The sequence below is a fragment of the Stegodyphus dumicola genome, chromosome 6, assembly GCF_044657685.1.
Source record: "Stegodyphus dumicola isolate Sdum_Otavi_A_Nest chromosome 6, ASM4465768v1".
NCBI classification, from domain to species: Eukaryota; Metazoa; Arthropoda; class Arachnida; order Araneae; family Eresidae; genus Stegodyphus; species Stegodyphus dumicola.
This window is the reverse complement of record NC_140773.1, coordinates 116,519,473-116,591,561: the sequence shown is the minus strand read 5'-3', so window position 1 is coordinate 116,591,561 and position 72,089 is coordinate 116,519,473.

Genomic DNA, 72,089 nt, shown 5'->3' with positions numbered 1-72,089 from the left:
TATATCCAAAATTTAATTAATTATGCAATCAAAAATTCAGATGTAGCCAGAGAAAAACAATCATTGTATTATAATGAGAAAAGAAAAGAGTTTAATTTTAAACCTGGGGATAACGTGCTGAAAAGAAACATGCATGGCCTTGCGCCCCACTCGAGAAAGTGTCAAAACTTTTTCCCGAGATTTGAAGGTCCCTACGTGATTGGACGTATTTGTCGATCAGTTTTATATTTAAAAGGAAGTAAAGAGGTCAAGATCACTGCCAATGTGGATCAAGTGAAAAAATACCATGATCGTAACGAATTGCCTATTTTTAAAGATCTTTTGCAGGTGACTTCAAACTTAGGAGAAGGGCCCTTAAGAGCAAAAATCGTTCTTCCAGAAACCAAAAGGAATGAAGACAGAGTCTTGGAGCCGGATGGGAAGAAGCGGCGAATTCAGGATCTAGATGTATGAACAAACGCAAATTAGAAAAACCCCACAAGAGAAATAAGGTCCTGAGAAAAGAAGGGGAGACTAGACCCCGCACAAGATCGACAAGCAGGCAAATGGAGACGAGACAGCATTTGAGTCATCAGAACTTACGACGCCAGGTACTAAGGAAGGAAGTCAAGAATAAGTTAGAATCTCAAGTTCCACATAGGGAAAACGTCCATTAGACGAGGAGCCGTTGAACAGAAGGAAATACTTAAGAAACGGATGACAGCCTACGGAGGTCCAGCGAAAAATTCCCCCGCCAGTCCAAGGAGGTTCCTCGACCACAACCGGAAAGGGTTCAGCGCACGCACAAATAGAACATAGCCGGACGAAACCAGCGTGGGACCGGGGCATAAAAAACGGCCGTCAACGGAGAACGATGGAAACGGGCAAAGTCGCCAAAGGATATGGGTGAGACGACTCAATCAAGTTCTATAGTGGGAAGACTTCTTCAAAAAGAGAATGACAGAGTACGCCAAACAAAAGATAAGTCAAAATTATTTTATTTAAATTTATTTTAAAATCTAGTACGAAATTGGTTGAAAATATTTATGTCAGTTTTGCCTCGGGAAGAGGACACGATTTGTTTAATTTAGCAAAAAGCTTACAATTTTGTATTTAGCATAAAGCTTACACTTTTGTGTTTATAAAAAAGCCAAAAAGAATTGTTTTTGGATTATTGTTATTATGCAAGTAGTTTAAAATTGTTCTATTAAGCAAGTAGCTTTAAATGTTTATGAAAAGTAAGAAAGTTTAGCAAATAATCTTCGCCATGTTAGAATGAAATGTTGGTTAACTTTGGTCGTAGAGACTGTGGTAGGAAAATGTTTGTTTGATATCAACGATACGAATTTTGTTACTCAAAGTGTTAGAAATTCGTGCATGTAGTTAATCTATGCTTATTTTTCAGCGAAGTAATGTAAGAAATTGAATATGTAAAAATGTTTGAATTCTGAATTACTTAAAGTATTTTGTATGCTTGAAATTGTGTTTCGAATGAAAGAGCAGTCCATCTTACTGATAAGTACTAAAAAGAAGTTAAGCTTACTTGAGAATGAAATGTTGTTTAAAAGGTTAGGCTCTCCAGACAACATTAAAATAATTTTCATTAGCGTTATCACCTCAGGCTGAGATTTGATTGTAAGATGTCTGTCTAGGTCTAGTTGGTTTAATTCTAGCAAGTAAATGTGGGGTAGTCGGTAAGTGTTGTACTCATTTTACATAAAGCACGCTCTCATTTTACGGTACGCAATGCTGGAGAGCAAGGGGGAGTTTCAATGTTATTTAGAAAGATTGAATTGAGTAAATGTAGAAAAAGTGTACTGTTAAAATATATATATATGAAAAGTGTGGCAAATGTAAGATGTACACTGGTGTGCAAAAATTAAGGACGAAGTCGAAAAATTAGCACATCAGATAACGAAGAGGCAGAGCGGACAGAAAGACCAATCAGGAGATTAAGTAAGGTAGCACATGCGCAGATATGCAGGTAGACGTAATGGGGAGTGTCTGAGTAGTATAAAGCATGTTGTCGGTGTAAGATCAGTATTTCTGGCAAAGAGATTGCACGCCGTATAGCAGTTAAAAGCACACCGAGTTGCTGCCTCAGCGAGAAATGGCGAATAATCAATCTGTTAGACGACATCTGGATGCTTTTACCCGAGGTCGAATCATTGGGAAGTTGGAGGAAGGCCGCAGGGTGACAAGTGTGGCTGCAGAGTTCGGAATTGCTCACAGCATCGTTTCACGACTTTGGAGACAATTTCAAACTACACGAACAGCTATCCGGGGGCTTAGTAGTGGTCGTCCACGAGGAACCACACCCGCAGATGACCGGTATATTGCCTTACAGGCCAGAAGAAACAGGCGGCAGACAGCGGGAGAAATCACTAGACACGCGACACAGGCGACTGGACGACCGATATCGCGTTTTACCGTGGCCAGAAGACTGCACGGTGGTGGTCTGTTTGCACGACGCCCTGTACGGTGTGTACCTCTAATGCCTGCCCATCGGAGAAGGCGTTCTCTGTATTGCCGGGAACACCGGAATTGGAGAGACAATGAATGGGGACGAGTACTCTTTACAGATGAGAGCAGATTCAGTCTGAGTAGCGATTCTCATCGCATACTCATCTGGAGAAAGCGGGGAAGCAGCAATCATACCTCGAACATAATTGAAAGGGACAGATATGGAGGTGGCGGTGTTCTCGTTTGGGGAGGCATCATTCTTGGTAGACGTACAGACCTTCACATCTTCGACGCAGGTTCAGTCAACAGGACTCGTTATTGTAACGAGATTCTTCTTCCATATGTGCGTCTTTTTAGAGGCGCTATGGGTCCGCAATTCCTTTTCATGGACGACAATGCACCATGTCATCGCACAGTAGCTGACGAACAGCTCTTAGAGAGTGAGAATATTGAACGTATGGATTGGCCGGCACGATCTCCGGATCTCAATCCCATCGAGCATGTATGGGATTTTCTAGGCAGACGCTTGGAAAGCTCGTACCTTACCACCAGTAACGATTCCAGAGCTTTGATTGGGCAGACGAATGGGCAGCAATGCCTCAACAACTCATTGACACCCTCATTCTCAGCAAGAGCAGACGCTGTGAAACCTGCCTAGCAGTCAGGGGAGATCATATCCCCTATTAAAGACCGGATGTTTCTTGCTGGACACCCATAACAGGGATGTTTCGGCCTTCAGTCGCATTGCGCTCCATACTACTTTTTCAATAAAGCTTCTTTTTATCCCTCTGATTTCTCTTTTATTAAGTGATGCTTACATTACTCATGTCCTTACGTATTGGGGATCTTACGGTATTATATGTATTGATTTGGAAAGCTTTTGTACAAAGTTATATTGAAAAAACCGTCTCGTCCTTAATTTTTGCACACCAGTGTATGTAAGCACGTACTAAACATTTTTCCTTCCAGGATTCTGAAGCAGGTTTCATTTACAATTATACTTGGAATAGTCGTAATTAGTGCTATACAAATTAAATAAATCAGCACTTTATTTAAATTGTCTGTCAATCCTAGAATGTAAAGAGACAAATGCGCAACATGTCTTTTTCTTTTCTGAGTTTTTCTGCTTTTTATAATATAATAACAAAACGAATTGTTTAATATTGGAGAAATAAAAAGAGAAGATTTAAAATGTCGATAGTAACATAATTGCTTTATTAAAATATTTAACGTCACTCCACATTGGTTAAAACAACAAGTAGTTAAACAAGTAGGCTCAGTAAACGCTTTTCTTGTAGCTTAATTTTTCTCAGTTTTGCTACCTTTCACAAAAACATCTCCTTCATACAATACGCCCACCAGCGGCTGAGCGGTAAAGACGCTGAACACTGGTAGTTCGGTCCGAGGTTCGAATCCCGCAAAAGTCTCCCTTAGAAAGTCCTCCACGAAGGCATCTCTCCCTTTAGGCACATATCCCTCGTGTGCTTTGCCATAATTAAATAATCCAATCTAATCCAATCCTTCATACAATACAATTGAATTCTTATAACTATTCAAGTTTTACTTTAGCTAAATATACGTATTTGAGAACACTCTTCACAAGGCAAACATACGGTACAACACATTGAGTAAAATATTTACAATAGAATTCAGTTTGCACTTTACATCGAGGTACACTAGCTACTTTGATATTCTTAGCATTTTCATTTGAGTTTACTGGTAACTGTGTCTTGCACCAAAATCGCATTCTTATTTCTCAAGTAACACTAACATAAACAGATATAATTACAATTTTAACTTCAGAGCTCTTTAAAAGAACTAAAATAACCTCACTTGAGGTTAAACTCAAAAGAATTTAACAGCTAGTTCTTCTGAATATAAAATAAAAACTGAACCTTACAAAAGAAATAAAATTACACTTATCTTTTTGATCTTTTGAACTCTTCCATTCTGCTCGTCACGTAGTTATTCCAGGTTGGATGGGATTTTATTTGTCTAACACGAACCCTTCGACGGCGTTGGTTCTTCTCCTCCGCCGCCTTTCGTTTCTTGGAGTCTTCTTGGAATCTCGGCATTTACCCCTCAAGTTGAGGGCTCAGTCAGCTCAACTGGTCTTTTTACTGGCATAGAATTTCCCGGAAGTCCACCCTTCCACAGTTCAGGCCATCAAGGAGCTTGGAATTTTCTTAACAAACTCAGAGGCCTTATATTCCTTAGGGTCTCGACGTCAGTTCCTTTCCGTAGTCCGCTGCTGGAACGTTCCTTCGCAGTTTTCGCGCAACTTGGCTGAACTTTGGTAGTTGGCATCGCCTTCTGGACAAAGAATCTGTTGTTCTGGATTCATTGTGCCTTGGCCTTTCTTGCTCCTGTTTGCTTCCTAGGTTTCTCTATATTCGCAACTGCCTTTTTTTTTTTTTTTTTTTTTTTTTTTTTTTTTTTTTTTTTTTTTTTGTAGATGGCATTTGCATTTCCATAGGTGTTTGTTAATCTACTTGTTAGTTCATCGAATTAGCAACATGGCCTTTAAGCAGGCATGCAATTTTTGACTAACTGAAATAAGCTTCCAAAATTTCTCCTTAAATAACACTTCTTATTTGAATACTCGCGCACTATTAATAGCTTATTAGGCTGATCTTTAGAATATGGTAACTGGTAGTTTGGCGACATTTTGCAGGCGATAAAGGTTACTACCTGGGACTTTGGTAATAATGTGAGCAGTACTCAGTTCCGATTACGTATTATTTTGTGTGAGGGAAATGAGAGATCATGGGATATGTCATGTGATATTAATGAACGAATTACGGTTCTTTAATTGGAAAAGGGGGGGAATTTGGAAAAATATCTGTGGCTGTATATTATTTTGTATTAAGCTTCATTGTGTGTTGTGTGAAGTAGGGTTGAATAATTTTGGGATTGTATGGCGCTGTCTAAAGTGAAAAATCGTATGAATGTTTGGAAGATGAAGGTTTTAAACATCTTGCTGTGAACCACAAATATTATTTTAAAGATCCGGAAACAGGTGCACATACCAATACAATAGAGGGCACATGGAGTGCTATAAAAAGCGCCATTCCGAGGCATTGTGATAAAGAGAATTTTGCTTTTTATTTAGCGGAGGAAGTGTGGAGGAAAAATTCGCAGAAAAAAATCGTTCAATAATTTTATTGAATACATAATAAAAGTGTATCCACCATGTAAGCAAGATTCTGAAGAAGATTAGGTAAGTTAGTATTTTTAATTATTTGAGGATATTATTTTTATGCATTGTTCTAAATGTAAGGTGCAAGTAAAGTAATTTGGTATTATTGGAAAAATTGTTATTAGCAATGATTTAGTTTAAAGTAATTAGGATTGTAAGCTAATTTTTATTAATTTAATGTATGTGCTTATTTATATTTTAAGTAGTGTTTTTGAATTTAATTATATTTTAATTAAATGATAGTTATTTTGTGAATTTTATGTTTGTAGGAATTTGGTATACGTTTTAGTTGAAGTAAACGTGCATGGAAATAATTTAAATATTTGACACTAATTATTTGTAATGCTTGCGGTATGAATTCGTTGGTGACGTTTATAATATAATAGATGATTTAGAGGTAAAAGTTTTTGGATATTTTATTTATTTTATATGTGGAAATGTTCATATTTGGAAAGGGTATATACTTTTTCGCGATCAGGTAATTTCATATATGTTCTTTTTACCGGGTTTAAAGATTCAGAAAATTGTCATATATTTTCGTGAAATTTTTCTAATTTATGAGAAAAAAGCAGTTTACATGGATATAGTGAAGAGTGCGCGCAATGCCATTTTTGTGTAATTCTGGGATGTCTTTTTAAGTAAAAATAAGTCGACGTGTACATGGTTTATGTGTATGTGTTATTTTGAAAAACGCGTAAGGAGTATGGTATTGTGCACTTTTTCCCAATTTTGTAGTGAATATTTGTCATGATTAAGCAGTTTTGTTAGATAAAATTTCTAGCATAAGTGTAATTCGGCTAGTAGATTGTTGGAAGAAGTGTTCAGTAGATAAAAAGAAAAGAAACATGACTTTACTTCGTGAAGACAAAATGGCGGCGGGAAAAAAATAGAGGGTTGCTGTAGGAGAGTTGGTCGCCAAATTTTCGCCAAAAAATCGCCAAGTTACCATAATCTAAAGATCAACCGCTTATTAATATTCTGGCTAGAAAGCGTGGATGAAAATTAGATTAAAAAGAAAGCTGCTTTTAACTACTAACTGTTACTACGAACAGTTAGTACGAACTAGTTTAGTTTTTACTACGAACTGTTAGTTAAATTAAATGGGTAGAGTAGACTTTAAGGTACCCCTTGTATAATGGCGAAGTTGTTGTTTGATTTATCGCCAAGTTGTTGTTTCCTTTATGGTAGCCTGAGTAGTCGAATGTTATGGAAACCCTATTGTCATGGAATCGGGTGCATGATTCTGGGAAATTTTGAATCACGGGATGTTTTGTAAGCGTTTTTGTGGTGTGTGTTAAAACCGTTTAGATAGATTTAAATGGGTTTGTAGGAAGAAAGGTTCAGATGGTCACTATGTGAAGCGTTCGATCAGAAAGAGTACCTGGTTTGAAAAAAGTCATTTGAGTATGATTGATACTTTGATTTTTACGTGGCCTGGGTGAGTGAGTGAGTGAGTGCACCGCTATACGAAGCGAACTCGAAAACCATGGTAAGTGAATATTTGCGTTTGGTAGTGCTTAAATGTATAACATGTTTTTCCTTTTTTATGTTATTTTATTGTTTGGTTTAAAATGTATTTTATTCAGATTATGTGTTTTTTGTTTGCCTATATTGTAGAATTTGGTACTCCTTTGACTTTTTAAGTGAAAATATATCGATGTGTACATGGACAAAGTAAAGGGAGTGCGCAATGCAAGTTTGTTTAATTCTGGGATTTTTTTAAGTGAAAATAGGTTGACGTGTACATGGATAAAGTTAAAAGAGTGCGCAATGCCATTTTTGTGCAATTCGGAGATTTTTTAAGTGAAAATAGGTCCCCGTGTACATGGATAAAGTCCTTTCCAGGCTTATTGTACAAATGTCCTCTGGATATTTTATTTTACAAAAATCCTCTGGGTATTTGTACAATACCTAAAAATGTTTTTCAGGATACTTTCAGGTTTACTGCGCGCATATATATATGTGCAGTAAAACGTTTACTGCATTAGTTACAGACTAATTTACAGTATTATGTAATAAATCATTTTACATATATAATACTGTAAAATTTATGCTAATCCAACAATTTATATAAACCATCAAATACAAACTCAGTGCATTAGTCTGAAAATGAAAGCAGCATGAAACAAAGTAATCTAAAACTACTATGTATTTTTTTTTTTTTTTTTTTTTCTTCAGTTTAACATTACAAGAAATGAAAATAGTAGATAAAGCGTTTCGGTCAGCATTATAACGTACGTAAAGTTGCACTGTAAAGTGATAATTTAAATTTGAATGCCGGGGAATAGCATGGTTACTTGGATGTCTTCAGATTTATCCCACGTGCAACATTAAACGCCAGCCAGTTCTCGTATTCTTTATGAGAATAAATTTTGAAAAATTAACAAAGGAATAATCTTTTTTTACAGCAGATAACAGAAATTATTTCTGTTTGTTGACGACCTGACAGATGCTAAATATCAACTTTAAAGATAAATACGTTAGCATAACTCGAAGAGACGAAAACGAAAAGTTCATAAATCAAGAAATAAATAATAAGAAACTAATTATTCAGAAAATATTTCTTTTGTAGAAGTGAAAGAGCTGAAACATGTTTTCATCTCATAAAATTTTGGAGGGATGAAAAATTAAACAAACTTTCGGCTTCCATTTTCTAACTGGTAAAAAATTAATATTTTACAAGATGCAGATTATTATAATTTAGCAAGCTTAAACATAGAAACAAAATAAAATGCCTCAAAAATTTCATCAGAAATTTTTTATTTTAAAAAATTGTAATTTTTGAATACTACGAGTAAATCTATTCTAAGTATAAATCTTTCAAAAATAATTCACATATATAATTCACGTGTATATTCACGTATACGCACAGCTTGCAAATAATTTCAAGCCATTTTTCGTGAAATATACGTGCAATTCTGTTAAACATACGTGAAATATATACAAATTATATATGAATTAGTTACTTTTGCTAGTAGTTAGAAAAGCTTCAATGAATTTATGATGCAAAAAATTATATAAGATCTTTACTTCAGCAGGAAAAAACCTTTAAAATCGTCATTATCTCTGTGAAATATGTATTAAGTAATCTTCTAGACTTAAAAAAATTATTATTGATAGCTTATTCTTTTAAAGCAATAAAACTTTAATTGCAGGAAAAAATTCAAAACTTGCAGAGCAATGTTTACGTTAATTACATTATTAAACATACTATTTTAGTGTTATTTATTATATTAAAATTTTTTGTTTTTTCTTTTAAAAGATGAAATTCATTACCAAGAGGATTTATTCTTAACTTAACTTCAAAAGCCTGCGATTACAAGTATTAAAAGAGATGAAGTACGGTGATTTAAAATTATGACCAATAATTAACATGAAGTGATACAAATATAATTAATAATGTTGCTTAGAGGCGGGTATTTACATCTTTCTTTCAGGTGGAAAAGGTACATAAGCAAGATTCCATTAAATGCAATTTAAATTTACATACTTCTGCAACAGATATGAGTTGGATAAAAGACACTACAGGGGGAAGCGGGAAAACGGATGATTAAGATTCGTAATTACGCGTTTAAAAAAATTGGATAGTTAAGCATTAAATATTGCATCCCTTTTACTTCCTTGTACAAAGTAAAGGAAGTATTGTAACCACGAAATATTTCGGGTTTTAGATTTCAAAGGACATATCCATTTTGAACGTTCTCGAATTCATTTTAGCAATGACTTTGAGTGACTACTTTACGTACGGACATATGTAAGAAATCTTTGTTCCCAAATGGAATTTTTCATGACACCTGCGAGACACATACATACGTATATCGCATAACTCAAAAACGATTAACCGTAGAACGATGAAATTTTGTGTATGGTTCTGCTGTAGCATCTAATTGTGTAGATATGTTTCTTACTGATATCGGCTATACCAGAAGTATATACCGTAAGCAGTTGTCGATAAAGGGAGAAGACATCCATGACACCCCATCTTGCCTTATAACTTGTTTTTTTAAATATCGAAATCAGCGTTATTTTCAATAAATATGTCCCCAATTTCCGTTATGGAAGCTAAACTGGTTTTAGAAAGGCCGCTGAAGGTTCTTTTTGCTGTTCTTCAAAATAGCTATTTTTAATATTTTTATGTTCTTCTTAATCTGCTAATTCCTTCAGTTTATCCTTAGAAAGACGTTCTACTGTTTCTTGTAAAATTTCTCCGAGATCTTTCCCTAAACTTGTTTGTTTCGCTAATTCCACTTTTTCGTTCATATCAACAACAAAATCTCTAGTGTCATTGTTTAAATACGGTAAAATGTTTTTCCTTACTCCTTTCAAACATTTTTAGTTACCTCATTCCAAGAAAGATTTATGTTTTCAATAGCGTCCTTGATATTATAGTTCCGCCCAAAATCTCTTATTGATTGTATATCATCTCCGTCTGTTTTTTCAAACATTTGTCTAAATGTTCGTCGCAGGCTAAGCTTCAAAAATTGATATAACACTTTGATCCATCGGTTGATTAATGCAGTTGCGTTAGGCGTCAAGAAAAATATTTCCACTGAAATGCATGTTATTAGGTCAGGGTGGCTTGGAGCATTATCCATTAAAAGTAGCGCTTTCGTTTGAAGTTTTTTTTTTTTTTATTTCGCAACAGCTTTTAACAGATGGGCAAAAACGTTCAGTGGATCAATTCTGTAAATTTTTCATAGTTATCCATGATTTTTTATTAGACTACCACATCATACTTGTACATAAAAAAAAATTAAATCAGCTGTAAAATACATGCCAAAAAATAAGTACTGAAAGATAAAAGTTAACCAAGTTAAACAAAAGATGTAAAAAAAGTTCACGTGTTTTTGAAACAGTCAAATTAGAACAAAATAGACTTTACAAATTAGGATTTAGTGGACATCTACTGCCATTTATGCGACTAATTTGACATTAAAATAGAAAAGATAGTGGAAAAGAACTATATAGAAATCAGTTTAAGCGTTTATCGTAAAAGCAAATTAATAAGGCTGAAAACAGCACCCGTAAGATGCGAGAGCAAAACAAGCAAATCGTTAAAAAACGCGGTTTCCCTGTTCATATACTTATATTTAGAAATGTTTTATCTTCGTTATGAAAACGTAAAAGTACAAGAATTTTGACTCCAAACGAAAAAATAAACCGGGATGTTTAATTCCAAAATTTGCAAATTTTGATGTCATTTTGAATGATCGGTTAATTAATTTAGAATAATTCAAGGAAATAAGTTTAAATGAAATGCAGCAAACAGTGTGCATAGTTCAGTTGCATAGTTCAAATGTGTATATTTAAGTCATGTGGTGTCCCCATTATTTTTTTAATACAGCTAGTACCTGTTTCTTTTAATTCTATTTTTAATACATATAGTAATGAAATATAATAACTTTTTTTCTGTATTTATTGCTTTTTGTTTACATTTATTAATTTAAATGCATAAAAAGTATTTTTGTATCAATATTATCTACATGTGTATAAATCATATTCATATGTATGTTTTCTTTTACTACATAAATATTTCATTTCTTTCCATGGTTATTCAATAACAATATAACTAGAATCTATGTTATGATATGATCAGGGATGCTCGCTCAGAACTATAATATCTATATATGATTTATTAGAAAATGTAAGGGAAACATTACCTCATAGGAATTGTGAAATATAATTTAGATAATTAATTTAACTAGAACTGATAACTCAAGATTAATAAAAAGTAAATTTAAACAAGAGAATCATTGATGATTTCACAGAAAGGTTCCCACGTTTTAAGAAGATTTGAAATCCCTGTATACAATCACCAATAACTCATGAGCATCGCGCTTCGTCTTTTAGCATTTCTGAACAAAAGCCTTATTCGAATTTTAAATTCTTTAATCAGTTTTATAAAATCTTAAATAAGTTTAGAAATGTGAAAGAATTCTTTGACGCGATGATAGACATTTCATTATAATTAATTCAAATATAAATAAAAATAAAGATAGTATTCATACAGAACAATATTTAAACTTCAAAATAAAATTAAATGAAAAAATATACTAAAAAATTAAATACTAATTAAGAAACAAATGTAATAAAATTAATATACAAGTCTAATAAACAATGGGTTTCTACATATGAATAGGCCAAAATTAATTGTAAATTTTATTCACATTTTACCCTAACCAAAGTGGTTTAAAAAATGGCGCATTCACAGAACATTCTTCAAGCCGCTAAGCGTTGCCATGATTAAAGTTTGGGAGAATACATTCTACTGTTATGTTGCTAGCAGCTTCTTGTATTGGTGTGAAAACTAAGATAGTAAGGGGCTCGAATTTTCTTACAGAGTGACATTATTTAGCAAAATTAGTTATAGTAAAAACAGAAAGTTATTGTAAAAAATGTTTTATAAGAATCGTAAGAAAATGAAGAAATGTAGAGTAAAACTGATAATTTTATAATTAACTCTGGCTGAAAAAAAGAAAAAAAATACGTCCAAAAAATGGAAGCCAGAATATTAACATATTTTGTTTAGAGCTTAATTACAAAATGTACAAATCTTTAAACCCAACAAGACAACCTTTCTTAATCTCCTTTGTGGTTTCAGATATACTTGCCATAGCTTGTTAGTTTAAAGATTCAACTTGATATTCAACACCAGCCTTTTTAAGAAAATTATTAATAAATTGTGTGAGTATGTCGTTTCGTTTAATTACTTGTGTACATAAACAGTCTCATCTTTTAAGTCATCAACTTCTGTATAGATTTTGTTTAATTCTATTAATTTGATTGAATATTTTTGTATATGTTTTTCCTAGATATACTGCAATTTCAGTTAATAAGTTTAATTGTATTAAAATTAAACAATTTTGTTTTCCCGTAAAGTTAGATTTTTTATGGTTGATAATATGTAGATGATGATAATCTCGTTCTTGTTGATTTTTATTGATTTTATTAATTTTTAGGCAAGAAGGGTAGATTGGGAGTTTTTATACGGAATTATGAGTATTAAAAGTAATTATATCGTCAATGTACCTGTAGGTATTTGCAAAACATTTTAAACTTGCTTAGTCAAGAGACTGTTGAAATTGAAATTCTTTAAGTAAGTAAGTATAGGTCAGAAAGTTGTGTCGAGAAGTTCGCACCGATAGGAATGCCATTAATGCATTTAAAAATGGTGTTAATAAATTTCATATATTTGTTAAACTGTGTGCAATAGAGGTATATTTTCCATTCATCTATAATAAATATGGAAAGTATTTCTAGAAATATGTTTGGAAGTTGCAATAGACTATTGTAAATTTCTTGTAAGGGGAGATTAGCACACAAATTCTCAAAATTATGGCAACTAATTTCTTACAGTTCATTTATACATTTTCTCTCTCTCTATATATATATAACATTTGGGATATTTATACTAAAAATTAATATAGTATCCCAAATGCTGAGGATATGCATCAATCAGAAATTTATTTTAGGAATAATTCATAGCGAAAAAGAAGGGTATTAATAAAAACACGGAAAATAAGTGCATTGCAATGTTCTTTAAAATGCAGAGCTAACTCCAAGACCTTCAACAAAATTTCTAATGCCTAACATGTATTTCTGATCTGTTTTTTTGTTACATATATTGTTCTTTTAAATTTGCTTTTTCTTTTACTTAAAACTCATCGCTAAGATATTCCAAGGTACGATATTTTCCAAAACGTATCTCTTTTAGCACTGTTCCAAGTTTAGTCAAAGCGAATGGGATTGTCTCTGGTGAAAGGTTTTCTTCCAACACCACAGAGTACTTTTTTTTTTTTTTTTTTTTCGCTATTTTCCTCCAATAATGCATCAACTCTTAAAAACAAGCAAAAAAATCTCAGATATCCTAACGAGAACACCGATGCAGTGCAATGAAAACAAGGAAATAAATAATAAATGGAGCAACGTCTAAGGCGGTAAGCGCAGAAAGAGCGGAGGAGAGTTTTTTCAACAAAAAACAAGAAGACAACGCAATTGAAAATTCCGCACGACTACAAAGACAAAGATAAAAGCCGTTGAAAAATAGAAGCCTTCTTCAGGTGTTTTTCAGAACTATGATTTGCGGCCTTAACCACAAATCTCACGAGTAATTATAGTTGCACTTTCGAAAAATAATGAGGAAGTCTTGTAAGCTATTAGCAGACCATTTTCGAAACACTGATATAACATTACTTTAAGCTGTTAAAGCATAAATAGTAATTGACAGATGTGTAAATGCTGGAACTTGCGTCCTCATTGTCAAGGGATTATATAAAAAAGGCAGGGTTAATTTTTAGGTTTTTGAACGTAGCGAGTCTTTGGTTTATCGTTTAGCCGACGATCATTTTTCAGCACGTATCATTCGGATTTTTTGTACGTAAAGAATTCTATAGAAAGTATATTATTAATTACTACATCCAACAATTCCCGAATTTTACCGCAACAATCGTTTGTAAACCACGTTCCTCAGAATTCTGGAGAAATTTGAAGCGAAGTACATATTTATTACTCATGCTACTTTCTGTTTGGATTAGAGGCCCACCAGCGGCCGAGCGATAAAGTCGCTGAACACTGGTAGTTCGGTCAGAGGTTCGAATCCCGCGAACGGGCTGGCTGCATGGGCGTTTTCGTGGTTTTCCCCATGTGTAACGTGTATACGAGCCAGTTTCCCTTAGAAAGTCCTCCACGAAAGGCATCCCTCCCCTTAGGCAGATAGCCCTAGTGTGCTTTGCCATAATTAAATACACCACCACCACACACCACTGTTTGGATTAGATATATAGAACATTTTAATTCCTTAACGCTTCTCGGACTTTAAGCTCCGCATCTGCGTTAATTTAGGGCCATTTCCAAATGCTATTTTGTTGCAAGATGCAAATGGTTCGTTCTTGTTGTTTTTCAGGGATTTCTGGATTAATTTTCAACTTGGAGTATAAAGGAAACCAAATTAACAAAAGATAGTAACTTAGCTGAGAAAGCTTTCCAGAGATTTTAAAACATTTTCAGCTTTTCCTTTGCGCAACCTACTGTCTAAATATTCATATAAATTTTAGAAAGACAAAAGTGGGTTTTTTTTTTTTTTTTTTTTTTTTTTTTTTTTTTTTTTTTTCAAATGAGGAAATTCAGTCAAGAAGCAGAGGGCAATACCGACATTGCGTTGAAATACACATTTGTTTTATAGTATATTCATAATGAAATAAATTAATATTATTTATTGACAGCATGTTACTCACAATATGTTAAAAGTTTCTTCGCTGTTTTCACCCATTTATCGTTTTTTTTTCTCCTTGTCAGAGAAAAATGATAGTCTGAAATTACACCGGATATGAAACTCTCGAAAAGTCGTTAAAGATTTCTGAAAGTCAAAAAATTTGTAAATAAATTAAAAATAAAAACAAATGAATGAATAAATAAATATACATAAACAAATATATAAGCTATTTGTACATTTTTAAACTACTTTGCTTTACTATAAAAAGCATTCATCTGCTTGGAAACTTATTTTCTAATTGCAACTATATTTTTTAAAATATTAATTATCATCTGCTACTCTATTCGAAGATAATTATTCGTATCTAGTTATTACAAAACACCGTGAAAGCCATGGGTTTCCAATATCTAAAACTACGAAAGTTAATATTGTCAACAAGAATTGAGAAGAACGTCAAATTTGACTTCAAATGGAAAAATTATTCCAAATATACATCCAAGGAACAAATAGGATGTTTCAAATTTTACGAAGATAAGATCTTTAATGCTAAAATAAACTCTGTCAATTCCACGCACAATAGCAAAATCATTAACATGCTCAATGGGAATTGTAAACAAAGTGATCAGTGCTGATTGGAATCTTAAAAAAACGCGAAAAGCATAATGTGTATCATCTTTACATACGACATATATCCTCGAACGCAGATTGCCCTGCAGATCCTTTTATGAGAAACATTTATCCCAGCAAAAATAACAAAGTGTTATAACAATATATGAATCTTGGTTGTATTTAAATGACTGTAATAAAAAGAGATCCATTATTATTGTTGGTTTGTGCATTAGCACTGAAGGCGTAATGAGTAAGTTCCCTCAGGCGCAGTTTTCATTAAAGAATAATAAGTAAAAAAAAATTACCTAAGAAATCTTTATTTAATAAAATAGGAGAATTTTGCTTAACTTAAACATAACAAAAAGTAATAATCTTCGCGGACATTAAAACACTGACATATATACAAATATAAGTCATACATCTTCAAGCATACCTATTTAGGCAATAAGAAAAAACAGGAACATACTTTGACACCGTATCTGAAAAGAGAAAGTACTAACTGAATTAGACGATTGGCCGTGATATAATTGGCTAGAGTGAAAATTGAATACACTGTACGTAGCTAAGGTGAAAGTCAAATATACTGCATTGCACGCGAACTTTACTTTCTCTCGCCAATATATAGCTTGGCGCACGTTCGTTTCGTATGCCTTTCGAGTTTCATTATGCAAAATACCTAAATTTATGCTAACATTGCCCCTGTTTTGCTAATGAAACTCATACCAATTGTAATTCATTCCTGGAAAACTGAAATTTAACTTTAGGAATTGGTTTTGTCATAATATCAGCAACCATTTGCTCTGTTGAAAGATAAGGTAGTTTTACTATTCCTTTGTTATTCAAGTCCCGTATATGATGAACTTTTGTATCAATATGTTTTGTGCGCGAACTGAATTTTTCAGATTATACAAGTCTTATAGTAGACTGATTATCTTCAAATACCTTTATCGGTAGAGTTTGGGGTAGATTGAAATCTTCTGTTAATTTTAATAGCCATAATAGTTCTTGTGTAGCTTGCGATAGTGCAACATATTCAGCTTCTGCTGAGGATAAAGAAACAGAAGTTTGTTTTCTTGAAAACCACGAAATACAGTTTTTTCCTAATAAAATAACACTTCCTGATGTAGATTTTCTATCTTCAATATGTTTTTCCCAGTCAGCATCTGAATAAACTACAATATTAGGTTCTTCACTCGACGAAATTTGTAAGGATAGATTATCGTGTTTAAGTATCTAATGATTCTTTTAACAGCATTCCAGTCCTTTTGACGTGGGTTATTACACCTTCTGCAGAGTATGTGACTTGAAGCTGTGATATCTGGTCTTGTGATAGACGATATATACAAAAGACTTCAATAGCTTGGCGAAATTTATCATTTGAAGTTAGGAGATTTTCTTCCTTGTTTAGGTTATAATAGTTTGTTTCCATTGGTGTGCTAGCGGGTTTCGCTTGTTCAAGTTGAAATTGCTTGACAAGTTGATTTATTTTATTTTTCTGTGATAAGAGATAACTTCCATCTTCCTTGCGATTTATTTCCATGCCTAAGAAATATTTAGCTTCACCAAGATGCGTTATTTGGTAACGTTTCTTTAAATCATTAATTGTTTGAAGAATTAGTCCTTCTTCTGTAGAACTTATTAGGATGTCATCAACATACACTATTAAATTAATTCTTTTATCACGAAATACTTTTGTGAAAAGCTTTGCTTTGAATGAACCCAAGATTCTTCAATGTATTTTCAGTTTTTGCATTCCAGCACCTAGCTGCTTGTTTGAGACCATAAATCGACTTGTGTAATTTACAAACTTTATGTCTTTCTTACGGAACCACGAATCTTTCTGGTTGTTCCATATATATTTCTTCATTTATGTTGCCATACAAAAAAGCTGTTTTAACATCTAGTTGATGTAGCTTGTCGTTATTATACTCTGCCCATGCTAAGAAAACTCTTATCGTAGTGTGTTTCACTACTGGTGAAAACGTTTCATCATAATCACTGCCGCATTTTTAAGTAAATCCTTTGGCTACTAAGCGTGCTTTGTATTTTATATTTTTAAGTTTCATTATATTTTGTCTTAAACACCCATTTGCTGCCTACTGCATGTTTTCCTGGTGGTAATTCTGTAAGTGTATAGGTTTCATTTTCTTTTAGAGAATGTATTTCTTCTTGCATAGCCTTGATCCAAACTTCTTGTTCACGTTTTGGTAAGTTTAGAATTTCTTCAAAGCTTTCTGGATCTTTATTTTTAGGTAAGATTGATTCTTCGTCTTCTGCTTTATAAGAGAATCTTTCTGGTGGGACCCCTTTAGTTGATCTGCTAGAAACCCTTCTTTCTACATTTTCTTCACATTTAATTAACTCTTCAGAACTTTCTGAATCTTCTGTAAAATCATCGCCAAGAGATGTTTCTTCATCTTCTTGAGAATTATTGAAGTGAATTATTTCTAAATCTTCAGCATTATTTTCTGCATGTTTTTCAGATAAAGAAGTGTTTTCTGAAAATTTAACAGTTCTACTTACTATTATTTTCCTTCCACCTACATAAATCCTGTATCCCTTACTTCGTAAATCGTATCCTACGAATATATTCCTTCTTCAGCTTTGTTGTCGAATTTGCGCCGTTTTTGTTTGTTCACATAATAAAATGCTTTACAGCCAAATACTCGTAAGTGACTTAAGTTTGGTTTTCTACCATTCCACAATTCATATGGTGTTCTATCTGTGGCTTTTAGTTGGTAACCTATTTTGAAGATATGCGGCAGTAGCTGCTGCTTCAGCCCAGAATCCTTTCGGTAATTTAGAATTTATTAGCATAGCTTTTGTCATTTATATTAAAGAGCGATTTTTCCTTTCTGCGACGCCGTTCTGTGCCGGACAATAAGGAACCGAAGTTTGATGAAAAATACCAAGTTTCTTTAAATAATTTTCAGTAGTTTCGTTACAGTATTCTGTACCGTTATCGGATCTGAGAACCTTTATTTTCTTTCTAAATTTATTTGTTGTCGATGCAACATACTGTTTAAGTTTGTCGAATACTTCATCTTTTGAAGTAATAAAATAAATTTGAGTATAACGCGAATAGTCATCAATGAAAGTTACGAAATATCTTTTCCCTCCTAAGCTGTTGACTTCAATTGGCCCACACACATCTGTGTGCACTAAATCGAGTGGATGGTTAAATCTAAAACCAGTTTTGGAATAAGATATTTCAGTTAGTTTCGCTTTTAACACAAGTAGAACATTCCACACTATGAGTGCATTTGCCAAGTTTAATGCCGTCTGCCAAATCTTTTTTCTCAAGTGTTTTTATGGCATCGATATTTCTGTGGCCTAATCTTTGATGCATAATATACAGTTCAAATACAGTTCGTATTAGAACATGAAACATCATTAGCTAAGTATGCTTTCTCGGAAATTGAGTTTACGGTCAATTTATACAAACCTTGCTGAGAGTTGCCGTCGGCTATGAGTATATTGTTACGCTTTATGTAACACTTATTACTATCGAATGTAACAATGCAACCTTTATTCGAACAGATTGAACAGAAAGTAAATTACTATCTAAACCTGGTGCATATAAAACATTTTCCAATTTTATTTGTGTAACCTGACCCTTTAAGTTTTGAACTTTAAAATAGCCTTCACCAATACCATAAGAATTTAATTTAGCACCATTGGCTACAGTTACTATTTGTATATTAGAGTCATTTAACCGAGAGAAAAAATTCTGATCACTCGTCATATGAGTTGAGGCTCCTGAGTCGATAACCCATTCTTGCGTTTGCGTGTTTTCATGTTTATTTTCCACTTTTAGAACTTGATTAAACTGAATCTGCGAATTTTCAGTTTCAATACTTTTAAGATACTTATTTTCTTTAAGTTTTGTTATGTTTTCTACACTTTGCGTATTTGCTATTTGGCATGCATTACTTTTATAATTTTGAGAATAATTTCTTTCTTTAGTGTTATTTACATCTGTTTCAGGGGAAGTTCTAGCCTTGCGTTTTAAATGAAAACAGTCATTTATCGTATGGTTATTTCTCTTACAGTAAGTACACTATCGTGTAACATACTTTGATTTATTTTCGCTTTTACTTTTTAAAGCAACTGAATCGTATTTTTGAACTTTCTTAGTTTCCACACGTCTACAATACTCATCTATTAGTTTGTTTTTAACATATTCTAGCGACAATTCAGCTTCCGATTTACTTTCTATTGCAGTTATTAAGGAGTTGTATGAATTTGGTAAAGAACATAGTAATATTACTATTAAATTATTTTCTTTAATTTCTTCACCTATACTACGCAGCTTTTCAGCCAATTCTAGTACTCCTTTGATATGTTCCTGCATTTTAGAACTTTCATTATATCTAATGGAATATAGTTTCCTAAGAGGAAATAACTTGTTTGTTAAATTTACACGTTCATGGACACATTTTAACTTCTGCCGCCAAACTTCTTTTGCAGATTTACTATGCAAAACATGGATAATTTGCGAATCCGAAATGTTTAGGCATATTAAAGCTTTAGCTTTACGATCATTCTTTAACCAAATATCAGTAACAGTTCCCGGTTTTTCTTCGAATACAACATCATCTAAACCTTCTTTTATTAGAAGTTGTTAACTTTTCTATACAAATTGATTCTTTTAGAATAGACATTATTATTTGTTACGATTATTCTTATAAACTTTGTAATTAGTATTTTTCAACAAAAGAGTTTTAACACTTTATGCCCCTGGAATCTTACAACATTACAAACTTTCAATTTTAGAATTTCGTTTTTTTTAGAAGCATTTCCACAAAGCAATTACCCTACTCAGTCTCATAATCTATTGTTGGTTTGTGCATTAGCACTAAAGGCGTAATGAGTAAGTTTCCTCAGGCGCAGTTTTCATTAAAAAATCATAAGTCATAAAAAATTTACTACGAAATCTTTATTTAATAAAATAGAATTTTGCTTAACTTAAGCATAACAAAAAGTAATAATCTTCACAAACATTAAAACACTGAATTATAGAAAAGGAGATAACTTACATACAAATATAAGTCATACATCAAGCATACCTATTGCCTATTTAGGCAATAAGAAAAATCAGGAACATACTTTGACACCGTACCTGAAAAGAGAAAGTACTAATTGAATTAGACCTTTGGCCGTGATATAAGTGGCTAGAGTGAAAATCGAATACACTGCACGTAGCTAAGGTGAAAGTCAAATGTACTGCATTGCACGCGAACTTTACTTTCTCTCGCCAATGTATATCTTGGCGCACGTTCGTTTCGTATGCCTTTCGAGTTTCATTATGCAAAATACCTAAATTTATGCTAATAATTATCATCAAAGTGAAGAAGAAATCTTAAATCATAGTTTAAAGAATCTAAAGAAAGTTTTTCAAAGAGATTTATGATTGCCGCTGAGTTTTTATATAGCTGCAAATTAAGAATAAAGAAGAGTGAAAAAAATTGTTACAATCATTTTCACATATTATCAGGAACATATCTAATATCTAATTTTCAAATATGAAATCCCTTCTCTTTAGCACAGTGCCATCATCTAGTAGAGCTTCATTAAGACAAAGCGAGTAGCCACACGTCAAAATCCACTGTGCTGGCAAACATGGAAAAGAAAGGCTATCAAGACTCTATGTTTCACTCGTACCATTACTAAATATTCTGATGTATCACATATGGATGTTTATACTTTTGGACTTTTAGAAAGCGGATTCTCCAAACATCAACCTTCAACACTCCTCAGACTTTGGAAGGCTGTTCAAGAGGAATGGGATAAAATATCTCTTCCGATACTTCAAAAGGTTCAATTGTTTTTGAATGTGCGATGTCGAAAGATAGTGAAAAATAAGGATTGTCAAACATAGCATTTAAAACACCAAAAGTTTAGGTAAAATATTTGTGTAAATACAAGGAAAATCTAAAAAATGGGTGAACAGCCTGGGTATAAATATAAATAAATTAACATAAATAAATGTATATTAAGCAAATAAAAACCGCTACAGAATATAATGTGTTTTCAACGAAATGAACTGCATGTGAGAGGGTATTTCCGATAAAGAATCAATATTTAAATCCTTTAGAGACAGAAGCCATTGTAGAACACAAGCAGTAAGAATCACAGTACTACTGAAAATGTCTTTATATACAAGCACGAAATTATTGAAATAGTGATCAATCAGATCGGCATTGTTTACTGTAGAATAAAGCTCCTTAATCGGTGACGAACTCGAAATGTTGACTAGAATATTAACTCTGTACAGAAAGTAAAGAATTTGAAATAATCTGATGTAGGTGTAAACTCTCTATGAATAATAAAATTAAACAATTGCATGGATTTTTCCTTCAGTTTTTCATATTGTTTTCTTAACGCCGTGTAACGTAATAATTATAAAAATTTTATATTTAAGGCTAATGAATACTTGAATTTACATCAATAGTGTTACGCTTGAAATAATCATTAAAATTCTTTTTTCATTTTGCTTTCAAACTGACTTCTTGGTGTCGCGACAAAAAAATAAAAAACTAACACTTAAGGGGTCTCATACACCTTAAAATCTCAAAAAAAGTGATTTTTCAAATTTAGCCTCATTTTAAAGCTAATTTTTTCTCCTTATTTTGACACCACTACCAACGATATAACTGCAGTAGTTTTTTCCCTATGACCAAATATAAAAAATAAGTCCGGCGCCATTTTGTTGATTTAAAGGGCTGGCGCACATGGCGTCAGCAATGAGGCTGTCTGTTTGGGTTTCAAGGGCTATCAACAATTTGTAAACATTTTTTGCACAACTTAACTCGTTTTATAATTTGTATTTTTGCTTGAGTTTTTTCTAAGCTGTGTGTTGAAATATTACTCCAGCTTTGGATTAGCGTGAAGCGTGATTGTTTAAAAGCTCTTTTGCGATTTCTAAATTTCTTTTGACTTTTTTGAAGGTGTTTTTATTATAACATTGCAGTTTCTGTTTAGTATTTTTATCACCTGATAATTATGGAAAATTGCGAGGAAGATGTAAAAAATAAAAGATCTTCTGGTACTCGACCAAAGAAAAGAAAGTTCCAGGGATATCAGCATAATGTACAATGAATAAGAAGTGTGGTGTCGTCAGTTCTTCGTTTAAACAATTAAATAGTGACACTGTTTTGCCACCAAGAGATAAAGATAATTTAGAGCCTAATTTTAGTGGTTATAGACCATTTGATTTGGATATCCTATTTCAATTTATTGAAAATAATTTATGTTGTAAAATTTGTAAAGGTAATGTTCATTTAAGTGAACTATTTCATCATAGTTTAAGCTCAAAATTTAAGTTACTATGCTCAAAGTGTTCATGTAAAAGAACTTTCAGAAACTCTAATATGTTGGGTGTCCCAAAAAATATATCAGAGCTAAATAGAAGATTTACGTATGCAATGCGAACTCTTGGTCAAGGGAAAGCTGCTATGCAGAAATTCTGCTGCGTTATGGATCTCCCTCCTGTGATTGCACATCGTTCCTATAATATGCATGTAAAGCATATTCTGTCTGCGTCAACACATGCTGCGATCAATGAAGAAAGCTGCGCAAACAGAAGCAGTTCTTTGAAATTCGTCGTCAAATGTGACTGTAAGTGGAGACGGTAGGTGGAAGACTCGAGGACATACGTCTTTGGTTGGAGACTGTTCCGTAATAGGGTCAGAAAGCAACAAAGTAATCGATACAGAAAAACTGTCTTTATATTGCAAAGGTTGCGAGTCATTTCAAAGAAATGGCGTAAGTGAACACAAGGCCTGTTTGAAGAATCATGTTGGTTCTTCAGGAAAAATGGAAGTGAATGGAATGATAAACATTTTTTCACGTTCCATGGAAAAAAGAGGTGTAAAATATACTTCTTATATTGGTGACGGTGATGCAAAAACTTTTGCAGGTATAAGTGATGCCAAACCATATGGTTCATTAAATATAGAAAAAATTTAGTGTGTTGGACATATTCAAAAACGAATGGGAACAATGATACGCAGATTAAAACTTGAAAGAAAAAAAGTAAAATTAAATGACGGTAAACCTCTTTCTGGGAAAGAGAGACTAACAGATTAAGTTAATAAATGAAATAACTTCGTATTATGGTAATGCGATTAGAGAATATAATGAGTCTATTAGTGATATGAGAAAAGCCATTTGGGCAATTTACTACCACAAAATATCGAGTGATGAAAAGCCGATTCATGACTTTTGTCCTACAAACGAAACCACATGGTGCAAATACAATAAAGCTAAGCAAAATAAAACTGATTATAAGCATATAAATTCTGTACCAGTTGCTGTAATGGAGGCAATAAAACCAGTTTTTATAGATTTGTCACAACCTTCGTTATTGAGGCGTTGCCTTGGCGACAAAACACAAAATAATAATGAATCATTTAATCCTTTAATTTGGAAATTTTGTCCAAAGATATGTGGTGCTGGTAGTAGGATAGTTCAAATTGCTGTAAATGAAGCAGTAATTGCTTTTAACGAAGGGCCTGTTGGTAGACATTCTGTAATGAATGAGCTACAGCTTTTTAGAAGTAAGTTTTCTATTGAAGGATATTTACAAATTGATAGCAAGAGAATAGATAACGCAGAAAAGAAATGCTTGTCAGAAACAAAAGAACAGCGTAAACTTAAAAGGCAGCAAAAAATATCAGAAGTGCAGGCCTCCATAAAAAATGATGGGGATGTTTATTGTGCTGGTGGGTTTTAATTTGTAAATAAAATTTTAGCAGAATTTGAGAATTTGAGCAGCAGAATTTAAATTTTAGAGTACAATTTAAAGTAAGTCGTAAAAGGTTTTTTCACCCATGTTAAATATATATTATACAATATAATACATATCATATGCTTAAATGCTTGAATGTATTTAACTAAAGTGGTTATATAAAAATAAATTATTTGTGCAAATATGCTACATGTATTTTAATATACGGCTATCATTCTGTCATGGTAATGTATATAGTAAGATAAATTTAATGTGTTTTATACTAAAAGCTTATGCAATTTATTAGGATTTATACTTTTTAAATATATCATTTTGAAAATAAATATACTATGCACTTTATTATTAGAAAGTTATATATTGAAGTATTTGCATTAAAACTCAAATTTCTGAAAATCGGTTTTTCGCAGTTGTATACATAGCATTTAAAGTATGCTAAAGTTACCCTGTGAAAGAACTAAATGTTTTATATGTTTGATATCCAGTAATATATTACAGAGAACTTTAGCTAAGACATTTGTCTATAAGTAAATTCTAATTTGTAAGGAAGTTTTAGTTGTATCATTCTTAGTCGATATGTTATACTTCGATGAATGTTGCAGTTTAGCATACAATTTCAAATAAGTCGTAAAGAGTTTTTTTCCCGCCTATGTTTAAATAATATTGCATAATATGATACATATCATATGCTTAAATGCTTGAAAGTATTTAACTGAAGTGGTTATATAAAAATAAATTATTTGTGCAAATATCCTACACGTATTTTAATACTATATCATTCTGTCATGGTATTGTATATAGTATAGTAATTTTAATGTGTTTCATATTGACAATTTATACTTTTTAAATATATCATTTTGAAAATAAATATACTATGCACTTTATTATTAGAAAGTTGTATACTGAAGTATTTGCATCAAAACTCGATTTTCTTAAAATACGGTTTTTCGCAGTTGTATACATAGCATTTAAAGTATGCTAAAGTCACCCTGTGGAAGAACTATTAAATTATTTATATGTTTGATATACAATAATACATTACAGAGAACTTTAGCTGAAACATTCGCCTATAAGTAAGTTCCAATTTGTAAGAAAAATTTTAGTTGTATCATTGATTGTGTAGAAGTTTCAAATCATTTTTAGTTGATATGTTATACTTTGATGAATGTAGCTTATTTTACATTAATCATACTTATACCAACTATTGGAAATTGTATAATATTACAATGCCACTCAAAATAAGCATTTTATACATTTCATAACAAGAAAAATATTTTTAAAAAATATTTACATTAAAACTTGATTATCTCAAAGCATGAATTTTCACTGTTGCGCGCATGATATTTTAAAAACGGTTCTTGGTACACAATTGAAATTTGATGGACTTCTTTATCTGAGCATTATCATCTAACTGAACCAAAAGTATATTGAATATTTTAATAGTCAAAAATTTTATGCATGGAAATATTAATTTTTTTTATTAAAATGCATTTTATAAACTGAGTTCTAAATAAAATGAGAGTTTAACATGAAATTCTTAAGATTTTTGGTTCACAGTAGTCTTTAGATGCGATACAAGCTATATATTAACTATGAAGTTAAAATATATAACAGAATGTTTTAAATTGTGCGCGCAAGGTGGGAGTATTACGTGAACATATAAAAAATTACCTCACAAAGAAGATTAAATTATAAAAATATTTGTGGCAACACAAACTATCTGCTTACTAATTCACAAAGCAGCTGTGCTATGTAGTCAGCTGTAAAAAACTGCAAGTAATTGCTTTAAAAATAAATAAGCTATCCCAATTCTTACAACAGTATCATATTCGGAGATTTTGAGGGTTTTAAGGTGTACGAGCCCCCTTAACACTTACTCTCAAAATCTTAACACTTTATATAAAAAATAAAGGAAAATATCCTCCCTGGTGTTTTGGTGAAAACAAAGATTATTTATCAAAACCAAATGCGAAAATGCACTTCCGCAACAAAATCATTAACACGCTATCTCTCGCTAAAATAAAGCTAATTCAAATCTCCAACCTGAAAACACATAAATTTCATTACAAATCTAGAGATAGCCATAAACCCAATGCCTTTAAAATACAGCACAGAGCTCTTAAAAAAACCAGGGAAAAATAAATCTCGCACCAAAGATGTCTACTCATCAATTCCAAATAAAATTTATTAAGCTGATCGTATAGTCACACTCTTAAAACCGATTTTCTACTACACAGTTTTGAATTGGAGTAAAACCATGTTTCCGTAAGGAGCACATGGGTGACCTAGAGTAGACCACAATTAAAACTTAAAAGATACAAACACTAATTAAATCCATAAACGCATTTATTAAATAATCCAAATAATATAATTTTAAATAGCTGGCCAGACTACCCCTACAAAATCTTTTCTAAAAGTTACTCATAGTTTTGTTCATATCCATCTCATTTTTAACGTTATTCAATTCACGCAAAAATCATAGTGAAACACCTTACAGTTGTTAATCTTTTAAACATAGACTCAGGAATTTAATACTCATAACACTTTCTCAACTGTTAACTGCTCATAACGACAAATATTCGAATTTTACTCTACCTAAAAATGTCAGCGAAATCTCTAGAATTTCACCCTTCCAAAATCCTAAAAATTACTTAACTAAGGCAAAAATGAAAATAACAAAATTTTAACTCACGGTTGGGTCATCGCTCTTCAAAACACAAAATTTGAAGACTCTCACTTAGAAACAATATTCAGTTGATACTTAATTAGTAGACAAAACCACAATCAATCTGGCAATTGTTCGAGACAGTCACGGTTTGCTATTTCATCGCTGCCCAAGAACAAGCCTGAAGACTCTTGCAGTCAGAAACAATGCTCGATCAAAACGCTATAGTTGACAAAATACCGTCGGATGAAAATTCGAAACACATCCGGTTAGCTATTTCATATTTGTGAAAAACAAGTCTGAACACTCTGAAGTCAGAAACAATGTTCAAGCGATACGTAACAGTTGATAAAAACACAGCTTTTCCTTTTATTTCAAAGTTCCTCTGAAGATCACAGAAGGATATGGACAACAGGGGACAACAGGGGACAACAGACCACGGCAGGCGTCAAGAGATGACGACTTCCCTCTTCCCGTAGTTTTGAAAGTAAACTGGAACTTCAGCGCGAGCACTTCAACTCAACTCTTCCACAAATGGAAAACGTCAGAGACATGATTCTCAATCCGGTCAGTGAAAACGCTGGACCTAGCCCCAAATCTTCCGTCAATTTTGACCGAAATATGTCCGAAGGGAGACGCGACGAGCTCGGACCGGTCCACGCAAACAGTTCCTCGGAGATAAACAATATTAAACGGAACAGCCACAAGGGGTCGCCGGGCTACGCTCCTCTCAAAAGTACATCAAAACTGCACCAAATCTCACAAAATTTTTTCCTTTTCTCCTACTTTCGCGCAACGGCTTAAGAAAACTCGGTTGATGCTTCAAAGAAACGCCTCTAATTCACTATTGGCTCAAACATCACTAAAATTAAAATGTAACCAATCTTAAGCAACACTTAGACCCCCTCTAACCTACTAGAACAGAGGCAATAAATAGCTTCTAGAATTCGAAGAAATTCAGAACTCTCTACAAAATGATAGACTCTTTCTTTCTCCCGCAGCAGAGGAATGTTTTCAATCGTAATTCAGTTAAACTTGCGACATCCGTAAGTAATAAATACGTCACCCAGTTCTCTACTTAATAAAAGCCGAAATACTTTCCGTCACACCCTAAACACGTGGTCAACCCCGCGAAAAATAAGAGGCAAAATGCAGCTGGGCAGTCCGACCCTTGACCCCTACAAGAAGCCGACTCGTTAGGAACGGAAATACACCCGCACCCTTTTAACTGTAACATATCTTCAGCCAAACTTAAAAGAGCTTTGCCGTAATTGAACGAAAAGTTTAAACAATACTAAATACTATACATTAATTCTTAAATACGAACATTACAAATTCATTATTCACAGTAAATTAATACGTAATAATTGTACACAACCAAATAATACATAAAAATTTTCCATAACAATAGCACCTTTGTCTTGTCAGAACTTGTAGCCCAATTTTTCTCGTTCCTGAGTTTAAGCCTTCGAAACGCACTTTATATATATATAATGGCTCACAACATTTGTTTTAGGACATTTAATTTCTTTTTTTTAATTTTAGTTGCAAATATCAGTCACTAAATATCAGAGAAATAACATTTATTTTTACTTCACATGTACTATTTATCATGCTTTCTTTAACATTTATTCAAAAACGTTGAAAAATTTTGTTCAAAACATTTTCGGAAAAAGATAATTTAAAACATTCTAAAAATAAACACACGTAAGAATTACGGCATATTAAACATACACATTACATTTAATAAAAACAAGAAAATAACGAGCCATTCACTATTTCATTGGAAATCCTTTAGCTAAAATTGCATTTTTCTTACACTTTGGCATGGATTCATATAATATTTTATTTTATGTTCCATTTTGCTCCTTCCTCTGCAAGAACTGCTTTCGGTACAGCTTTCGACGAAGTATCAAACTTCCTTGTTTTTTTTTTTTTTTTTTTTGTCAATTCATGCCTATATGTTCCATAGGATTAAGTCCAGAGATTATTAAGGATAGTTGTATTATAACCACAATCCAACATTTACGACTGCATGGTTTAGGAATGGTTATCATGATGGCACATGAATGTATTTTGTATTCTAAAGTTTTCCTGCAGATGTTTTCAAATTTTCATTAAATCCATCAATCCATCTATCATCTAGCAATTCATTTGTCAAACCCCAAATATATTAAATTTTGACTCTTCGAAAAACGTAACGTTGTTCCAACATGACAAATCTTTATTTCTGTGAACATCAGGAATATTTTCCTGTTTTCCTATTGACGAAGAATTTCTTTCTTTCTGATTACCTGTTGAATCCATATGCTTTAATGACTCTTCCAGCAACTTCAATATTGAATAGAATTTTTTTGCCAAGTGTTTTAATAATTCCGCTCAAGGTTTTACAGTAACACTTTGGAGGTTTTATTTGATTTTTCATAAATTAAATCTTCTATTCCTTGACTTTAACTAATGTCATCAAGATTTCAGGGCATTTTCACCAGTTCCTCGTGATTTCCATCGTTTTATACCATAAAAGATAATTGATAGATTTACATTAAGAATATTTTTGGATATTTCCAATACTTTTACCGTCGTTGAAAAGGTGAATAATTTCTAATTTCTAACAGAGGTTGCCGTCACAATGTACCACATTGCTATGGGCTACGTAGAATATTGTCTCTTGGGCCGTCCGCTTCAGATATGGAGCTGCTAATATGTTTTGCTAAAGAAGTAATAATTTCCAAATGAATATGATAATTCTTGTGATGTACTTTCATTTAAAAGTACATAACTAAAAACATATTCTAACAAAACATCAGAACAAACATTCAGAGTGTCCGATGTCAGTTACTAATTTAACGCTTTTTGAATGAAGTATTTCATGACAAGGAATATCTTGATGATATTTATTTTGAAACAAGAAAGGCATGGAATAAAGAAAAAAATAATATATTTGGGGAGAAAATGACAAGATTTATGTAAATAAATTTCAAAAGTATAAACGTCTGACAACAAATATGAGCCACTGTATATATTATGAAGGCAACTAAAATTGCATTTTGTTGACGCAGAAACTTAAATTCAGCAGATTGTGTTACCTCCGGGTAGAAAAAGGAAATATCACATCAACATTTCTGTGAAAGGAAGAAAATTAATAAAGTTGTAAGGCAATAATTTTTCTTTCGCACTTCCTTAACATTCAAGTGAATACTATAGCGAGATCTTCTTTCAAATTATTTCGCATAAATGAAATAAACGCAAATGGGTTCTTCTTCTTTTGAAATAGCTTCAAGTAAAATGAAAATCAAACTTATTAAATTGTCAACTTTCTAAAACGCTATAATACACTTTTCAGATTTGACATGTTGATTAAATTCTTAAAAGGTATGATAGAAATAATCTTATACCAAATTCTGTTTAGCGATGAAGACGAATCTCATTACATCTAATTGAAAATGGACGTAGAATTGAGAACATGAATCGCGAAATCAAATCTAAGTTTTCTTGCTGCATTTTTAGTGCTAGATTCAAAATTAATAATGTTGAGGATTTTAATTACCTTAAGCATATGGTTTTTATGAAACATTATTATTTAACTTCACCAACTCATATTTCCATATTTTATTCTTAAATTCATCAAACATTTTCTTTTTTTAACATCATGTATGGAAATCTGGGGAATATGGGACACAATCGCCAAATCCTGGCGGTGAAGAATCCTCATGCACCACCTTTTAGTTCGGACGCCACTGTAGAATTATTAGATTAATCTGAAGCAGGAAGTTGATGATATGTGCAGTGCCCTCGCCGGGTGTTGAACCTGGACTTCTCGAATACACGCCGGTGTGCTAACCATTACACCACGAAGGCATGCTGGAAGGAGGGCGAAAATGTCTTATAAAGTGAATCATACAAGGTCTGGCTAAAACATTTTAAGACTGACTAAATATTAACTGTCTGAATAACGCTATCTGTTTGCAAACAAACGAAAACATGTAATAAAAGTATTTTGATCTCTTGCGTAGAATGAGTTATGAACACTCATAGTCGTATTAGAATGAGATTATCTTTTATGCAGAAAATATCTTTAGGTGTTTGAATGTTATTTATGTTTCTAATTAAATCGTAATTCGAACAGACATGTGCGATAAAGGTTTTCCTTTAAAAGCTGCAAAACTGCTAACGAAACTTATGAAATGATACAAAACGCTTACGGTGTCAATATCTAACGTGTTTTTGTGGTTTAGTAGATTTGAAGATAGTAAAGATTACAAAAGAATGGGACGTCCTCGCACAAGCCGTACTGGCCCGAACAATGAAGCTATCAGTGTGGCTTTAAATAAAGATTAATTGTCGATTGAATATTAGAATGCTTGTAGAACATTTAAACATTGACAAAAAATTGTCCATAGAATAACTGCTGAGAATTTAGGAAAATTTAGGAAATTTAGGGTTTAGGAAATTGTGCACATGTTGCTCCCCATTCATTAACAACAGAACAAAAGCATCATCGAGTGGCTACTTGGCAAGATCTTGAGATGCGAAATCCCGTTCCAGACCTTAAAAAAAATTGTCACAGGTTATGGATCGTGGTGCTTCGCCTACGATCCGAAAACGAAGACACCGAATATAGAATGAGTCGGCCAAAACTCGGACAAAAAACGTGCGTTTCCAGTAATGCACGGTAAAGACAATGTTGGTGGCTTTTTTTTTTATTGTAGAGAGTAGATTCATCAGTAATTAGTTCCTGAAGGAAAAGCAGTGATTGCGGTGTTTTAAATGGGTATCTTGGATCGACTATTAAAACCCATCACACATGTGCTTTACAGACTTTCATGCAAAAAAAAAAGTTCTTTCTGCACGATAACACGCCGTCCCGCAACGCAGCCGTTATTCGTGCGAAAAAAATATTGGGTTATTCAGATGTAATTTCTTTTTTGTCGATAGAGGATTTAAGTGTATTTTTTCACAGAAACTTCAGACTTGAACCGCATACTCATTATATATTTTGACAGCTGATATAGCAAAGCTTGCTTGTGAAAATGTTAGATTGATTCTACGCAGAAGTCTTTGGTTAGGGCTCTTTCAAAAATGGAAACTGAAAACCAGCATTTTCGGTATATTTTACCTTTTTACTATCGAAAAGTTAAAAATGCTCTTCAAGCAGGAAAAAAAAATATCCGATGTGTATGTAGAAGATGTACTGATAGATCCATTATTTTTCATCTTGACGACACACCACGTTCTGGAAGGTCAGTTGAAGCTGATGGATAAGCTTAAGAACATGATGAGCCCATATGTCGGGCTTTGAGATTACACCTAGGCGTTGCAAATGACCACGAACAGTCGAATGCGATAAATGTAATCTCTCAGCGATATCACGAGATTTTATTCGTCAGTTTATATAAATTAATGCCTTTACTGTGTCTTCATCAGTTTCAAATGGCCTTCCAGAATGTGGTGCATCTTCAAGATCAAAAGTTTCGAATCGAAATTTTTCAAACCAGTTTGGGCATTGGAATTCTATCAATACATCTTCTCCATACACATCGCATTTCCCTTGCTTGAACGTCATCCTTAATTGTAAAAAAGTAAAATATGCCGAAAATAATGCTTTTCACTTTCCATATTTGAAAGGGCACCAACCAAAAACTACTGAGTAGAATCAATCCAACTTTTTCACGACCAAGCCTTGCTATATCAGCTATCAAAATATGCAATGATTATGCTGCTTAAGTGTGAAGTTGGCTGCCGTGGGGAAAAATGATATTACTTTCTGAACAGCCCAATAACTATTCTACACCTCTCCAGTTCGCCGGACCTATCACCACCATATTACTTTTTTATTTCTTAAACTGAAATTAAAACTCAAAGGTCATCGATTCGACAATATCAAGACGATTCAATAAACGTTAAAAGGGAGCTAAGAGGCATTCCAGGAAAGGCCTTACAAACGATTTTAATGCACTGATTGTTTTTATGAGCTCATTCATAAAATGTCTTAGTCAGACTATGTATATCTAACTATATGTTGATAATAAAATAATACATAAGTAATAAATGCATTTGGTTCTGAAAATTATGCAAGGTATGTGTAGAGAGTACGTTTCTATGAAAAAAATTGTATTAAAAACCAAAACATTAGGCGATCACAGAAAATCACTTGTTTTAGTTACTGTTTTCATAATCTTATAGGCCGAAGAAGGCACTGGGATGTTTTGTGGCCGTGATGGCTAATTAGAACTAGTTCAACAAATAAGAATTACCATTAACCGACAAGATAAATAATTTTTATTTATTTAACAATTTACAATGTACATGGAACAACTTTTCACTCTTGATTTCAGACCCATCTGTAAAACTATGATATATCTACTGCTGTATTTCTATGTCTGCATATAATGCTGCCACCCGAATTTCCCTGTATTTTAAATCATTCTATAAATGCATATGCTCTAACTATATACATACTTTCCTAAGTCATTGATGTTGTTCATGCTATCAATTCATTGTATCGGTGTTTTTATTATACATTAACATGCTTATTAGCATGCAAATATATATACATAAGTAAGATTGAAAAAAATACATAACTCAAAATTATAATTTAAATTAGAAATAGTCCTGTAATTTTCCCCTCGTCTTTCTTTTCTAAAAGTAGAAATTATTCATAATAATATTTTTGCACTGCGTCTTTCCAAAATTAAACCGTTTCATGTTAGTTTTGCAAATCTGCAATGCGGCATCAATCCTGTCAAATTAAAATCGTTTTGACTGTCTTTCTGATGCGTACACTTCTTCCTTTTAACTCCTTCGCTTTGGTGCTGCTACCAACCATCATTTGCCTCTCCGCTTCTGCCATTTTCTAAAGAAATGTAAGCTTTCCAAAATTGAGAGATGCACATCAAACCAATGATAATGTGCTTCTCAAAACTTGCGTCATCAGCAGATAAAATTATGTGATGTACCTACAGCCACGTCTATCTGTGAATGTCATTTTATGTATCTACGTAGCTATCTTCTAATCTAGTCAAGATATTTATAAAATTCATCTTTTAGTACATACGTAACAGTATTAAACTTTAATAATTAAGTTCACAAAACTAAATTTAAACAAAATGGCAGTTTTTATAAAATATTTTATTCTGAGCAAATGTATAATAATTAAAAGGAAAATAATTCTTAAACAATTTTTTATTTTAAATTATATTACTTTCCGGTAAGTACGATAATTTTAGGTATTATTGGAAAGTAAGATAATTTAAAATATGTGTTATGAATCATTTTATGTATCTACGTAGCTATCTTCTAATCTAGTCAAGCTATATATATATAATTTATCTATTACGTACATTCATAGCAGTATTAAACTTTAATAATTAAGTTCCCAAAACTAAATTTTAAAAAAAAAAAACTATGGCATTCATAGAAAATAGTTTATTCTACGCAAATGTAGAATAATTCAAAGGGGAATAATTTTTAAACAGTACTTTAATTTATCTTACTTTTCCGTAAGTAAGATAATTTAAGGTATTACTAAAAAGTAAGATAATTTAAAATATAGTTTAAAATTATGTATATTTATGTTTAAGTCAGCGATTTATCAGTGTGACAACATCTGCTGTGATTACGTGTATTAGTAATCTGTATATTAGAATTCGCACATCCAAATATACATAGATATACGGATGTCTATGTTGTATCAGTGTTGTAGTAATTTCAGTGCTTATATTCAGCATGTATATTTCCCAAGTCTGTATGTGTTTATTGTAACCGCATAAGCATTTATATGCTCGCTCTCTCTATATATCACAATTACCCGTATTACTGTACTAGGGGTGCCTGCATCATCATATTTATTTAAACTAGTTTAATAGTACATGTTTTTATACATATGTGTACAAATTTATAATACTGTAGCAGAAGTTCGGTATCTATATAGCTATAATGGGAATGTTCGTATCAATATATTTATTTGGACTAGTTTATGTATTTTAATCCATAGTTATTTTTTTTCTTTGTTTATTTGATTGTGGCAAAGCACTCGAGGGCTATATGCTTAAACAAACGGATGCCTTCGCAGAAGACTTTCTAATAGAGACTGGCTCATATACACGTTACACGCGGGAAAAAAGACGAAAATGCCCATATAGCGTCCGCGAGATTCGAGCCTCAGACAAAACTACCAGTGTTCAGCGACTTTACCAGTGTTCACCGCTTGGCCGCTGGTGAACCTTATTAATCTATGAAACGATCTCTTCGTTATTCACAAAGTGAATATGAAGGTGTTGATAATATTAACATCTGCAAGCGAGGAACGTAAAAAAAAGTCAACTGTAACTTCACAAGTATTCGAGACACGTAGTTTTTAATTTGCTTCCTGCTTGTGCTATCCAGAAATCACTCACGGAGGAATATGATAATGACACTCAAGAAAAGTTATGGAAATTCTCGCCAATTTAAAGGGTGACTGCGAACAGCACGTGAACGAGGCAACCAAATCTCACTGTTAAAAACTTAGCATTTACTACATTTTAAAACCGATCGTTATTGCAAAGACCATCAAGGTTGATGGAACGCTAAACGTAAACATTCTTTTCTGCCTTTGCTCAAATTTGAGTCGCAGATCTTGCGGTTATGGATTAGACATATTAATCACTTACACCCTGAAAGCGTTAAAGGGTGGATAAGATTATTCCTTACAAGCTAATAAACTCTTCTTTTTATTTCTTCTAATTCAAAAATAAATGCACAGTTTTAATGCATTGGATTCTATAATTTGTACAAACGCTTTCTAATACTAATTGGATTATATTTCATATAATGTACACTTATTTTTTGTAGCTATGTTAAAACTAAGGAAAGGATCTTCATTGTTACTGTTCCCTCCCTTAGTTCAAAAAGGGATATTAGTGTTGAAATGAGATTTTGCAATTGCTCACTATAAACGGCGTATAACTTTTCGCGTTGTTACCAAGGAATATTATTGTTTTGTATTATTTTTAAAGAAAGTAAATAATGAAGAATCTGTATGTATGCATGTATGTTTCCTGCACTACGAAGAAACGACGATAACAACAGCCATCGAATTTTGAATAACGTATTCCTCCACCCGAACATGGGCGCTTGGAAGCTCGAATGTTTAATTTCGAATTTGTTTTATTATTTCGTATTTTTTAAAACTTTAATAAATCGTTAGTTGTCATTCTGTAAAGCCTAAAATACTTTCAGCTTTAATCTGGAAGGTTACTAAATAAGTAACTAAGCGATTTAAAAGCAACAACCACAATTCTTAATTTTTTGTCTACTTTTTAATATAATCGGTTTACATAAACATGTATTAAAGTCATGAGATGTCTAATTAGAAACATTCAGTATTTTTATGAAACTGCACTCGTGAACTCATTCAAATCATTATATGCACTTTTTATGGTAATTACTTTAAGCGTTTGGCAGCGCGAGTGGCTAATGTTTAAAAAAAATAACATAGCGAATATGAAAATTATGTAAGGCAGTCTCCAAAACTCCATCAGCAATTCTAAAGATATGCCGTTTTAAAGTCTTTTGTGATTTTGCTATTGAATTTTATGTGGCGTAAGTGCAAAGAACGAGGCATTTAATAAATAAAGTAAACACACAGAAATTTAATAATAAAAAAACAAAAAAAATCTTAAAATTTCAGATTTTAAATTACGTCCAAAGGGGCGTTTCTTAACGTTTTCTGTGTTACCTTTATATATTAAATATCATTTTCTTTGCACTTAAACCGTAAAATTCAGTTCAACAGCAAAGTCGCAAAATAATTTTAAAATGAGCCTATCTTTAGAAATTCCGATAGACAGTTCCGCTCGCTGGAGATAAAAAGGTCTTTTTGTCCCCGTAGAGTGTTGCCATTGCTCGCTTTTAGATCGTTGATTTTGTTAATAAAAAATTCGCTAAAGCCTTACAAAATATGAAATCGATAATGAGACAAATTCCAAATTTAAAATTTGAGCTTTCAAGTGCCCATATTCGCAATAGGATTACGCCGTTCAAAATTGGATGGTTCTACGTACCGTTGTTTTATCACAATGCGAGAATCATACATACATTTATGAAGATGCTTCATTATTTATTATAATGCAAGGCGATGGTATTTGGTGGCAACGGTTTGAAAAGAGATACAGCATTTTAAAGTTTCTAACGCAAAACAGCAAAACGAAAACAATAGTTCTTCAGGAACAAAGTCCCTTTGGAGTAAAATTTTCTGATAAATGGAGGCAAGAATATGAAATCGTATGCCCAAACTTAACATTGCATTGGCAATTCTAGACTGTGATACTCTGCAGCTTTTAGACATTTTCTGATTTTGTAGTTGAACTGTATGGGGAGTAACAGCGAAGAAATTTATGCTTAATTATAAAGCTAAAAAGCCAAAAATATAAAAAAAGAGTTCGGAAGAGTGAAAAAGACAGTGAGCTCAGCCAGAACGTAAAAAACCCTTAACAAATTCTTTCGGGCAACCGTTTAAGCTTGAAAATTTTCCGATTTTTGTTTCTGTTTAAAGACTATGCTTTTTTTATGAAATTAAATTATGAATTGTGAAATTAAAGTAGAAAAAAATCATTTTGTCACACGAGAAAGCATTGGCTATGACTAAATAACTTTTATTCTTTTAGTATGATCTCTGATAGGAAGAATATACGCTCATTATAACTGAATGCATATTTTTTGCAAATGCCAGTATTCGGAAATTAATTAAACAGATTTTTATAAGCATAAATATATATAGATATAGAAAACATGATATGGTTATAAGAAATTGATTGATAAAGATATATATATATTATTTTTCACCATTATCAACTGGGTCATTTGATACACCAAAAATTCTGTTAGCAAACACATCAATTAATGTGTCTGCTTATTTATAGTTACATTTAATCCGCTAGGAGAAGGGCATTGAACTCGAACTATAAGTCTATCTGTTTATTTAAGAGATTTGAGGATTATGGGACGTCATTCCAGTGTATTAGAGATATTGGGTGATAAATGAACTTCAGCATTTGCAAAGGGAAAAAGAAAAATATATCGCGGAAGCACTGGAGCAAGGTTTTCATCTTTAGGAAATCGCTGGAAACGTAATCTCACTTCCTGCATTGGTTGGTGCTCTGAGCCGGTACTCATTAAACATTGTGTCAACAGAAACTCTTTTCAATCGATCAAAACATGTGTACACATGGCAACGATCTCTCGATAACGCAAGTATGCATAATAAATTACGTGTAAAACATTCCATGGACATAATAAAATGATAAAGTACGGAGGAGTTTTTTGAAAATATGCTCCCCTACCAGCATGACTAATTTAACTTTGCTAGTTTTTGTTCTCGGTACACAAAGTATAGAAGAAATCCCTGATGACTGCTGAACTATTTTCTTCCGCGCTCTGAAAAATGAGGGCAAAAAAAAAAAAAAATTCGATTCTTTGCTTTCAACCAGCGTAAAAATATTGTTTGTCTATTGATAAATATTCTCTTTAAATTTGCATAAAAAGTATTCTAACAGTGGCTGCCTTTGTTAAATTTAATGAAAATGTTACGCTCAATATATTTTTTCTGCGCCATTTTTATGTAGTGTTTCGTAGCACGAAAATACAAAGGCAAGCGTGGAACAATTTTTCTAAAACTTTGAAAATAAAATGATGTATTGAATTATTATTTCACCTTTGTCTCAGCACCTAATTTCTTTCATAAAATCTGAAATTATTTTAAAGGTACACCTTTTTAATGATCGTAGAAAAAATGCGTCAAAATAATATCATATATCTGAGATGGTATTAAAACAGAATCTAATATTGAACACTTCTCATTTTTTCTTAAATTCTGTTTTTTTCAATTTGAAAATTTAAAATTATATTACGCAAATATGATTTTAACTCAACAATTAATTTAAGCTCTATTTTCAATTAAAATATCATTTAAAAATAGTATTATGAAGTATCTTTGCATTTCATGGAACGTTTTCCATAGTTACTAACTTTCTAAACATTATAACTGCAGTTATACTATATAGCACTTAAATACAATGCACTCATAATTGTTTTAACACATTATTATTAAAAACAAAAGAAAATAGTACATTTTATTCAACGAATCCCAACTCATCAAAACTGCAATAATCTTTTTTATATTTGGATTCTCCCAAATTATTATATAAAAAGATCTAATGTTTAAATACAGAAATTGGAAAATTTACATCATATCTAAGTCAAGTGAAATCTGTTCTCGCTTCTTTCCACATCATTTTTAAGTGAAGTAAAATCAAAACTGTTGAAAATTTATTCTTGATTTTAGGGTTTAATTACGCTGCCGAAAAAACAAAAACTAACACCCATTAAAAGTATAAAAATAAAATCTGAAGGCTTTCATATTTAATATTACGCGCAAAGGGACCTTTTTTACTTCCTTGTACGAAGTAAAAAGGAAGTATTGTAATCTCAAAAAGTTTCAGGCAGCATATTTCAACGAAAATATTCCATTTTGACCTCTTTCAAATGCAATTTAACGATGTATTTCCGTGATATCTGTATGTAAGGACATAATAAAACACCCTTTTCTTCCAAAAAAAATTATAAAACTGCTTTAAAATGAATTCTGAAGATTTTTCGTGGCGTCTTTACGAACGTATGTACGTACGTGCGTACGTACGTACGTATCTCCCAAAACTCAAAAACGAGTAGCCTCAGAACGTTGAAATTTTGTATATAGGACTGCTATAACATGTAGATGGGCACCTCGTACTTTGGTTGCAATCGGCCGCACCAAACGTATATAAATATATTTATATATATATCCACTCTGTTACCCGGCTCAGTGATCTCAGGTCCTTTACTCTTATATGTTTGTAAATTGTACATTTTTTGCTTTAAAAATGATTGAATTATGTTGTTCTTATCTTCCGGTTAAGGTTTTTATGCCTTTAGTAAATCTGTACGCAAAATGTTTAGAGTTATCAACAATTTTAAAATTGTTTAAGTGCCGCTAAGCCTAATAATGTTTTTGATGGCGGCCATTGCTCTTGTTTACATTTGAAACAGCAGGATAGCGGATTTGTTGCCAATCTAGAGAAACTTAGCTTCGCAACAACAAAGATAACGCCTTCATTTATTATTTAAAGCATGCTTAATTCTTTCTGGAATTTTTTCGAGGAAATAAGCGTTTAAGATTTACTTTGTAATTTTTAATACAGATATTTTGAGTTTTTATGTATTTTTGCCTTGTCGAGAAGTGAAAACTGAATTAATTGAATGAGAAATACTCAATCGTCTGTGAAAAACTGTTTCTTTTTTGTTTTGTTTGCTTAATTTCTTTTATACAGTGTTCTAGCTTTATTATAGTATTTGAATAGAACATGTGGCAACGATTAGATAATTATTTAAATGATATAAATTTTGTGCATTCTGAGTTATAATATGATCGAAATATAATACTGTTAAGTAAACCTAGAACGCCAGAGTGCCGCTATGGTAAACAAAGTGAATTTTAAAGAATAAAATAAAGTGAATTTTAAAGAATGCATTTATTCTATTGTGTTTTATGCGCTGTCGGCGAAGTAGGTTTAATTCAATTTAATAAGTTTAAATGAAATGCAAGAAAAAATACGTATAATTGAATATTCTGTACAAGGAACTCATGTGGTGTACACATCAGATTTTTTCATTTTGATATACATACACGTTTCGAGAGCATTTGGGCTAATGTTCCTCTGGGCTAAAAATATTTATAAACAGCCTATATCTTGAATTTCAGATGGATAGTCTCGCGCACTGGAGATAATTTATTTTATTTTATTTTTTTTTTATTTATTTTTATTTATTTATTTTTTTTTTTTTTTTTTGCATAGTGTTGCCATTGCTCGTTTGGAAGTTGTTGAGTTTGTTAATCAAAAATTCATTAAAAAATATCATGTGAAACACTACATGACTTCCTTGTACGGAATATTAAATTATACGCATTTTTGCTGCATATCAATTAAACTTATTTCCTCGAATTTCATTAGAGATATATTTATTGCTCAATTAATTCAGTTCTTACTCCGCGGTAAGGTAAAAATGCATAAAAACTCGAAATATCTTTAAAAAAATTGAAAGATATCGAAAAACAAAAAACACCAAGTAGAGTTTAGCAATTAAAAATACTTTTTATATTTAAAATTAAAGTTTCTGCCCCGAAACAAGCAATTTGGCCAGGAGGTATGTGGCAGATCTTCCGGTGCACAAAACTAAATGTTTCCGTTTGGTCCCACTCGCCTGAAAGACACTGAAGGTGCAGAAAGACTTAATTCCCTATTCTGCTAAGTTTTAAATGTAAACAAATATGTCTGCTGCGGTTAAAAAAATAGGCTTAACCGCAATTACACAACTTTAAAATTGTTGATAATTCTGTAACTACTGCATGCAGACTAACTAAAGGCATAAAATTTTAACCGGAAGATAAGAAAAACATAACTTAATCATTTTTAAGCAAAAAATGTACAGATTACCAACGTATAAGAACAAAAAAACTGAGCGTACTGAGCAAAGTAACAGAAGGGGTGTATATACTTATACCTTTTGGTGCGGCCGATTGCAGCCAAAAAGAGACTTGCACAACTACGTTTCAAAGAAGTCCTATATACAAAAGTTTAACGTTCTGAGGCTACTTGTTTTTGAGTTATCCTAGATACATACATACGTACGTACGTATATACGCCCCTGCAAAATATCATCTGTATCCATTTTAAATCAGACTTATAATTCGTTTCGAGAAAAAGAGTCCGTACCTACAGATGGCACGAAAACATATGGTGGAATTGCATTCGATAGCGGTCAAAATGGATACTTTCGTTCAAATATGAAAACCGGAATTTTTCGTGATTGCAATACTTCCGTTATTTCGTACAAGGAAATAAAGAACTGAGCTCACGGAACCTGCAGTGTTATTTCATTTACGCAGGGATTAAACATCATTACTGGTTGATGAAATATTTCGAGCAAAGTGTCTGTATGCCAGGTGAGATGTATAGGTGGCTGGCTGAGTATCTGGTATGATATAGTACCTAGAACCTGAGTACCTGATACGATATTCAATCATAATATTGGATTATAATGCAGAATTATTGATCTTTAGAGCGAAAACACGTGCATACATTGTGAAACGCGTTATTCGAAGACCTTATAATACCAAAAAATCTTGTTTCTTGATGTAATATGTCACTCGATATTTCCTGGGAAATAAAGGAAGAATCATGCGGCATTACAGTAGTTTTCGAACCAAGATATGATGACACTACTTATATTTGGTCGATAGAGTTACGTGCCTCCACACTTTCATTCTTTAAGAGAGGAAGACTACAAAAAATTATCACATTATATCATACATGTTCTCGTGGTAACGGTGAATACACATCCAGCTAGCTAATGGAAGAATCAGGGTCCAAATGCTGGACATAGCGCAGTTGCATTTTGTATTTCTTGCCAGAAAAGCTTTTAAAGACTTTCTGATGACATTTAGAGTGACTTGCTTTGTTAGAAATTGCTTCCTGTACAATAACCTCGATACTTATGTATTAACGCAGACAGCGCAGGAGCAATTTGGGGCTTTTTGCGATTTCTTTCAAAATGATTCCAAACTATTGATATTCATCTTAATTATTATTTCACCTTTGTCTCGGCACCTAATTCCTTTCAAATGAAATAATATGAAAACAAACCGTAGCAATTTAAAATTCAAATTTTAATTTCTGAATAATATTGCATTACATATTAAAAATAAAACTGTTATATTCTTCTCCAAATTGTTCCGTATTGTTTTGCTTTGTTTTTCTCTTCAAATACACACACATCTGCTTTCGTTTAAAAAACATCAGATAATTGCAAAGACTCTTCAACACCGGCTGTGAACCAAACACATTTCGTCCGTTATTCCTTTTCAAGATTTTGCTATTAAATCCTGCCTTCCTGCTGAAAAATTTCCGAAGTTTTTCCATTGCTGGCAAATTCCACAAGCGCACATTTTAAAATTAGGTTTAAGGCAAAAAATTATTACGATGTGTTTATAAAATATGTTGGAATGCAACAAAAAGAATGCAAACGGACATGGCAATAATTCTTGACTGAAAAATTGTTATGAGCATGGTTCAATGAAGAATGCTTTATCAGGTTCAATGTTCCTTCTAACCTTCTTCGGGAACATACAAGGACCTGAGCCTACTAAAGCTATGTTCACTAATTGTGGTAAGTAGACAGGATACAGACGAAGGATATACAAAACCCTTTATTTTTTCTCTATATACAATAACTTCCGTACTTCGGAATACAATGACCCGCCACACGGGGTCTAACGTAAAATTATAAAAATAAAACTAAACTCTAATTTAATTTTAGAATAATACACGTGGAAGATTGGGCTTATAATAACAGGAAGCGTATGTAGCACAGAGACTGTGAACACTACAATACGTTTAATTTATCAAGAGGATTAAAACCTCTGGCCTGGAAGGCAAACAGCAACTGCGTAACTTCTAAGGTAAGCGGCCTGCGTTGACTCACTGCTTCCTCTCTTTCGCTTGGAAAAAAGGCCACACTTAAATAATTGGCGTCCGCCAGACAAACTTTGCATAAAAACCTTCACGCTTATAATTCTGGCCGGAAGTAGAAAATAAGAAGTGATAGTAAAGATTTAAAATAAAATAAACGTTAGTAAAACTTAAGATCCTTACATACTTCCCGCCAGAGTTAATTAGTTTGAAACTGAGGTCTAAAACGACCTTGTTGAAAACTTTTAGCTCTAGAATCTAACGCGAGGCCAACCTTTTACAAACACACTTCGCTAGAACTAGAAATTTAAAAAAAAGAAATTTGTTACAATAGCAGCTCCCAGGATATACAACAATCTTTTTTTCATCTGTACTGCATCTAAACAGGAGCTTTTATTCAATTCTGGTTCCTTCCAGAGATCTGGAAGGAAAACTAGTTTAATGAAATGTTACACAATGACATGGCAAGTAACATATACAATTATACTGCTCTTTAACATTCTTATTTCATTCATGACTATTTTAATTATCTCTCCCCGTGCTCTCTGACATGTGTTGTAAAAGAACACCAAACACGAATGTGTTTCTGTCTACGTGTGCCACACTTCCTCCTACAATCAAAACACTAACGTGTTAAAATTCAACATAACGAGACCTCTTAACACACCCTAATTTCAACTCTAAACCCTGAGGTACTATTCTAAAAGTGGCTAACTCTAAAGTGTAGCGTCAGAGAGCCTAACTACATCATTCAACCTTTAACACATATTCGCCATGATTTAGTCTTTACAGTCACACGAATAACAAATTTTTAACATTACTTTCACTTTTACCATATCACGGTATTTCTTAACATTTAAAATAACAGAACATATCAACATGCCGTTAATTTTACAGATTTGAAAACATACATTAGTAGTACATTGTTAACTTCTATTCTTTTCAAAGCAAGTGCCAATTCTTTCTACATTGAAATAATACATTTCAAAAAGTCTTTCAGACTAAAACTTCTCTCTTGCTAGAATGTTTTAAATAAAATTTATACAATAACATTTTACAATATTTAAGTTTTTACACAACGCTATTATACATCAACTTTAGTTTTACGCACGAGTAATTGAAAAACATAATACGAAAATCGGTCACAACTCATTTCTCGCCCTTTTGGCGATAAAGGTAGACCTCGCATGAGGTAAAACTTCTTGAAATCTGCCACTTGCCGTAAGAATGAAAGATTAACTTAAGTTTGCAAAGTAACATAAAATTTTACTTATCTTTGTAATATTCGGACATCCTTTTCTGGGCCCAGTCTTTAAAGGTACTGCAGATAGTAGTTTGGTTTATCCTCCTTCTTGTACGGGCTCGCCCTTCAGTGCTTTCCTCTGGAAGCTTCCGTTTTTCACCAGTTCGGCCACCCTTGAACACCTTCCTTTTCTCCTCTGCTTGTGGTCTTGGCCGTTTGAAGGCAGCTGGTCTTGGCGGAACCGGGAAACTTCTGTCGTGATCCTGCTTGGACCTCGTTGTTGGCCGTTCAAATTTTCCTTGTACTTTTTCCTCCGCCGCTGATGGCCCTTCCGCAGTTCGGCGACTTTTGCTGCGGAGAGTTCTGTCGGATGAGTAGATCTTCCGTTTTAAAGCCGGGTTATAGTTGCCGTCATTTCTCCTGGTCCTCTTCACATACGTCGTCCTTCTCCCTTCTTCATTCTGGGGGTGTTCGTGAACTCTGTTTTCTGGACGGTGGAACGGCTTCTTTTTCTTGTTACCTTCAATTTTTTCGCGGGGCAATTTTCTTTTCACTTGCTTCTGTCTCTCATTGGCTTGCCCTTGTACTTGTCGTTTTTCCACCTCTGGAACTTGTACCTGCGGTGTCTGCCGTGCCGGATCCTGCAAAAGATCTGAAAAGATTTGCATTTTATTACGATCGAAGTAGGGCTTGATTTGATCAATGTTTGCGGAACAGGTTTCACCATTTCTGGCTTTTAACACTACAACAGCGTGAGTTATTTTTTCTATAACGTATGGTCCTTCAAATCGTGAAAAAAATTTGGCAGTTTTATCTTCTGGTGCTGAAGAAAGTGAATGCTTAATTTTTAAAACTTCATGCCCTACTTTATAAGTTACTCCCCGTCGTTTCAAATCATAATATAGCTTCTGTTTTCTTTGTGCTACTTCCGTATTCTTTTTTGCTTCTTTTATTAGTTTTTCTATATCACCCATTTTAAATTCTGGGGCTCTTTGTTGCACATAAAATAATTTACCTAACGGTGTTGTATCATGTTTTGCGGTCCTAAGGCCGAAAGCAAATTCATTGACATAGTTATCCCAGCTTTTATGAAAATTTTTAACATAACTACGGATAATTTTCACTATATTTCTATTGACCCGTTCCGCTATATTTGATTGCGGCCGATACGGGACCATTTTTAAATGACGTATGCCCAGTTTTCTTATCGCCACAATATCTTGGTGGATAAAATTTTCAGGATCCTTCAAATACTCATAAATACTTCCAAACTCAGGATCCTTACCCAGTTCGGTTATTACAGTTTCTCGGGAATTTATTGTACACGCTGTAAGCATTGCCATCTTTACGGTATTGCCTTGTTCGTCTATTTTAATCCTTGATAGGGCATCTGCTACGATATTTTCCTTTCCAGGGGTATGCTTGATTACCAGATTATATTCTTGCAGCTTGAGTGCCCATCTTGTTAACCTTGGGGATAAGTTTTTCCCTGAGTACAATCTAGTTACCGCCGCATGATCAGAATACACTGTTATTGGCGCCCTTCCAAAATAGACTCGGAACTTTTGCACTGCTAACAGAACTGCAAGTGCCTCTCTCTCGGTCGCGGAATAGTTTCTTTGTGTTTGATTTAAAGTTCGGCTAAAAAATGCCACGGGCTGCTGATTTTGCGAAAGTACCGCTCCTACCGCATAATCCGAAGCATCCGCTGAAATTTCTAAATTCCCATCCTTTTCAGGAAATTTCAACACAGGGGCTTGCGTTAATGCTTGTTTTAATTTTTCGAAAGCACTATTGGCTTCGGCCGTCCACGAGAATCTTGCCTTTTTCCTTTTTAATTTTAACAATGGCTCAGCGATAGCCGCAAAATCTTTTATAAAGGACCTATAATATGAACAAAGTCCTAGAAAAGAAGAGAGCTTCTTTGCCGTGTTTGGAGTCGGATACTTTTGTACAGCGATTATTTTTGATTCATCTGTCTCGATCCCTTTTTGAGATATTTTGTAACCTAAATATTTTAATTCAGGGGCTGCAAATTTGCACTTTTCGACATTAACTTTTAGACCGGCCTCATTTAATAAAGAAAACACCTGTCTTAAATCCTGTTCATGTTGGTCGAGATTATCACTAGTAATAATGATATCGTCTAAATAGATAAATGTGGACTTTCCAAGAACAGGTCTTAACACAATGTCCATGCATCGCTGAAATGTTGCCGGGGCGCCTGAAAGGCCAAACGGCATACGCAAAAATGCATAAGTGCCAGACTTGGTTATAAAAGCAGTCTTAGGCACGTCCTCAGGCCTCACCCCTATTTGAAAATAACCAGTCGTTAAGTCTAAAGTCGTCATAAATTTGGTTGATTTTATGTTCCTTAAAATTTCTTCTATGATCGGTAACGGATATACCGGATATTTCGTTATGGAATTTAATTTACGGTAATCAATAGCGAATCTCCACCTTTTTGGATGCTCCAAAGGATAGTCATTATTTTTCTTACATAAAACCACCGGGCTAGCATAACTACTTGAGATGGGCGTTATGATCTTTTTACGTAGCATATCGGTAATATGCCATTCTATAATTTTTTCCTTATTCTTATCATACCGGTATGGTTTTTGACGAACTGGCAATGTATCTCCGGTGTCAATACTATGGTTAGTAACCTGAGTAAATCCTGGAATATCACTAAATAACGAAGCAAATTCACTTACCACTTGTCGGATTCTATCTTGCTCGTCATTAGGCAGGTGGTCAAGATTTAACCTTGGCGGTTCAGCCTTTTCTACACGCACTGGTTTCATTGTCAGCTTAAGGGACGCTTCATTAAAATCCAGTGTAGCTTGTGCGTCTGAAAGAAAATCTATTCCTAAGATCAAATGTGTTTGCAGTTTCTTTACTATAAAAAACATCACCTTTACTTGTTCGTCCTTGATACGGATATACAAAGGTACTTTACCTACGCACTTACATTTTTCTCCTTGCGCCGCTAATACTGTCGTATTATCCGCATTATATATGCGGTATTTGCGAAAATACTTTCTAAAAACCTCTTCTGCCACACAGGAACACTGCGCGCCGGTATCCAGGAGTGCGGTGGCTGGGATATTATTCACCAAGACTTCAATCTTCGGAAGAGTCAAATTTTTCACCATTACTGTATTTAACTTATAGGAAGAGGGGTTTTCGTGGCCTTCGGATTTCCGCACCCTCTCGTCAGCAGAAATCCGTTTTAGTTTAAATTATTTTTCCTTTCCGTGCTTTCCTTCTTTTTCCCCTGGCCTTGACACTTTTTTCCTGGGTTGCTATTGAACTGCCGACGTTCGCCGGCTGTTTTTGAATGCTCGGGTTTCCTTGCCCACTGATTCGCTTTTTCTCCGTAGCCCTGTGCTTGAGTTTGTTGTAGTCTTGGCGTACCAAATTGGTTTCGCTGTTGATATTGGCGTCTTCTTTCGACGTCCGCCGTTCTTCTACTTTCAAACTGGATTGCTAGCTCAAATAACTTTTCCAGTGTAGTCGGATTTCTTAATTCAATAAAGTCTTGCACTTGGGGCAGTAACCTCGGCAAAATCACTTGAATTATTTCAGGATCCGGACGGTTTCCATACAAGAGCTTATAAACGTGAATTTTTCTTAAAATAAAGCTCGAGAGGTTTTCGATTCTTCGTTGATATATACTAAAAAGTTCCGTTTCTAATTTCGCTCGATCCCTTACAACAGGGAAGGCTTTTAGTAGGGCAGTCTTGAAATTTTCGTAAGTATAGGTGGGACTTCCTGCTTGACCCAAGAGACTTCTGCCGATACATTTGAACCAGTTAAGCGCTTGGCCCCTCAAAGCGCTGGTAGCTAAGGTAACTTTTTGAAACTCGTGCACGGGGTAGAGCATGAAGTGGTCATCCAATTTTTCCAAAAAACTGGTTACCGGTGAGTTTCCATTAAACGTTGCTTCTGGTTTCATCGAAGCGCGCATGGTCTGGACGATGTAACCGAATCCTTCCAGGGCGGCAGCTGGCATTTCTGGATTCTGAGCCGTTTCTGCAGGCAGCACAGGTTCTTCTTGAAACTCGGCCATGTTTATTCTTCTTCGTTGGGCGCCACTATCAGGTTCAATGTTCCTTCTAACCTTCTTCGGGAAAATACAAGGACCTGACTCGGAACAGAGAGCTTACTAAAGCTATGTTCACTAATTGTGGTAAGTAGACAGGATACAGACGAATGGTATACAAAACCCTTTATTTTTTCTCTATATACAATAACTTCCGTACTTCGGAATACAATGACCCGCCACTCGGGGTCTAACGTAAAATTATAAAAATAAAACTAAACTCTAATTTAATTTTAGAATAATACACGTGGAAGATTGGCCTTATAATAACAGGTAGCGTATGTAGCACAGAGACTGTGAACACTACAATACGTTTAATTTATCAAGAGGATTAAAACCTCTGGCCTGGAAGGCAAACAGCAACTGCGTAACTTCTAAGGTAAGCGGCCTGCGTTGACTCACTGCTTCCTCTCTTTCGCTTGGCAAAAAGGCCACACTTAAATACTTGGCGTTCGCCAGACAAACTTTGCATAAAAACCTTCACGCTTATAATTCTGGCCGGAAGTAGAAAATAAGAAGTGATAGTAAAGATTTAAAATAAAATAAACGTTAGTAAAACTTAAGATCCTTACAGCTTATATAAATGCTTGCTAGAGTTTCGCACATTCTAAAAAAATGTCGAATTCTTCTATGGTGGTTGCAATGAAGTATCGATTTTTCTATTAAAGCTTTCGCTAATCTGAATAGTATAAGGAGAAGACACAACTACCATTAGCACATACGTGTAACATTTCTGAACGTTTCATAGTACATAACATTTCCCTCAAATCAACTAAATAATTAATAAACGAAAATGACGTAATATATATATACATAATATATATCGTAATATATAACGCGCAGTGCAGCAGAAAGAAAGACATTGAAAATTTAAGAACTGATAAGAATGAAGGCGATATAGAGTTATCGAAAATTAGATAATAGGGCAGAGATGATCATCTTCCAGGGGAGCCATCTGTTAATCGCATCATCTGAGTAAATCATTAATGCAATGTGTGTAACTCTCACATCTGACTTTCTCAATGCTTAAGATCATCGGTTGCAACCGATGGAGGAATTCTCAAATGCGACAGTATACTTACATCTTAAATTTGCTCCCAAAACCAATGGGAATTTCATTTAATATCTTGTCGAATGCAATTCTTCGTTTCTGGGAATTTATGGGTAGTTGAATATGTAATAAGGTTTTGGGGGAAACATACTTTTTCTGATTGATTTGTCCATGTGAAATACAGCATTGAGCAGTAATTTTTTTTTTTTTTTTTTTTTTTCATCGTGGCAAAAAAATTGCGTCTAGAAACTTGTGTTCAAACTAGTTCGCCGGAAAAAAATTGCCTACAGCCTTTCACCTTCGTCAGTAAGATATAGGTTTTATTTTCAAGTATTTTTTCTGCCGTGAAAATGTTTCATATTCTTTAGAAAAGCTTAAGAACACGGTGCCGGTGCAGCGTGAGTTTCACTTAATTTTCCTAATATTTTATAACTCATAAACTTTTTATATATTTTAATACATATATACTTATTATGTTAAGGATTTCTACTAATCATTAGCCCAAAGGGGCAATTGAAGTTTTTTTTTTTTTTTTTTTTTTTTTTCATTTTTTGTTGGTTCACTATAAAACGGCGTTTCACTTATCAAATTGTTGCCGTCAAATATTAGAGCCCCGCATTATATTAAAAGAAATTAAATATTGAGGAATCTGCATGAATTTTTGTATGTTTCTCGCAATGTGAAAAAAGATACCTCACATTCTGAATAACGTAGTCCTCCACTCGAATAAAGGCATCTGGAATCCCAAATTTTGGATTTGTTTTATTATCTAGAATCTATTTTTATTGAATAGATTCGAAGTTGAAGGTAGAATTCGATGCACTACGCAAAAAATTCGATTTAGATTCTTTGATGGAACTATTCAGTTCTTGCTTTTTGAGCCTTAATATTCGATTCAGGCATTTTAGCCTACATTTTATATATGTAAATATTAAGCTTAATTAAAATTTATGTAAAACCCTCCAGGCCATGCATCTCATTTTGGATTATGAGTGGTTCGAATTTGATCTAAAACCTTTCGTTTCAATATTTAATGACAAGAAAAATATCGAAACAATTAGAGGCATCTTTCGTAAGATAACTTTTAATAGAATAAACGCAAAGGAAAGCTATTATTCGCATTTGAAAATAAGCAGTCCAGTAGAAGCACTGAATCAAAATGTAATACTTTAAAATTTATATTTTTTACATAAAAGGGCATATTTACTTTTGTTAACAGATTTACTTCATTTTAATCTTCCGCTGTGAATGTAATTTTCTCTATGATCCATTAAATTTGCAACAAATAAATTTTATTGGACGAATGTTTTTCTTCTACATTATATGACTATATTATATATAGAGAATAATCAAATTATTAGAATGCTTTACTTATTACACAGATTCACTGGCACGTACTCTCATACCACACATAAACAAGCAAGCTAAGAGAGGGGGGAAACCTATTAAAAAATATGAAGCCAATTTTATTATAGGGTAAATGGTGTTTCAAGTCATTTAATCCTCTTTATATACTGTATTTCAAAGTAATTTTATAAATTTTAATTAACATAAAAACTGATTTGTGCGTATAATAACTGTTTAATCTTACTATCCGAGTTGTTTAATTGTTTAACAAACAAAGTTTCATAAGAAAAGAAACCGATTATGATATTCGTCTGACCAGACTACGAAACAGCAGATGAAACACATGGAACCTGCAGCCTATTAATCTCAGGTAATTTTTTTTCTCTTCGAAATTCTTTTAGCTAGACGCAGACTTCTCTCGAGTCCCCGTTTGAACGACGTTTTGCCGGCGACTTGCATTTCGTGGTGTGATTTAGATCGGCAGCTTAGTCGCTTGGACGCACCTTTAGTGATCTAGTTTCTAAAATTATATTATTATTGCGTAGTCTTCTACTGTTCAACTTTTGATTTCATTTGGACTATTTTACTGCATTTTGCATCTCCCCGAGTTGCGGAAATAGTAGCACAATAGAGTGTCTTCATGTTCTAAATTATGTTTAAAGAAAAAAGTTATTTTATCCTTCTATGAACTGTTCTCAGACATAGGGATAATTCGCTTCATGCCTGTTAGTGTTAATAGACTAAAATAGCATTATCACATCCAGTGTAACCGTATAAGGTGCTAAACAATTTGTCCATCTCATAGATAAGCATTCGGGAAGTTCTTTCAGTGGCAATAAGTATAGTGTTATATCAATAACAAAAACAATAAATTAATAGTATTTTAAAATATATGCATTGCACTCCATTTTTATGTTTCTTAAATAAAAATGCCCGTAAATATATTATGAATAAAACTACTTTTATATAACTTTTAAGAATCAAATTACAGGAATTCTAGATTCCCAATAACTAGAAATTTACTCTAAAAAATGACTTCATTTAACTCCGGATTTTGTTTTGTTGAGACATAGCTTAAGTAAATTTATACGGCTTAATATTACAGATTTATTTAGTCGTAACATTTATTAATCAGGTTAGATAAATTTTATCAATTAGGCTTAGTAAACTACGCTCTGATTCTAAATGCACGATTGATATAATGTTACATCAAATAAACCTTTTTCTTAGAAATTACGATGTATTTCTTTTTGCTTTCTCTTTCCTCTAGTTCTGCAATTAACATTTTGACATTTACAGTCTTATCACTTATCACTAAATTTTTATACCTTCTGCTAGCAGGAAATACACCATTTAATTTATCACTTTGTATTAATTTACTGTGAAATAGAAATGCTTTCTTAAATAAGAGAAAATAGCAGCTATCAAATTAAATAAAGTATTCGTGCTCTCATCAGCTTGGAGTTAACAAGCAGATTAGTAAAAAAGATAATAACTATCTTTCATCTAAAGACTTGCACAATTAAATGAGCTGAATAATTTTAATTACCTAAGGGATACAAACCATCTTTTTTCCACTGCATAATATTCTTCTCCCGTGTTTCTGCTTAAATGTAAAACATATTTATGCCTTACATACAATTTTTGAAGTATGACTGTCGTAGACAATCTATAGTTTAAACAAATGTGTCAACAAATTTAATCATATATTTACAAAAAAGGATAATAATAACTGATTAACATGAAATGCCTTTTGTTACTACCTTTGCAAATTTCACCTTTATTCTCAATAATAAAAAAAACATATATACTACTATTTATATAGCGTCCATCAATTTTTAAATTACCATTCTAATTTTATTGTTAGTAAATAACAGCGTCTATTTTAGAAATATTTTTGAATAAGAATAAAATAATAATAAATAATTATAAATAAATAAATAATAGTAAATAACAATAATAATAAATAATAATAAATAAATAAATAATAGTAAATAACAATAATGTTAGTAAATAACAGCGTCTATTCCAGAAATATTTTTGAAGGAAAAGAAATTGAGTACCTTTATTCTCAATAATAAAAAAATAATATATACTACTATTTATATAGCGTTCATCAATTTTGAAATTACCATTCTAATTTTATTGTTAGTAAATAACAGCGTCTATTCGTGAAATATTTTTGAAGGAAAAGAAATTGAATAGTCTCATATAAATGTATTTAACAAAACCTTTTAAAATTGTATATTGGAAACAATACCTTTTAAAATTTTATATTGTAATCTAGCTCTTGCAAAGCTCAATTTGCTTACGAAAAAAAATGGTCAATTACAAGGAGAAATTTAACAAACAAAAAGAAGTCTTACATTTAATACGAATAGTGTTTCATATATATCAGGTTATCTATATATAACTACAAGCAATATATTCCTGAAACAACATCAATGGCAAATATTTTTCCCTCATCTTAGGAAAAATAAATACGTTGAAACTGATAAAAACCAACAGGCTTAAGTTGAAAAGGCTGTTTTAATATAATGTATCCTAAAGAAGTATTTAAAGTCATTCCATGGATTGAGGCAATTACATTTGATCGCTGGATTTTGTTTTCCGAGCATACATAATGCGGCATTCCAATACATGTACTGCCATATTGCGCCATCATATATATATATATATCGATTAAAAATCATTTTAAAGGTTACCCAAGAGTTTGTAAGTAAATATCTAAAATATAATAGTAGTATTTATTAGCAATTGCTAGCAATGCCAGCTAAAGGGGTTTTGTCACCCTATTCTATTTTAAAGAAAGCATAGAGTATTATATTTAAGATTGTCAATGATTACTAAAAACGCATAAATCCTAACGCAAAGTGTACCTTTGAAACACATTATATTAACAACAAAGCCAAGTTCTAAAACATTCAAAGCTGAGTATCAGGAATAAGGATACTTTACTTGTTAGCAAAGCGGCTAAGACTTTCGTGATCATTAGACTAAGTTACAAAACTGTTCTGAATTTCGTATCTAAATGTACAGTTAAACATTTAGAGTTCATTACCGCGACACATGCATTTACAGATGGGAACAATTTGTAATTCAGAATGCTGATGCTTCTACAAAATGTTAGCATGTAAATTATTAACAGCTTTGCGCATCTGTAACTCCCGTGTTTTCTCACTGGATCTTATTTTAAATAAGGATACCAAGTAAAGTATCCTTATTGAAAATAAGATCACACTGTGTTTGTATAGGCTAGTAGAACTATAATCGTTTATACATAGCCTAGATTGATTGTTTGAAAATTGGCGCCGGATGCGGCGTCGTCATTACATCAACTTCAGGCACTAATGTAACATCGCAAGCCCGTCTCCATCAAAATAACAAAGTATATCAGGCCGAGCTGATAGCAATCCGTTCCAGCATGATATCGCTTGTAATACTCCCGACAGACATAATTTAGCTTATCATAGGCAATCATTCAATTTATGCAATTAAAAATCCAGCACCCCAATGCACTTTATAAATGGCTATAGAACTACTGGGAATTTCGGTTTGATGTTTTTGAATGTATTTCTGCTTTAATCTTTGAACTGCTTGTCTCTGTTGTGCGTTAACCATGAGGCCGATTATTATCGGCCAGGAGGGTTGCAGCACACTAGTATCTTACATTACATTTTGCATTACCAACACCACAAAATAGTCATTGGTGAACCAACAAGGCATTCATCACTACCAGGATTAGAAGCTGCTAAAGCAACTGCGAAGGTAATGAGATAGCCAACGTCCTTGCCGAAGCAGCCGCCTTAAGTAATGTGGGGAAAAATTGAAAGCTCATGGTCTAGATTCTGTCCTAAAACTAAAGCTTAAGGACCTTTCAGAAGGTAAATGGCAACATCAATGGGAGCAAGAAAAATTAAAGACATCGAAGCTTCAATTCTCTTCAAGAAACTAATGAATACATAGTCCTATCTTCCCTCTACTTCTCCCAATACATCTCTGGATATGGGCCTCTTTTCCACTTCCATGAAAGAAATATGGCATCTAAAGGTATGCAGGAGATAGAAAGGATCTTCCAGACCACTCAAGGCTCCAGTGCGCTCTAACAGACAAGAACCATATTTGTCATCCCTTAGACTCTAGCACTGAATTTAATTAATTCTTGATTAAACATAGCAAGGCTCACCAGCGCATTAAAGCCTTCATAGAACTGCTCCAAGACCAAAGTCTCCAGTTGTTCAATTTTTGACACCCCAACCATTGATACCTCTGTAAACAACATCAACTTTTAACGTGCCACTAATAAGCTGTTCCTCTAAATCATAATGCAAAATTCCATACATATTGTTGTCAAAGTGTAAATTTATACTAAACCCCTGAAGCATGTTTAGGAATTATGTACAAAGCAATGTAACTCCGTTTTGTATTTTTGCTTTCAATAAACTCCACATAAGTTACTCTAGAAATTTTACGAGTATGTACTAGCGCTGTGCCAGTTTTTTAAAGGCGCTGTGATGGTGCCCTACACAAATGTTCCTCTCATCTTCTGTATTCGGCATACCAACGGCCCAGCGGTAAAGTTATAAGGTATTTCTCCCTCTTTCCTAGCGTGCCTTCGTGGTGCAGTGGTTCTGCACGCTGGGCCGGTATTTCAGAGGTCCGTGGTCCGATTCCCGGCGAAGGCGGATGCTAATTTTTCATCTTGCCTGCTTCCAAACGAATCCTAATGTCTCTACAGTGGCGCCCGAACTAAAAGGGTGGTGGATGGTGATTTCGTCCCACCCAGGATTTAGCGACTAGATCCCCTAAAACCCTAGTCGTCCTTTAAAAAGGGGGGTATATAATTTATTTCTCCTCCTTTCTTAGCGTGCCTTCGTAGTTTAGTCGCTCTGCACGCTGAGCCGGTATTCCAGAGGTCCGTGGTTCGATTCCCGGTGAAGGCAGTTGTTAATTTTTCATCTTGCTTGCTTTAAAAAAATCCTAAGTGTCTACAAAGTTACTAAACAATGGCAGTTCTGACCTGGTTTCGACTGCAAGTGAACGGGCTGGCTGCATGTGGGTTTTCGTAATTTCCCCATTTATAACATGTACACGAGCCAGTTTCCCTTAGAAAGTCCTCCACGAAGGCATCCCTTCCCTTAAGCAGATAGCCCTAGTGTGTTTTGCTGTTGTTTCAATAAACCAAACCAGATCTCTCCTATATTCGATCATATGCTTGATCTTTAGAACTTTCCAGTATGAAAATTTAAATTTAGTGGCAGCGATGTGAACAGTATATAGTATTGATTCTAGCTAACAATTACGGTATTATCAGTTATAGTATTAACGATTGCCCAGTTTTGATCAACTGTAAATTGAAGAATATTCGAGAACTATTTTTCGGTTGTGATTTTCAGATACTTATGTTTTACGGTAAACAGCCACGTTGCTCAGAATACTTTGGTGACTATAGAAAGACAAGTCCCGCTGCCCAGAATAATTCATTGACCTTAGTCACATTGTTCAGAATACTTCGGTGACTTTAGAAAATCAAATCTTCGACGAAGACTCGTCTTTCTAAATTTCGTCTTCGTTCGAAGGCGAACGACGGTGGGTCACTCTTCGAATACTTGAATATGTAAACGTACATCCATTTAATATGCATTAGCGATAAACTGAAACGCGTTACAGGTTTATTCAGCTTATGCCAAGGCATGAACTTTCATAACAGCACGTAGCATCAACGCAGGCATTTTTATGAGGAATAATTCTTTCAAGCGACTTTACAAAACTCCTAAGCCAAGGCAGTCTATGCAAGTAAGATTTTAGTCTGCTATTCTTATTAATTCATTAAGCATAGGTGAAATAAAATCATTATATTTTTACGTAGATTCTCTTCAACTGTATAATCGTTCAAAAATCGGTGTTCATTTCCTAGATTTGAATAAAGGCGCTAGTGGAGGGAATTAAATGCTAAGAAAGGAAACTTAAAAAATAATGGGGAGGAAATTTTATCACTTGTGCTGCTAAGTTACGTAAGTACTATGCTTCTGAGTACAATGACGGCATATTTTCATCTAAGTTGTCTAAGATTTAAAAAGTAGATCTGGGCTTTCATAGTAAATTTTTTATCCTTTTATGAGCAAGCTTAATTGATGTAATAATTTTAAGGGTTTTTGAGTTCATTTTATGGTATCTTATTTATTTTTTAATTATCAAATATTTCAGTTCATAGTACCGAAATTATGCTGCGACTCAGAAAATTCAATTTGTGAAATCAATTTTGATTATGGGTCTTCAAGCTGCTGAAGGCAGCTTGAATGATTACAGTGCAATTTTCTAGGGTTGTTAAAATATCTGTAAGTGTCCAAAATTCAAAGGATTTTTTCCTGGACAGAACAAATAAGCATTTAAATAAATAATGTTTTTGTTTCTGTTGTTGATTTAACCAAAGAAATGCGCAGATAAGTGGTAAATGTGTTCTGTGAGCAAAACCGAAATGAATTAATAATTGTTTTCTTTTTCTTTTCCATGGATTTACCTTTATGGGTATGATAAGAATTCCTCAAAATTTGTTTTAATGTTTTTTGAGGATCAGGACAGTATGAAGACTACTCCCTTACTGGGAAGCTTAAACCTTGCAATCTGTGACGATCAAATTTCAGATTTTGCCAGTGGATTATGAAGCCGCCTTGAGAGGATACGTTTTTTGAATACAACAATGTCTGGAAATATATGTATCAGTGATTTACTTTATCTGAAGTAAGTTTAATCAATTTTGGTATTATATTTCATTATTATTCATTCTTTATGAGATTCAGTTCGAAATTCGAAGTTGAAAATGCTTCCAAAATTAAATAAATATTTAAAAAGCAAACATTCATAAAAGAAAATGCAAATATTTAACATAAAATTGAATTTCCGTGAGAATTTCATTCTAATAATTTTAATTAATAAATGTTAGACTATGCCATGTAATTTAAACGCATGAAAATGAATCATTTATAATCAAATTTATCAAAAATTTTGTGTATTCATTTCCGGCATTATTGTTACTAACAGGACATCTTTCTGTAAAAAGTGCCATTTAATTCTTTAATAAAATAATTTTATATTTTCAAGATCTTTTCTGCTTCCTTTCCTTCTACATGACTTCATGCTGTAATTGGAAGCATACTCGACGCGCATTCGAGAGGTCTAGGTTTCGAGCTCCGGCGACGGCTAATAATAATAATAATAATGACTACAGAAATTTATGTTAAATTTTAAAAGTTAACATTAGAACTCAATGAAATTACGAATCTTATTTTAATCTTTCGAATTCTTTGCTTAGGAAAATTTAGGCTCATTTGTCTCATAAATGCGATATAACATTTATAATGAACGAATGCAGATTTTGCTTCTTATTTTAAATACTAAAATAAAATTTTAATGTATTAACAATATGTTGATATTATAACCCTTTATATGCTACTCTTCCAACAACAACAACAACAAAAAAAAAATCTCGAATTAAATTATGTCTACCAGGTTATGATATATCTTAAAGGAATTATTTAGTTTATAAAACGAAACTTTTGATGTAAATAACACATTTGAAATTTCTTTGAAAATATTTAAAAATAGATATCCAAATCATAAAATATAAGATTACAATCTAACTCTTTAGGAAGTAATTTTGCAGTTAAAATTTTAGACTGAAGACCGCAATTCTCGGAAAACCTGTTAAAACTCTTATGAAAATGCAAAAATTGGAAACCTGCCTGCAGATACAAAATGCATGCTAGGAAAGTAGATGTACAGGCAGACATACACATTCACATTTTTTCCAGACTTTCTGCTATAGCCGTAAGTAACTGTTAAAAGAGAGACTGTTGAGCATGAAATTAGGTACACGAAACGGTAAAAATTAATTTATGAATTTTCCTTTGAAACAACTAGCTCTTACATATACAGCTAGTAATAATATGATAGGATTTCCGAATTCGGAGTCTATGAATATAGAGTATTTGACGAGATAAGAGAGGTTTTTCTGTATGGAAAATAAGCGATTTGTCAACATGGTATAAAAAAAAAGGTAAAATTCAAGAAAATAGGTTAAATTAAATTAGGACTTGGCCGCTTCCTGAGTGGCAAATAATCTAAGTAGATGTCAGGCTGGTTACTTTCATGGTAAACTCACACACTATCGTAAAGTGCGTCCCTGTGAAAATATAAATCTTCAGTTTCAAGAACTACCTTTGTCAGGAAAATATTTCTCACGCTAAAGGAAAATAAAATTATGCCTTGAAGATTTAATAAATTTTTCTATCATGAAAGAGGATATTGTGTAAAGAATATGAAAGGCTCCCGGTTTTAATTTACATAAAATTAATACAAATTTTAAAGGAAGGTTTTAAACCAAAAGATGTACCTAACAGAAACATCCGCCAATATTGACAAAAACAGGACCTCTTTGTACGGCCCATTCAATTACAGTAATTTTTGCTGCACTTTATTTTAACTTATTTCCTCAAATTTCATTAGCCATATATTTCTCCTTCAATCAATTTTTCCGAATTTGTTTTTATATTTTATACAGTTATAAGGTATTTCTCCCGCCCTCTTAGCATGCCTTCATGGTGTAGTGGTCTGCATGCTGGGTCCGCGGTTCAATTCTTGGCGAAGGCGTCATTTTTCATCTCTCCTACTTCCAAAAAATACCTAATTTCTCTACACAGTAAATCTAGTCTGCAGTTAAAAAATTAGAATCTATAATCGAGAGTAAATCATTTGCTTCCAAGTTTTAGAGATACATTTATAAGGTATTTCTCCCATCTTCTTAGCATGCATTCGTGGTGTAGTGCTCAGCACGCTCGACACGTATTCGAGAGGTCCATGGTTTGAATGCCGGCGAGGGCATTGCTCATTTTTCATCTTTCCTGCTTTGAAATAACCTAATGTCTCCATCGTAACGCCCGAACTAAAAAAGGTGGTGGACGATGATTCTCCATCACCATAAATTTGCGATTGGGTCCCCTAATCCCCAGTCGCCGTTTAAAAGGGGAAGTGTATAAGGTATTTATCCTGTCTTCTGAGCATCCCTTCATGGTGTAGTGGTCAGCACGCTCGACGCGTATGCAAGAGGTTCGTGGTTCGAATTTCGGCGTGGGCATTGCTCATTTTTCATCTTTGATGCTTCGAAATAACCTAATGTCTCTGCATATTTACAAAATTTACTTAGCTTTCCCTTACACTAACTCCCTGTGCCTTCTTCCAGACAATTATAGCACTCACAAATTACCTATATGTATATGCTAAGCTCCAGTTAACACACAAAAAAAAATACAACTAAAGACATTTAACTACGACTTTAAGGTTTGCAACTAAATCTCAAAATTAAAACAAATTTCATGTGGACACTGTGTGACTTCCTTATACAGGGCCTATTGTATTATACACATCTCTGCTGCATTTCATTTAAACTTCTGAATCCATTTTCAATCCATTTTTCAATCCATTTTGGAAAAATAAGCCTTGCTATCTGTCTGTGCGTAGAGATCTCGCAAAAACATCGTTTGCATGGGTTCGAGAGCAGTCAGAAGAGATAATTTCTTTGAAACATGATACCCGAAATTTTTGCAATTACAATACTTCCTTTACTTCGCACAGAAACGTTAAAATGAAAAATGTAAACATGCAACTTAACAAATCTCAAATTAAGATGAAATTTTACGAGCATGCAAATATAACTCCAGACTTCTAAATTCGAACTATGATACTTTTCCTGCCTAGTTCTGACCTTTAAGCCATCATTCTGTAAGTTCGACTGGTTGGAAACGGTTTAAGATAAAGCTCCAGCTTTCAATCTATGCTGTATAAATATTAGTTGCACTTATTTTTAAACCTAAATTGATAACAGCTTGCGTGAAAGCTAAAAGGCATATAAAAAGGATAGAAAAATTAACATAAAATAATAACTTAATTGAATAAACCTTGAATATTTTCGACACTCATTTCAATGACTACAATTCCCTCACAAATTTCTTTTTGGTGTATCGAAAGCTAAACTTGAATTTTGCTATCTCATAACGTTTGAAAGATTAAATTCTAGATAATATAGTTTTTGAAACAAATTTTAATTCTTTTGAAACAGAATTTAATTTAATTAATTCTTATATTTTAATAATTTCTAAGAATAATTTAATTTTCAAAATTTAATTTAAATTTAGCCGTACTATATATCGAAATATCCTCTAGTCAGGTGTTTTGTTTAATTTTCAGCTCCAGGTTATTGGACATTTGAAGCACAAAATACAAAATATAAAGCAAACAAAAGGGGGTGAGATACAAAAGAATCAGATACAAAGAACGAAATTACTGTTATATTGCTATGAAACTGTTGAGAGCTAAAGGAAAATCTCTGTAAACCCATTTAATCCATCCGTTACCAATGCCCTCCCAAACTGTAAAACTAAGTAGTGAAGTACACAAGCGTATTCAATTTCTTCTCGAAGGTTTAATTATTTCCAAAAAGTATTTGAAACAACAATACTATATATATATATATATATATCGCTTCGGCTTAGCTTTGGGCAAATTACACATGACTTCGCGACTTTCGCTCAGCTTTGTCTTAGGTTTGGAGAATTCCTGGGGCTATAGATTCAAGATCATCTAACCTTTTTTCCCTGATATCAGCCTCCGGAGAGAACTTTCAGCTCAATAGTACTTTAATTGTCAGTAGTCTAATTTTTAGAATCATTTTTATCACGTGCATACTCCTTGCGCTAAATATGCAAACATGAGTCTTACAAAAATAATTCAGTCAATTGTTTCATGTACTCAAAATAAAAAAGAGGACAAAAATCTAGATTTCACAAATAGCTAGGCAAGAAAAACTTGGATTTTTTAAATCTGCGTATATATAATCTAAACCCTCAAAGTAAGACGAAAGAAGATTAAATGTTTGACATCTTAAAGGTCCTTTTTTTCGAATAATGACACATTTTACGTAATCTCAGATTTACGTCAAATGTGTTATTTTCAAATTTACGATGACCAGATCAAATGAGACAATTTAAAATTCCTAAATTAGAAAGATTATAAATAAAGTTTAAACATTTTTGGGCAGACAAAATCATTAAATTTGTCTCTATTTGATAAAAAGAAATTCGACGCGCAGATATAGAATTAATAGACACCTTTGATATCAGTTATTGATTATATTTGTAATTTGTATACTGTGCTTCTTTATAGATCTTCGTATAATGTGCAGAGTTAAAATGTGTTTTAGCAGGCTATTACTTTATATACGTGATGGCTCACTCGACAAATAGATGCAGTTGTAGTCAAATGCCTAGTTTTAAATTGCATGGTACTTTTCGTTGGAAGGCTGCAGGCGTTTAAACGAAACTTTAACACATATTCTTCATTCACCAATATATTGCACACTAATATATTACATTTACTTGAAACGAATTGTCTTATGACTCATTCTATAGTTTGATAGCAAATTTCCGCGTTTATCTATATAAAGGTTAATGTCTATTCTGCATGATTTCATTTGAAAACAAAGTAGTTCAGTATTTCGTAACCGTATCCCCTTAGATATGTATATTCCGTAATAGTTTTTCTGTTCGCTGAAGGTCAAATGATACTTTTCACAAGTTGATCTTCATAAATATAGGTAATTCTTTACATGTTACTATCCTTATAATTAGTTGTATTTTATTTCAGGAAAACTACGGAATTCTAATCAGTGAAAACTTCTGTTTAATTTAATGTTCTGGGTGTCTCATGTTTGCATTGCTTGAATGTGAGAGAGCCTGAAACTTACGAAGCCTGGAACTTAAATTAGTAGCCTTCGTTCTTTGTTTCAACTTAGAATTTGCATTAAACGTGCCTAGAAATTTTAACACACCTAATGCGATGCTATTATCGATTACTTTCTTAAAAACTTCTTCGTAGATAATAAAATCAAATTTCGCACGGAAGCAAGTCACGAATGATATGCATAATTACTTTTATTAATTTTCTTCTTCTAGTTAAGTAAACCTTTCGCATCTTTCGATTATAGTTCTTTGATTTTGTTCATAAGAAGCAGTAACAGAAAATGTAAAATCATTGCAAAAACTTTCACGTCATGCAATTAAATTAGCAGTACATGTTTTCACTAAATATTCTTAAGGAAACTAGACACCAAGCATTCACATTACATAAACAATCTAGGATTCTGAAATTAAAATGATACTAAAACTTCATAAAAATGTGCAGTAAGCTCCATGACTGAGAATTATTTAGCCGTATCATGAAAGCGCATATTAAAGTATTAATTTCAGGATACCATAACTTGAAATGTTTTAAGCACAAAACACATCTGTCTTCTAATTCCCTGCTTTTGTGTATTGTAACTTAAGTCAATTCGTATATTACTGTTATTAATGGAATTTTATATTTTGGGATCGATTTAAAATTGATGCAAATATTTCGCATGCATGACTTCTCATATATGCTAGCTTTCCATGCATACTGCTCTTGTGAATTTTCTCTTAATACTGCCTTGTACGAAGAAAAGGACATAAGGTAGTGGCGAAAAAATTCAGTTATCATATTTCAAACATCCACTTTTGACCACTCTGGAAGCCATTCATATTATTTTCTGCGTGAGGTCTGTACGTCCAAACAGAGTAAAAGATATTTTTTTCTTAAAACGGTTTATAAAATGGATTTAAAGTGGTTTCAAATCTGATTTTTTCGTAACGTCCGTATGTACATGGGGCAAATAAAATTGGGACATTTCTATATCTCCCGTTCTACTGGGACGATTGACGAAATTCAACTTGCGATTTTCATTTCTCGAAAGCGCAACTTAGGATATGTATTAGATTTATATATAGCACTGTTCTAATATAGGTATTTTGAAACAAAATCGGTATTTTTATGAAATAACATACCATTTTTTTCCATATTTCAATTCTACGACTCCAATTAAGCTAAACTATCAAGTTTTGTAAATATCGCAAGAGTAGTTTTTAAAAAAATAGCTCTCAAAATTTAGCTCCTCAATGTTAATTGAGCTTGGTATATATTTATTAATCTCTCTGTCTTATTAAACTTATTTGATTCTTCCTTCCACATTTCGAAATTCAGGTTTATTCCAAATAAAATTCGCCCATTTTGAATTTTTTTTTTTTGAAATTTGTATTTTTAAATAATTTTTATAAATTTTTCGAAAACAATTTTGAATTATAATCTATAAAAATTTTACCATCCTCTTAAAGTAGATGTATTTTTTAGCATATCTGCAAAAAATTTATTTATTATTTAGAGTTTTGTATTAAGAATTTCCGAAGATATAGGTGAATTTATGTAATGGCATATTTGTTGAAAGCGATGAAACATCAAATGTGGTTTAGACGCTTTGCTATTATTTGAAATTAGGAACAATGTAACTTTTTTCCGCCCATGCAACAATGGAAAAAGGTAGGAACGAGATGCCTTTTTTTACGCTCCGGCATAATGGAAGGCAAAGGAAAATGGGTTGCCATATATTAAGAAGTTCGCTAAGTGAAATACGAGGCGTATTCGGAAACTAAGTACCGTTTTGAAAAAAAAAAAAATAGTAAAACAATTTTTTCGAATCCAGTTTTATTTTTACATGAAAATACATGTCTTATTATATTTTTCAACATAGTTTCCGCCAATGATCAAACACTGGTCATAGCGGGTGACCAGTTTTTGTATACCATCGTCAAAGAAACTTCCCGCCAGTTTCGATAACCACGACTCCACAGCATTTTTCGTGTCATCGTCAGATCCAAAGCGACTGCCACCAAGCTCGCGCTTCATGTGCAGGAACAAGTGATAGTCGGACGGCGCCAAGTCCGGGCTGTACGGTGGGTAATCGAACTGCTCCCAATGAAGCTGTCGAATTAACGATTGAGTGACACCAGCAGTATGGGGCCGAGCATTGTCATGGAGCAACACAATTCCTTTACTAAGCATTCCTCTTCGTTTGTCTTGAATGGCACGCCTTAGTTTTGTTAAAGTCTCACAATATCATGCCGCATTAATGGTTTCACCTCTGGGAAGAAATTCAGTAAGCAAAACGCCTTTCCTATCCAAGAAGACAGTGCACATGATTTTTTGTGATGACATTGTCACTTTGAACTTTTGTTTTTTCGGAGAATGAGTGTGTCTCCACTCCATCGATAGTTGTTTGGATTCTGGTGGGAAATGACACACCCAAGTTTCATCACCTGTCACAATTTGGTTTAAAAAGTTTTCTCCCTCATCTCTGTAACGCGTGAGAAATGTCAGGGCACTACCAAGTCACTTTGTTTTGTGAACATCAGTGAGCATTTTTGGAACCCATCGGGAACACAGTTTGCGATAATTCAAGCGGTCAGACACAATTTCGAACAAAACAGTACGTGAAAATTGTGAAAATGCCTCTGAATGAGTTGTCATTGTGAAGCGTCTGTTCTCATGAATTGCTTCATCAACTTTCTTTACGAAATCATCGGTGACAACAGAAGGCCGACCACTCCGAGCCTCGGCGTGGACATTTGTTCGACCTGCATTAAACATTCTTACCCACTTTCTCACCATTCCATCACTTATCGCGCATTCACCGTAAACTTCTGTCACTTGACGATAAATTTCGGCCGGTTTAACATTCCTTGCGTTCAAAAATTTAATCACGGCACGAATCTCACAGTCAGAGGGAGAACTAATTGTCCTAAACATTTTGAATGTGCACAGCAAACTGAAAACACAACATAGAGCAGCCAAAATGGCGACAATTGAAAGTCAGTGAACAAGAAAGACTAGTAGGCATGCGCGGGACGCCTACCACAGCGCTGCGACGGCGCTAGAATGAAACGGTACTTAGTTCCCGAATACGCTACGTATCCTTGGCGCAAACTGAAAAAAATTGCATTAAGCTAAATTTTTGAATTTCTCCGTAAATTTCACACCAATTTTACAAACTTTAATATCTAGGCATAATTTGAGTCGTAGAATCGAAATAATAAAAAAATTAGCATATTATGTCAGAAAACGTTCCATTTTGTGTTAAAATACCTATGTTAGAACAATGCTATATATAAATGTAATATATATCCTAAGTCGCGCTTTCGAGACATGAAAAACACAATTTGAATTTTGTCAATCGGCCCAGTAGAACGGGAGATATAGAACCATCCCATTTGTTTTCGCAGTGTACGTGCGTAAGTACATATGTATGTATCTCGCATAGATCAAAAACAATTAGCTGTAAAACGTCGAGATTTTTCCATTAAAAGCACTGCTATAACATTTAGATGGGCATCTGCCCTTTTTTTCGGTGTCTGCCGTTCCAAACCGAAAATTTTCTCTTTCTGCCTATTCCCCTAATTGCTTGCTTTGGAGCAGAAACTTCCTTTTAAATTCAAAATTGAATTTTTAAGTATTTTTATCTGTTTTTAGTGTTTTTTATTTCTTTTATTTATTTATTTATTTATTTTTTCGTATTTTAGAAATTGTAATAATGGACTTTTTTTATGTATTTTCATCTTTCCTGTGGATTGAGAACTGAATTGATTGAAAACGCAATGTATGTATAATAAAATTCGAAGAAATAAGTTTAAATGAAGAGCAGGAAAAGTATGCATAATTTAATAAGCCGTACAAGGAAGTCATGTGGTTTCCACATCAGACGTTTTTAAGAGAAACATCCAGCCATTTATGCACTCTTAAACAGAAATGTATTCACAGAATTTACTCAAAGGTTTTCGTATGGATTTACCTCAGTGACATAAAATGCTGTAAATACTGAAAGATGGTGTAATTATGTTACAAATTAAGTTCGGTGTCAGGATATTTCTGCAGTCAGAACATGTTTTTAATAAATTTTGGCTGATTTTCTTTTCCATATTTTTGGAGTTTTTAATTTCTTAATACAAGTCAGGATGACTTTAGCCTTTCTAGCTGTTTTTGTTTTGGAGGAGCTAAAGGGGAATCTGTTACAAATTATACAGAAACTGACGTCATTTACGTCAATTTAGACGTAGTATTGTGATATCGTGCTTGGGACAAAGTTATCACACTGGTACGTGCAGTAGTGCAGTAATTATGGTTGTAATGATATCTCCTTTCATTTGAGGGGTTGTTTAAATTTGAGTCTTATTACAACATGTCTATTCATGCGAAAAATGAGTGATTCATTATAGGATGTCAGTTATGCCTTGGCTGATTCCCTAGTAATCTTGTAGCTTTTACCCAGATGGGAAATCCGTTGCAGTTTGTCGTTTATTAGTTCATCAAGACCATGTTCCTTACTTTCTTTGACATGCATTCGTTGCTGAAAAGGACAGAGATTTTTCTTCGCTTCATTTGAATACTTTATTTGTTCTTTAGTGGTCTTAGGTAGTTTAACAATGTAAAAGCGCACTAAAGATAATGATACAAAGAAAGTCCAAAGAATTATAGAAGCCATGTTATCAAGAGCTCAATATCTGAATCATATATAGAAAAACCACCATTCAGAAAAACATACTCATATTTTCACTATATAAAATGTAGTATGAAATATAGTTTATCTTCCTAAATAAATCAGTAAATATATTCAGTAACAATTTTAAAATGTGTAGCAGCAGTTTCTGTTTGAATAAATGTTTAAAGATTATTTAAAATGATATTTTTCCAGTCTCATTTTGCTATCAGAAATCCAAGAAAAGCCAGATGGGTTTTAAAAAATGATCTGCCTTTCCCAACTAACTAAACTAGAACTGGTTTCTCATCCATATGAGATATTTCTCATCCATAGCACTTCTGCTAAAACCATTCGCGAAAAATATTACGGACATTAAATTTCAAGTAATCGAATTTGGCTGTTTCTCTCTACGGAAGAAATGTATGCAGAGGTATCATTCGGAAAAATGTAATACCTTTTTGCAAAGTAACTGGAGTTAAAGCATTTTTCGTCTACTCGGTGCAATCCCCTATTTTGAGCAAGGGACTGTTGAGCAAGAAAATCACGAGTTTTTCTCTCTTGAGGTTCTATGATCCCAACACTTTGAGGAAGTTATTTAAAATAACGCCTCAGCGAATTTACTACTTATACCATAAGGGCTAGCAATGCCTGCAGAAATACTAATTGTCCGTTTCGGAGCAATATCAGGAGGAAGTGTGTCCCATAAATATCGATGCTTTTCCAGATGACTTGATAATCAGTTTTGCATTCCAAAATGAAATGTTCTTAAAGCATATTTTGAGCATAGCAGTATATCCCTGCACCTAACATTTTAAAGTGATTTTTTAGTCTTTTGATAACTAGCTGCTATATACAATACAATTGCTTTTTTATAGCCTTCATTTCAAAAACTCAACTTACCCCCAAATAATAGCAGTAAACGAAGTCCTTCTTCAATGATATAAGATTTTCTCCCTTTACATTTTTCAAGTAAGTAATTCGCTGTTTTAAAATTTAGGAACTTGTAATGCTTGAAAGCTATATCACAAATTGCTAAGTTGCATTCTTTCCGATGTTAATTATAACCGTACAAATGCGCTACGTGAATTTACAGTCAATGGATTAGCAATTCGGATTTCATTCGTGCTTTTAAAATTATATAAAACAGTCATTAAGTTCCCCTAACGATTATTTACATAATAACATTGAACATGAAATAAAGTATTGCCTTTATAAAAAATATCGATTATTGGAAAACTTACCATCTGCATTTTTAATCCATCGTATATTAAGTACGAAAAATATCTATAAAAATTATCACATAGTAAGATTGTAAGATAGCCATAAAAATTAAACCAAAAATCATACTCAGATACACAACTGGCTGAGCATAATACATTAATGGCATAGAACCAGAGCAACAAATACCCATTGCCAATCATCAGCTTAATACAAACTTTTCTCGATCACAACAGATGGTGTTAATGAAACAGACATAAAAAAGCAGCTCTATCTATTGGGAGTTCTTTGATTATTAGAACCAACGTCAAGCGACTATATGATGGAAGTTATTCTCGCATCAATACGAACAAGAAGAACAAGGAATTATAATTTCAGAACAAAAGTGGTATAGATGCTTGAATATTTTATGTACCCATTAATTGGTCGTGGCCTAAATAAAAATTTACGTTCGGGATTACATAATCATAATCCATTCTTGTGGTAAGTTCTAAGTATTCTAAATATGCCGATGCGCTCATCGGTAAATGGATTACGCTACTTAAAAATTAAGCTGTTTTAGTATTTCTGGAACACTTGTATTTGATAGCAATTTTCTTTTTAAATATCGTCTTTTTTATTAAAGAAAAGGCTCGATAAATTTTTAAGATAAGTAAAGTAGTCTGGATTTATCGTAAAAACTGTAGCAATAATAAAAATGAAACTGGTCGATTTTGTGATATGTTCATTAGGATGTTTGCTAGTCTGAAAACTTTCAATTTTCAGGGCATTTCTACCTAATAAATAATAATACAAAATCTGATGTGGACACCAAATGACTTCCTTGTATGGCCTTTTAAATTATGCACATATTTTGCAGCATTTCATTTAAACTTATTTCCTGGAATTTCATTAGAGATGTATTTCCCATTCAATTAATAGAGTTCTTATTTCGCAGCAAAGCAAAAATGCAAAAAAGCTCAAAACATCTTCATTAAAATTTGTTAAATGCAGAAAAACACAGCACACCAGACACAATTAAAATCGTTAAAAGAGAATAATATTTGTAATTAAAATTAGAGCTTCTACGCAAAAACAAGCAATTCGGCCAGCGTACAAGAAGCCAGATTTTGTTTTGTGTGTAGCACAAAACTTAAACATTTACATTTGGTCCGACTCGGCGAAAAGACATTAACTGTGCAGAAACGAACTTAATTTAAGTATTAAATTGACTAATCTGCAAAGTTTCAAATGTAACCAAATGGCAGCCCATTAGGATTAACTCGCCACAAAGAAATATACGTTTTAAGAGCATTTTGGACTAACGTTCCTTTGGGCTAAATGTATTTAAAAATAGTATATCCTTAGAATTTATGATACACAGTCTTACACAGTGGAGATAAAAATATTTTATTCCTCACAGTGAGTTGCCACTGCTCACTTTGAAATCATTAAAGCTTTACAAACTATGAAATAGATAATAAAACAAATTTGAGTCAAAATTTGGACTTCCAGGTGCGAATGTTCGAGTGGAGGCCTACGTTGTTCAAAATTTAATGGCTCTAGGAATCGTTGTTTATTCACAATGCTAGAAACATATATATATATATATATATATATATATGAAGTTTCTTTAAATGTTATACAGAGCGAAAATATTTGGTGGCAATAATTTGTTTGAAAATTGATACAACCGTTTATAATGATTCGAAGCAAAATGCCGTTTCGAGACTAATAACCCTTCTGGGCTAATAATTTTCCTGTGTATAAAGCCCAAACTAAAAGTATTAGGATAAAAATAACAATGTTATACACATATTTACTTATTCACAGGAAATTAATTAGTGGTAAATCTCTAATCAATTCTTTTTCAAAATTCTGCTCAAGTTTGATAGGGTTAACTTCTTCGTGTAAAGTTGAAAAGTATTGTTCTTCCAATAGTTAGTGAGTAATATCATCAAATGCTGATAGTTGTACCATGTTATATTTTTATCCACTGAACGAATTTCTGTAAGAAGGTTTCGAATGTTTCTTCTTTATATTTAGAAAATTCTACATGAAGTTATTTTTCCTAACGCAAAAAATAACTCGAATGTTTCAGCACAATGAGTAATTTTCAGTTTCTCCAGCGAAATCAATATTTTTGGAGGTCCAATTAATCTTATTTGAAAAGAATGTTCATTATTCTATAGACTAAAATAAATTTAGCGCTAAATCTTGGATTCTAGATTCTAAAACGCATTATGATTATGCATATAATCATAATAGATATAACATAATGATTATATTTAAGCATGCGCATGCAATTAGATGAAATTCATTTGCGATACAGTGCAGAATACCTTTCCTTCGGACTTGACGTATCCGACCATTTCCTGTCTTAAAATTTCATTTTCAAGTTAGGAGTGATCGAGAGTCTGCGACTTGCACACGCATTGTATTGACAAAACGCCCCAAAACATCCACTAAACGCCATATGCTCTCAAATGTTTTGTAGTAAAATACTTTATTCTGACAAAATAAGGCTGAATTTCGAGTTCGATTATCTAAGTAATTACAAACATACATGAACAAAGGAGAAAAGAGATAGGATAGTGATTAGAAGAAGAAAGCGAAAAAAAATAGGTTTTCAGATAAAGCGAAGTAAGCAAGTTTTCTAGCCAATAGTAACTGTCTTGACAATAATAACTAGAATAGCGAGAAAGAGATTGATACAGAAGCTGTAATAGATGTGGTAAAGTTTGATGTACCAGTTTCAGAAGCAAGATGAAGAAGTAAACAAGAACTGCGTCCAGAATAGACTTAAAAACCACTCGTGCTGAACTGGTAAAACTCTTTAAATTTGTCAAGACAAATTTTTGGATATACATTCTCTTTAAAGAAAAAGAAAACTTTTAATATTTTTTTTTTCTTATGCTGTAGAGAAATTAGGTATTTTTGAATGCAGAAAACATGAAATATGCAAAGCCCTCGCCAGGACTCGAACCTTACATCTCTCGAATACGCGCCGAGTATGCTGATTATTACCACGAAGACATGATACGAAGGCGGGAGAAATACCTTACAATGCGTATTATCCTTTTTGCGAATTTTGGCAGTGCTTTCTGATTGAAATAAATAGAGAAATCGTTATTATCTTTTTTTAGGTATAGATAGAATTTTTTAACTGCACTTTAAAAAATCATGTCAAGCAATAAGTAATATCCATACTAATCTGTGCGTACATTTTCTACTATTAGTTTTATATAATTTTATCGATTTTTGGAAACAACAGATTAATCAAAGATTACAA